The sequence below is a fragment of the Phalangium opilio genome, unplaced genomic scaffold (assembly GCF_054372755.1).
Source record: "Phalangium opilio isolate 3A_F unplaced genomic scaffold, DU_Popi_V2 ptg000046l_1, whole genome shotgun sequence".
NCBI lineage: Eukaryota > Metazoa > Arthropoda > Arachnida > Opiliones > Phalangiidae > Phalangium > Phalangium opilio.
The window spans coordinates 4,124,851-4,196,939 of NW_028324169.1; the positions used below are offsets into that span (position 1 = coordinate 4,124,851).

Sequence of the window (72,089 nt, forward strand, 5' to 3'; positions counted from 1 at the left end):
ATAGGTCATACAGACGCGATTGACGTATTCCGAATAGAGAAAAAAAACCTCGAGCAAAGTAAACAGAAAATGGAGGATGCCAGCGGTGCTGAAACGGTACGCGAATGGTTTTTAATTGCCATTAACAAGTTAGTTAAAGGTTTTGAACCTTACTTAATAGATTTTGAATACGTGTCTCTACGTGAAAATCGTTCGTTCTATAATTGTTTCTAAATCGAATCAAGTGTACTGTACTTATAATTTCGTCAGTTCCAAAAACCAAACCAAGGCTTAACGAAAAGGTAAAAGAGATAGCTGGTGGAAAATATAGAGTAAGATAAAATATTAAGTCCCGCCTTGGTTTCCAGCCTCCCCCACCTATGAGGGGGATTGTCGACTATCACGCGCACACCGGACGCCTTTTTAGGCCTTCTTATAGTAAATTCCTTCTTGATTTTAATATTTAAGATAATCTTGTTTCTCAACTCAAAATTATTACGGAAAGAGTTAAAAAGCAGGCTATGTTTTTGTCTGTGTGTGTCCGTCCATTGTTACACTAGTGCGTCGCGTTAGCAGTTAGCATTGTTTTGATGTGTTAAGAAATCATACAGAACCTTAATATTCCCTTTTTCCATAATATAAAGTGAATATGTGGAAGTATTTTTCGTAATTACGATGCCTTTAGTAGTTTTGTAACTTGAAAGCTCTGTTTCATTTTGATATTCCAAGGATATTTTTTAATATTATTATTTGAAATAATCCTTGCTTTAGTTATATGAAGAAGAACGCTAAGGCTTACACTCTGCCGGTTAAATCAAGTATTATCCGTAATACGCCTAGTGAACTAAAGAGTAAATAATTGAGTCCCAAGCTGTAGTAAACTATGGGTGTTGATTTTCGTGTCTGTATTGAAGAGACATTAACGGTTCAGAGTGAGCCGAAAGTTAAATACACGTTTAAATAATCAGGTGCAGATATTATAATAGAAGAAAAGATCATGGTGGCAATTAGACCAGTGAAAGGGCTAATGGTAAACGGGTATTAGCTACGGAGTTTTCATTCTTTTTATGGTGCGCAAGACTTTCAGTGCGTCTAGCCACAAATAAGCTTTGGTGTTATTTAACCTTAACACGCATGTTGGCAAACTAAGAACCTTGTTGAGGTGAGACAAGACGATAGTGTTTACACTGCAAACCAGTTGTGAATGTAGCTATGAGTATATCGGGTAAACAGCTGAAGCGTAGACAATTGGGCCTTAACAAACACATAAGGGTTATATCTCTCCTAAATTTATACACTTCATTTCCTGTTCTTTTCCCCATTGACTGATTTCCATGTGTCCAAGATTTACCCTTATTTTATGTAAAATGTCGTCTGCTTTACTGTATATTCGCAAGGCTTATATCTAGGTAAATATGTTTGTAGTAGTAGACCTCTTTATTCGGAGAGGTAATATTTTGGTTTTTCCATCTTGTTTTTATTGATTTATTTTATTTTTTTGATTTTTATTGAACTACTAGTTAGTAAATCACCAACATGAAAACTTTTGAGTCAAAATTAACAAAAAGAAAAAATAATCATGACATTTACGCAGCTATTAGATATTTTCTAAAGAGTTATTGTTATTGATACTATTCAAATGCGTGTAAAAAAAGACTAGCTTGATCTATATTTCATTTCCCAGCCTATTTCGAATCTTACTCTAGTTAAAATTGACCACGAGTGGCGAGACAAACTGGAGTTCTGAGAAAAACTTGAACTGAAATGTGCCAAAACCATGATTGTTTTTAATTATAGGTCTTTTCTAGTTAAGTTTCTTAAAATATTTCTTGGAATCTTAGAAAACATCTTCTTTAAAAATAAGAAATACTTGATTTTAATCAAATCATTTTTTTAAAAAAATCGCTTGATTTAAATCATGATTTAAAGCAGTGATTTAAATCCAACTGATTTAAATCAAACAACCCTGTTTACGCCATAGTTAGAAATGAAATAAATTATTTAATCAAATGTTAATGTCGAAGAACTTGTGGGTCAGGCACAATATATGCTCGTACGGGACTATCAAACAATGGAAAATTCTTCATTTCCAGTATGAGCTTAACAATGATTATTCACTTCTATAAATCCTATAAGTTACGTTTCACCACTCCATTTAGAACGGTAGCTTTATACTGATGTTGAAAACCGTCCTAGTGCCATGGTTTTTGAACTATCAAAGCTGTCACTTTTACCCGTCCCCTTTACGATTACAATATCCATGAAATCGCGTGAATCGCACTAAATATCTGGGTACCAGCGCGTTACTCCGTTAGTTATTACATAACCAAACGGAGTAAAAATGGTTTTAAACGAGTCTTTTTTTTTTTTTGCTCCGTGTGGGATGACGAGCTAGGGTTTACAATAAACCTTACAGCTCCGGGTAATAGTAGTTGGACATGAAGGGAGGAGGGTTCGGGACTAAGTATTTAATATTAAATTTTGAGGAATTTTCTTAGTCCTAGTTTAAAAGCAGGTAATGAGGGGGCCAGAACCAGATCAGAGGGGAGAGAGTTCCAGATGGGAATAACCCGCCGAAAAAAGGAGTACTTCATGGGGTCTTATCATACGTCTCAAATATCTGATCTGAATCAATACTAAAACAAATCCCTTTATAAAGCTTATTAATTTATGACTCGAAGGAGTCTAATATAAATCCTTGTCGTGTTGTAACACGTTTTGAGAAAAATTGCCACTATTGTGACGACAAAAGAAGCGACATCACGAATTTTGGTTTGTTATCAAAATAATTTAACGATGGCCTCTGCGTAAAAGAGAAGACCAATAGGTAAATATATAAAGTAGGAGGAGCTAACTGAAAAATATAACAAATCTTCACGAGTGACGTTTTAAGTCTTGAGAAATGAGGCTCGCGATCAGAATCGTAAGAGCATGGCTAAAGAATGCGCCTGAGGAAATTTGTTTTCATGCTATATAGGATAGCTTGAAAAACGTGTTGAGGATTTGTTATTTTTGAAGAAGTTCAGCAAGACCAAATACTTTATATCCACCTTTTATCTCCAACCCAAACTGCAGTTTCAGTTGCGGTTTTGCAGAAACGTTTTACAGCGTAAGTACTTAGTGTTTCCAAGAAGTGATATCTAGTTTATTAGGGAGAAAGTATAAATTCGCCGCATTTCCAGCTTTATCTTAAGTCCAAACGTAGGTCGGGAGTTAGTCGCAGCTTCTAAATTACAACCAGCATCTCATTGGTTCTTGAAAACACACGTCGGCGCGACGCGAATGACGAAAATTACGTATTTTCCGACTCAGAAGAGGCGAATTAGCCCGGCCTGCTTTTACGTCCCCCCTTGTATTTTAAAAGAGGGACTGGGACTATGGCGCGCGAATACTTAGGCAAGTTAAACTTTCTCCCTAATAAACTTGATATCATTTCTTGGTGTTTCGGTGAAGTTCAAACCAATTAGAGCTCTAAAGGGTTAAATTAGTGATCCTTGCAGTAATATTGGGCGTTCCCGGCAGTGTGTCACTAATAATTGAGGATCGCCCGTAGGTCGGCAATTCAGATAGTACTTTCCAAATTTGTTAGTTCTTGGCAACACTTCATGGCTTTATTTTAAAACTTTGGCATTGCAATAAACGTTACAGATTGAACTTTATTAAACCTCGAGAGGTTACTTCTCTATTTGGAACGAAAGATGTCAGTGGCTTACGAGAATTAATCTATTTATACCGCGGTCTTCGCTATAAAGTAAGACAGTTGTACCAAGTTTTAGATTCCTCCTGGATCACTGGTTAAATCACAAAACATATTATATGTGAACATATTTTTTTTTTGAATTGGTCATTTTTGGTGACTTTGGATTCAGCACATGATGTGAATCATCACAATAAAGAAAAGGGCGGCTCCGTTGGTGCCCCTTAAAGATGACTTTTGCCTTAGCTTGATAAGGCTAGTGCATTAGGTCTGATTTATTCCTGCTTTTGGCAAGGTAAAATTCGTGTCCAGAAGATTAGCCAGAATTCTTGGGGTGATAAAGGAGCCGCCTGTTGCTTTAAGTTGAATATTTCGTACAACGTTTTCTGATTTAACCCCGGGGTAAAAAGAAAACATCTAAGAAACTGTATATAAAAACAGTACCCACTAACCTTGAATATTTATTTAATTTTTAGGTACTGGACGTTAATTTGTTCCTTTTTACTCCAGTAGTGAATTCATTTACTAACCATCTTACTAGCAGCATTATATTGGACAGATACTTTATTTATACCTGTGTTGAAAAGGAAAAAGCTAAAACCAGTTCTTACTCAATAAATGGATTTTCAAATGAGATTTGGGAAGTTTTCATAACTTTCATCATATTTCTATCACTACTTTCGAAGCTTTCGCAAATTGTCGTACCGAAAGACTGCAATGGCCGATTTCGTTCTTTGCCCAATTCTCTGTGGTTCTATTTGGCAGGAATTCTTAATAACTGTTACGTATATGCTCATCACATAGAACCAGGGATAGATGTAATTTTAGAAGCAGGAATGGAGAACAGGGTAATTTGGGCGCGCGTCAAAGTCCCAGATCCCCTTCCACGGGACGTAGGGGTATGAAAGAAGAGGCAGGTCATAGTGACAGATGTAAAAATGAATTACGTATTTTTCGCCCCCACCGTCAGAAACGTCATCAAAACGTAGTTAAAGTGGGTCAATAAGATAATATAAAATTTTTTTACATGTTGAAGGGAGGGCTAGGAGTCGGATTGAAATGAATACTATCCGTTCTCTATTCCTGATTCTAAATTTTTTTCCGATTTCGTTGTATTAGCATAAGTTTATAAGATATGTTTCATAACTATTACACTTCATGTACTTCGAAATGCTAGAGACTTATAGCTCGAGTAAGTTCGAGAACGACAAGCGAGAATTGACTACAATCGGTTAGTTTTGCATGACGTTCATCTTCCTATTTAGTCTGTACCATAAGGACATTATCTCTCTCTAAGGGCCCAAGATTCTATGTTACGGTTGAAATGTATGTATGTCCGATTTGGTCAGCCATCCGTCTCATCTCAAGTGGTATAATAATTGTATAGCCTAAACGGAGGCCGAGCGCATTCGCTGCAGAGTAACCCGGCATTGAACATTTTTCCCTCCCTCAAAGATTTCTCACGACAACTCTTCGTGATTTTTACTAAGCGCGAATTTACCTCTTGTGTCTGAGAGAGCTGGGGGGTCCTGGAAATTCTCTTACTTATTTTTTCCCCTCAGTCCTTCCTCTCTCGCCTCCCCGCCTGTTTTAGTTTGATTCCCAACCGCTTGGGAGCGTTATCTCAGAGCTCGCGGCTAGACCACGACCGGCTTAGGATATCGGTCGTGGCTGATTTTGAAAATTATTTTTCTCTCCCGTGAATAGCTCTTTCAATAAATTTCTCTCTTCGTGGTTTCCCCCCCCCCGACACGAGAGAAGAGGGGAAACTTTGATAGAAAATTTCTGGCATAGCGCACCCGACCACGCGCTTCACGAGGCAAGCTGCTCGCGCCACCGTCGGTTAAAAAAATCTGTCGCGCCATGCCAAAAATCCAGTTTTTAACGGGTTCTTCTTTGGGAAACCGATGAAAACTTATATTTTTATTTGAAAATGTGTAGCTATTGCATTCGGGAATGCGACAGGTATTTCCCCTAACACGGTTGCACTGCTTGAGTCTGTGCTTGAAGTTTACATATTTCAAGTTTTTCTTCAATATCTCACTCCAGAATGAGTAGCAGACCACGCGTTCTTCAAAAGCAGAAAGATAAATATGTTGTCTATTCTGCCGCGAAGCTGCATCTCCTGTCCTCGCGTTAGATTATTACTCCTACTTGAAACTTTGATAGAAAATTTATTGAAGCAGCTATTTCACGAAAAATTCGGAAGAAGCCCCTATACAAAATCTACGTAACATCTAGCAGAACTAGATGTTTTTGCTAATAGATGCGCTTGGGCCCTTAGAGAGATAATGTCCTTATGTCTGTACTAAGCCTTTGACAACGCCTCACCAAACGTCGCTTTACGAGAATCTATGTCCTACGTCGCTTCACGACAAGCTCCAGTTTGTAACCAGTGACAAATTTATGGAACATATCTTATGAATTAATGCTATTAGCAAAAGCAAATTTTTAACAAAATGACATGAAATGCCATCGGATATTTACTAACGCACTACCAACGAGATAAACAAGGCAAATGCGGGCGCCAAATTTTTTATTTTTTTTCCGGACCTTTTAAATCGCCACGATTCTCCGCTAGAGGCGCGTTTAAGTCTAAAATAATTCTGTAAATCTCACGTGGATATAAGTTTCGAACCTCGAGCGAGGGAGCGCGCGGCGGGATTTTATGTGCATTAAGCCTAATCAGCAAGTGCATTAAGAGACTAAGAAGCGCCATCTATCAACCACACAAGTCAAATATATATGGGTGAGGGTCCCTTCGAAGTGAGCGAGCCTTGTACATCTCGTTGGTAGTGACTAGCGACCCGATTTGTGAACATTCGTGACTTTTTGGTCTTTTTCGGTTGTGTTATTTTAACGATGGTGCTGAATATCAAGCTCGTGGGAGGAGAAAAATCTCGACAATTTAATTTAAAAACTCCTGTAACATTTAAATCTAAATAACACCGGTTCGTTTGTTAACTTAACCATAATTATTTCGGTCTAATGACTTTTTGAACGACTAAAGCAAGTAGCCCACTAAGACTTGCGAAACCATATCGTTAACGTAACGTCACGTATCCAAATACGAACAGAACGCCATCTGATAACGTTTCTTAAACAATGCTTTCGGACTTAAGCAAGTAGTCCACTAAGCCTTGTGAAACCGTATCGTTGACGTAACGTCACGTACCCAACTACGAACAGAACGCCATCTGATAACGTTTCTTTAACGATTCTTTCGGACTTGGGTAATGGGCGCCCTCTTTCGGATGATTTACGAACTTAAAACGGTAACGATACGGTTTCTCAAGGCTAAGTGGACTACTTGCTTTAATGAACCCAGGTAGCAAATAAACGTTGATTTAAAGTAGATTTTCGGTGTCAATGTTTTGAAAACGTTTCACGTGTACTTCACACGTAAGAAAAACGTTTATTTTTGGTACATAAGTTACCTCAAGATGTTTAGGATTTTCTTAACGTCAATAACACGTTTTTACAAAGTGATAATTAAAGCGTTTACTTCAGGTCTACATGTTACGTTTGCAACACGTTTGGGAATGGTGTTCAATTGGCCGTTAGTTTAGCGTTATTACTGTATGTTTCGGCAACGTTGTTATCACGTTTATAGAAAGTGATAACTAAAGCGTTTATTTCAAGTCTACATGTTTCGTTTGCAACACGTTTGGGAATGGTTTTCAATTGGCCGTTAGTTTAGAGTTATTACTGTATGTTTTGGGCAACGGTGTTAAAACGTTTATACAAGAGCGTTTATTTCAGGACTATATGTTACGTTTGCAACACGTTTGGGAATGGTGTTCAATTGGCCGTTAGTTTAGCGTTATTACTGTATGTTTCGGCAACGTTGTTATCACGTTTATAGAAAGTGATAACTAAAGCGTTTATTTCAAGTCTACATGTTTCGTTTGCAACACGTTTGGGAATGGTTTTCAATTGGCCGTTAGTTTAGCGTTATTACTGTATGTTTCGGTAACGCTGTTATCACGTTTATAGAAAGTGATAACTAAAGCGTTTATTTCAAGTCTACATGTATCGTTTGCAACACGTTTGGGAATGGTGTTCAATTGACCGTTAGTTTAGCGTTATTACTGTATGTTTCGGTAACGTTGTTATCACGTTTATAGAAAGTGATAACTAAAGCGTTTATTTCAAGTCTACATGTATCGTTTGCAACACGTTTGGGAATGGTGTTCAATTGACCGTTAGTTTAGCGTTATTACTGTATGTTTCGGCAACGTTGTTATCACGTTTATAGAAAGTGATAACTAAAGCGTTTATTTCAAGTCTACATGTTTCGTTTGCAACACGTTTGGGAATGGTTTTCAATTGGCCGTTAGTTTAGCGTTATTACTGTATGTTTCGGTAACGCTGTTATCACGTTTATAGAAAGTGATAACTAAAGCGTTTATTTCAAGTCTACATGTATCGTTTGCAACACGTTTGGGAATGGTGTTCAATTGACCGTTAGTTTAGCGTTATTACTGTATGTTTCGGTAACGTTGTTATCACGTTTATAGAAAGTGATAACTAAAGCGTTTATTTCAAGTCTACATGTATCGTCAAAAATAAATAGGAGAAAGTGTTGGACTCTCTCCTTCGTCTGTGACATGCATTTGGAGGGGTGAATGCATACTTGCGAAATCTGTTTCATCCCCCTCGCCTATTCACCACGTACCTAAGATGATTTGTGATATTGCGCGTTAAGAAATAGTGCGATTTTATTTTACATTAGCTGCTTTTCACTGAGGCTAACTGTGGCCACTGCAGTTTATCGCCACATTTTAATTATGATGTACGTGATTGTATTAATTTATTTTGCTAATATTGATATTATTTACTAATTTTAAAACGTTTTAGCTTATAATGACAACCCAGGGCCTAAGTGTAAACAAAATTCTAAAGGATTTTAACGATGAGTTTTTTGAATTGAATGATGATTTCATGAACATCCGCAGCATTTTTACTTTAATTTCGACGCGCTAACTTTTTAAACAAACTTTAACCTGGTTCAAACCCGAAAATAACACTAAAGAGAATAGAACAGAGCGCGGAGGTCCGAGGTTGTGATTCTTCCTTGAGATACGCCTATGCCAAACTCTCCCGTTTGGTGGCGTACGAGCGTTAAATTCGGGAAGAATGACATCATCAACTACAAATCTGACTGGCTGATACCCTTTTAAACACCTCTCTCGCGCTTGAGCGTCTCGAAATGCATGTCAAGCTAAGGCAAAGGCAGGAAAATATGGCAGTCCGACACTTTCCCCTATTTATTTTTGGTATCGTTTGCAACACGTTTGGGAATGGTGTTCAATTGACCGTTAGTTTAGCGTTATTACTGTATGTTTCGGCAACGTTGTTATCACGTTTATAGAAAGTGATAACTAAAGCGTTTATTTCAAGTCTACATGTTACGTTTGCAACACGTTTGGGAATGGTGTTCAATTGGCCGTTAGTTTAGAGTTATTACTGTATGTTTTGGGCAACGGTGTTAAAACGTTTATACAAGAGCGTTTATTTCAGGACTATATGTTACGTTCGTAACACGTTTGAGAATAGTGTTCAATTGACCGTTAGTTTAGCGTTATTACTGTATATTTGGGCAACGTTGTTAAAACGATTATACAAAGTGATAACTAATACGTTTATTTTAGGTTAAAATCACGTTTCGAAATGGTGTTAAGTGGACTGTTAGTTTTGCGTTTTTGATTTAAGTTTCGAGAAAGTTGTGTAAACACATTTATACAAAAGCTTTATTTTCAAGTCTTTATAAGAAATTCGTTCACAACACGTGTGAAAATGGTTTTAAATTACCCTTAATTTTGCATTATAACTGTAGGTTTCGGAAACGTTAATATTTCGTACATGTCTTGCGTCATAAAAAGCTATAATCAATCGTTATCACCTCTCCGAGTTTCGATGACGTCACGGAGGTATTTTACTGGACGTGTCTCTGTCCTCGCGTTCGCAGGTTAAAAATACCACATACAGTTCTTATTGGCTTCAAACACCACCGTGAGCTGGTCTTTCGTCTATACCGCATAGACACCAATCTGCAACATTAGCTTGTCGTTAGGGTTCAAATGTACGAGGCGAGCGTCTATGGTTATGAGAAACGTATAGCCCCCGATGGCAGGGCTTTCACCAAAGGTTCACGCAATTGCATTTTTTCTTATCCGCCTATCTAGAAATCAATCTCCTTATAAACCCTAAATTTACAAAAATTCTTAAAACGGTGTTCACTAGAAGTCAAACATTAAAAATAGCTATGTTTAAAATTATTTTAGGAATAAAGTTTCTTAAATTATCTTAACTATAATTAAGGTAAAATAGTGACGATTAAAATAATTTATATCATTCATATAACCCTAATTATTTACCAAAAACCTCTTTCATCGGAAATACATCCGTCAAATATATATAGAACGAGTAATGAAGTTGGAACTCTACGCATTTCATAGTTAATATGAAGCGAGTAATTAAGACGTTTTCCCATTGAAATACTAATCATGGGAACTCTATTCAAAGTTAGTAAGGGACTTATGACATTGTTGAGAAGTCGATTTAGGATAGAGACGGTTGGTTTTTTTTTAATCAACAACGAAAGCCCTAGTAGGAATTAGAGCTTATTTAAAAAACTGTTGACATGTAATGCATAGGCCTGAGCTATAAATTTTTATAATTATAAGAAGTTTTCAGTTTCTACTCCTCGGTTAATACTCCCTTATTGCTTTTTTCCCTTGTATTGGCGTGAATAGAACTCTTACAAAACTGTAATTTTTTCGTTTTTGCTAAATATAAAATGAAAATATGGTAAATATGTTTCGGCATTACGATTCTTTTAGTAGTAGTATAGCTATAAAGCTATGTTTCGTTTCAAAAATCCAAGAAAATCGTTTAATTTTAATATTTCAAAAGCCTTGTTATCTTTTGATTTAGCTATACTACATTTATACATAACAACGGAAAATTAGGCTTTGTATTAGTCCTGTCATTGCTGTGATATTGGTTCGGATTGCATCTATAAATGAAAATGCCGAAGCTACTACTGATAATGTTTCGGTTCCACTTTGAGAACACGAGTTAAATAATTACACACGTGCTTTTAACTAGTTACCCACGTTCAACTAACTTATTACACACGTTCAACTAACTTATTGCACACGTTCAATTAACTTATTATAAACGTTTAATTAAACCAATTTACACGTTCAATTAACTTATTTCACACGTTCAATTATTGTCTTGAACATTTTTAATTAACGTGTTTATCACACGTAAAATTAAACTATTTCGCACGCTCAAATATCTGATTAGACGCCTCAGTTAACGAGTTTGACACTTGAAATGGCTTATTAAACGCGTTCAATTAATTTAAAACACAGGTTCAATTAACTTATTAAACTTGTGTAATTTTCTTATTAAACACGTGTAAGTTACTTATTAAACACGTGTAATTTTCTTATTAAACACGTGTAATTTTCTTATTAAACACGTGTAATTTACTTATTAAACACGTGTAATTTACTTAATGAACACGTTAAACCAACGTTATACACAGGTTCAACTAACTTATAAAACACATTAAACAAATTTTTGTGGACGATCGATTAAGTTGTTACACTCGTTCAATTAACTTTTGAGACACGTTACATTAACTTATTACACACGTTCAAATAACCCGAAAAATAAACCTAATTGGAACCGTTTAACGCACGATTTATCCACGTTAACCTACTTTAAAATATACGTTTTTGAAACGAGAAATAGACGAGATTTCTCATGTATTTGCGACAAAATAAACACGTGTGTAAACACCGTGTTTCAAGGTTACATGATCACCGTTTTAAAAACGTTAATACACACGTTTATTCAATGCTACGTTTAAACGTTGTGTCAACGTGAATTAGCTACCTGGGAACCAATGATCCTTAAAAAACTGACGATTGACTATTAACCGATAAAGCCAAAGGACACGTAAAAAAATGTCTATTTTAATTAGGCCTGTGCGAGTACTCGATAGGACTCGAAAGCTCAATAAGCAACTTTTGAAAGGCTCGACAAGTTTTCGAGCCTCGGAAAAAAGCTCGATAAAAGCTCGAGACCAAGGCTTAAGGTTATCCAGGTTCAGTCAGAGATCTGTGAGATTCTAGATTAGGTTAAAGGTCAAGATTTACAATCTAACACAATCTACTGAATGTTGAGACGCTGCAGTGACGCGCGAAATAGGAAATTATTCTGGTTGGTGCCTTGTTTGTAAGACCATATTTTATTGGCGTAAGTTTTAAAAATTAAAAATCATTCTTGAAGTTCTAGTTTTGCTTTTATGTATAGAAAAAAACGCTTGGTTTGTATTATCAATGCGATTGTCAGTGCACGTAAGTAATTTCGATTAGTGATAAAATAGGATTCAAGTTTAATAATAGTCAAATAAAATTTTATCTGTTAAATTTACGAATTAATAGGGTTTTTTCTTTACAAAGGCCAGTAATTGAAAGTGTAAAGGAATATCATTACAAATTAAAAGCTAAAATTGAAAGGCTCGCCATTGAAATTTTAGGCTCGATCAAAGCTCGAAACCAGATTTTGAACATGCAGCTTAAGGATCAAAGCTCGATAAGAAACTCGAGGCTCGGCTCGAAGCTCGATAACCGAAAAAGCAAGGCTCGAGGCTCGGCTCGAACCCAAAAAATCAAGGCTCGCACAGCCCTAATTTTAATCTTATACGTCTTAGCTAGGACTTTTATGCGCATGCCTCTATGTATTTCAAGCTAGGAGGATATAGGGGTGAGAGATTCTGCCTATTCTTAGAGCTCAGGCAGTGAGCACAAAAATAGACTTGTGCTCCCTGGCTCAGGTTTCGGTCTCTCCGATGGGAGATTCATGTACGCGCACCTAGTTACCTTGGTTACGCGCATCGCGTGACCACGCAAATCCCAATTCAAAAAATAGCGGGTTTTTCATGCTATTTTAGGCCTTTGAAGCAACGCTGCGTATATTACGTGTTCACTGCACATGCAGTGATATTTTTTTAATTTCATCGGGCGTTAACTCGACCCTCCCACAATATTTAATCCATCTTAAACACTTACCTAGTAGAGGTTTAGGCGAGGGGTCGGTCATTCATGAAATCCCGTACGCTACCCGCGAAATCCAACTTAAGAAATCCGAAATCAACGCTGATTTCGAAATCCCATAAAAAATCACAAAATCAGTAACGAAATCACAAAATAAGTAAAGAAATCATAAAATCAGTAAAAAATCATAAAATCAGTAAAAAATCACGAAATGAACAAAGAAATCGCGAAATCAACAAAAAATCACGAAATAAGTAAAGAAATCGTGAAATCCATTACAAAATTCACAAAATCCAAAATCAAAAGAAATCACAATATCCGACCGAGTCACGGGGAAAATCTCAAAATCCGAGGAAATCACGCGAAAAACTTCAAAATCCAACGTAATCAAGGGAATTCGCAAAATCCATCGAAATAACGGAAAAAATCTCAAAATTCGATGAAATGCATTGGATTTAATCAAATCTAAAATCAAGCAAAATCCGACGAAATAAAACAAAATCCGACGAAATCAAATAAAATCCGACGAAATAAAACGAAATCCGACGAAATCAAATGAAAATCGACGAAATCAAATGAAATCCGACGAAATAAAACGATATCCTTTGAAATCAAATCGGTTTTCCAAAAAGTCCGACCCCTCGGGTTTAGGTGTACGGAAAGAGTAAAAAACCATTTCCTTTCAGTTTTATCTAAGGACCATAATTTACTTATAATAAAAAATGAAATAATGATAAATGTTCCGTTAAAGCACTAAAAAATTTCAGCGCGACGCATTAAGTCTTTACCAAAAATTAAAACAACTAGTGGGCGAGGCTAAGAATCTCCCAGAACGAATGAAAACGCGGGAAACCACGGACGATAATCTGTAAGCGCGTTTCAATGGGAAAACGGGAAGTTGGAGACTCCTTCACCCCCTATATCCTCCTAGTTACACGTTTATAATGTTGTATTTGCAAATAATTAACAAAAAATTTAACATTTGGCAGCGCCTCCAGTCGAGATTAAAACCATAACGTTTCGAATTCTTCTTGGAACCTGGTTCTTGACATCGTCTATTCTCGTGGCGGCTTACTCTGGAAACCTGAAATCCGAGTATCTGTTGGGGAATGAGAAACGCATTGATAACATTCAAGATTTGCTTAACAGTAACATCACACCAACAGCTAGATCGTATTCACCGATAATGCAGGAAATAATGGTAAGAACTACTACCAGGTGTTAAGTTCAAACTCCTAGGATGATTCGCGAATACTTTATTTGAAACTATTTGGATAACTTCTTTGGAATATTTCAAACTATTTGGATAACTTCTTTGGAATATTTCAAACTATTTGGATAACTTCTTTGGAATATTTCAAACTATTTGGATAACTTCTTTGGAATATTTCAAACTATTATGGATAACTTCTTTGGAATATTTCAAACTATTATGGATAACTTCTTTGGAATATTTCAAACTATTATGGATAACTTCTTTGGAATATTTCAAACTAGTATGGATAACTTCTTTGGAATATTTCAAACTAGTATGGATAACTTCTTTGGAATATTTCAAACTATTATGGATAACTTCTTTGGAATATTTCAAACTATTATGGATAACTTCTTTGGAATATTTCAAACTATTATGGATAACTTCTTTGGAATATTTCAAACTATTATGGATAACTTCTTTGGAATATTTCAAACTATTATGGATAACTTCTTTGGAATATTTCAAACTATTATGGATAACTTCTTTGGAATATTTCAAACTATTTGGATAACTTCTTTGGAATATTTCAAACTATTATGGATAACTTCTTTGGAATATTTCAAACTATTTGGATAACTTCTTTGGAATATTTCAAACTATTTCTAAAATTTTTTCTACTCAACAGATGTCCATTATTATCATTTTACCCGATAAGAATACGTTGTAATTTAATTCCCGACAGCCATTTTTCCGCTAAGCCTAATTAACCAACAAGGAAAATTTTTTATTACCCGAGCCAATACGATATCAAAAAATCACTAACCCCTACACCGATAGTGAGAATTAACAATCTGGGATGAAATGCCGCATGCATTTGTGCATAATTTAGAAAACCAAAATTAGATGTTTAAAAGCACTTTGATAGCCCGTGTCACATTGTGGTGTCATATTGGAAATTAAATTTTTAGAAAGTCAAGGATAATGACGATACGGAAATTCTACGTCTAAATAATCGAATGACTGGCGGATCGAGGCATACTCCAATCCACGACTTCAATGAATACAATGACAATTTGGTTACTCTGTTACTACACGGCAAAGCCGCTGCAATGGAAACTCCAAGGCTCTTTATGACAGCGCTAGATCTAATTAAACCTCGACTCTCGGAAAATGGAAAAAAATTGTACCAAGGAAAAGAGTCTATATCGTGGAGCTCAACTGCTTTATTTTTCAACAAGAACTTGTCTTTTGATGTACTTCAAAATGCCGATATGTTGTAAGTAATAAAACATTAAGTGTTATAATATAATATAAAGTGTTGGCAAAAATCTTTCACCGTGGAAGCGGATAATTAATACTAATTAGTAATAGCATGAATTTATTCATTTAACATGAATATATATCTGCATTGACTAGTTAAACTACATATTCAGGGAAGAGAGGGGCTTAGTTTGAGTGACGTCAGAGAATTTCCGGCGGTTTGTTTTTAAAGCTAAAGCTCTTGTCATGCGAAAGGCTAATTATGCTTGTAAATTTATCAACTAACGCATTAACTTTATTTCCAACAGCAGGGAAAAAACCAGCAAGATCAATTCTCACCATTTCAGATGTTGGTAGTTAATTTTCAACCGTTTCATTTCCTTTATGGCCTTCGGACATACTCAGTTGACGCAAAAATATAAGCAGACGAAGTCTCTAAATAAAGTATGTGACAATGGTACCAGAGGCTAAAGCTAGGATCCAACGTTCTTATTACATTAATCCCTTTTTGCTAGAATATAAACATTAATGTACAGTATAACAATCCGCTACGTTGTTTACTGCTTTATCTGATGGACGTGTACCCCCAGAATTTCCCTGTGGGGTGGCGTAGCGGTTAGCGCTTTCGTCTCGCAGCAAGAGGATCCCGGGTTCGATCCCGGACTGTGGCACCGGGTGAAAACCTGGGAACAAATCCTTCTGCGTAGTGTTTGCAAGTTCTCTCCCCGCTTGTTAAAAGGAGTTTTCCTCCGCGGTCTAACCCGGTTTCTCCTTTCCATAAAAACTTGCAGAGGTTAACGGTAATAGTTATTATAGGGCGCTGTAAGTTAGCTGTGGCATAGGGGCTACCCACCACCCCTCTTTGCATTGTAAAGGGACCCACCTGTAAACAAGCCACAGGCTTAGAGTGGAAATCCCTTCTTAGACAAAGCTTAGATTATTATTATTATTATTAAAAGCTAATTTAAAATCCCTAATCTTTCATGGGAAACTCAAGTTATCAAATATTGATAGCACAAATGCAAATTCAAAACATCCATGCTCGTTTGTCTTTGGACATTATACATCTTCTATTGCTGTATCATATTTTAGATTCATTTGAGATTATGTTGTACGAGATTTACTAGGCTAGGCGAAGTTCTTTGGACATGAGAACCTGCAGTTCCCATCCCTCATGGTATCATTCGACAGAGTATTCATTGCCTGATATCTGCACTTCAACAGCAGCACTGGCTTGACGTAGATGGGCAAACCATTGAGTTTTGCCAAGGTCCCTCCATGACTAGGGTAAAAAAAACTGCTTACCCTCACACTAAATCGCATTTTCAGACTCTCGCGATAGTTTGTTGGAAAAAATATTGTGTGTTTCTTATTACCAAGTTATCTTAATATTTAAAGTAGCACTTAAATAGTTAGAAAATAATAAGTGGAATTCTTTTGCTTTAGAAATTTAAAGCGAAGTGTTTACCATAGCTATTAGTCCTTACATTATTGGTGCGTGAAAAAATCCCTCATTGGAAATGAAAATAAGACTAAATATTTAAAAACATTGGAAAATTTTTAAAAAATATATCAGCATTTTCACGAAACTTTTCTTCTATGAAAAATTAAGTATAATCGAGAGATGTGATCCACAAGTTTGTCACCAGTTACTGAGAGCTTGTCGCGAAGTGACTTAGGCGAAACGTCATAGATTTTCGTAAAGCGACGCCTGGTGAGGCACTGTCAAAGGATAAGATGGACTGCAAAACCGAGTGTCGAATAAAGTCAATACTCGCGTGTCGTTCTTGAACTAGCTCGAGCTGCAAGTCTCTAGCATTACAAAGTATTGGAAGTGTCATACTTATGGAACATATCTTATAAACATATGGTATAATGCATTTACGAGGCTGATTGTCATTGCGAATCGCATGTCGGTTGCACTATCCCAACTGACTTTCTGTAAAATCTGTTTGAATTTACTATTAATGTGGCTAATGATATTATAATAGGTAAAAAGATTTAAAATAACTGAAATTATGTTCATCAACCATCAACAGAGTAAGAAATAGTTCCAATGCTTATTTTTATTCAAAATTACTTGAAAGTATGGCTTATTGGAATTTTGGATAAACAAGGAAATCTCTCTAGAAATGACTTTGCTATTGGTACATCGTAAACCCGGTCTGTGCACTTTTTAAATTCATTGAAATCGTTTAAATCTTCTCGTGGTATTTCGCGCATCGTCTCGTTCCATTGCAAAATTCCTCCTTCAGCATTAGTCCCTAAAATTGGTTAATTTTAGGTATTTAATGAAACATTTGAAATCGCAACTTGAAATATTTCAGATATTAATGTACATTTGAATTTTCATTTTATTAAATTGGAAAACATTTAAAAAATAAATGATCTATTATTACAAAGTAATTTGGCATTAAATTAGTCTTAAAATTTAGGATTACTGCGCCATCCGCCATTGTTTCAGTGCCATCTGCTTAATCGAGCCTCTTACATGTGTGATCGAGTGGCCTATGCCCAACATTACCTTTACCTCTCTCAGCCTGTGAGAATTCAACCAATCCCTTAAGGGGTAAGTAGTTCGATTTACCCGGCATCACTAAACCAATGGCGGATGGCGCGGTAGTCCTCATTTTTAAGACTATTTAAATGCTAATTATTTAGTAATAATAAATCATTTATGTTTTTTTCTTAATATTTTGCCTTTATATTTAGAAAAAGGTCGTTATTTTAAGATATGTTATATTATCTGAACTTTCAATTCAAATAACAATTTTATTATTTTAAAGCCCAAATCAGAAAAGTAATAATCACTACCTTTTATGGTGTTGTCGAGAAATATTCCAATTCCTCCTCCAACAAAAATTCCAGTACTAAGAAGTACAGTGAAAAGTTGATCAATGAAAAGACTACCTAAAAATGTCGGTAAGGACATGAGTGAAAATCAATCATTGATCAATCTTTCATACGCGACTCTACCTGTATTTATCGAGTCAGGATGTCTACTGAACCAATCGGGGATCATCAGGCCCATAAAGACACTGATGCCGATGATGAAGATGTTTCGGGACGAGTTTAAATCGACATATTGTAGAGTACAAAGACCGACTCCTGATACCATTGAGAACATAAAGGGAAATAAGCCTCCCATAATAGGGCCAGGAATGATAATGAAAAATGATCCAAATTTAGAGAAAACGCTTAATGTTATCATGATAACTGCTGCCCACTGAATCACCCTTCTACTTCCAACCTGTATGTATGGAATAACTGATGAGTTTTTGAAACAAATGTCTTGTAAACCAAGACCATTAAATACACGTGGACAAGAATGGAGATAGGACGCGTTGTTCTTTTAAGGCAGCGCCTCACAGCGACCAACTTAATAAGCCATAATATAAGGCTTATTAAGTTTCGGGACTCTCCCGCTAGGGGCGACGACAGGCGATGCCATTAAAAGAACGGGGGTTTTACCGTTTTAGCCTATCTTTCCAGTCCATCTGTCTTTTAATGGTCTTGGTTGTAAAAGCTTTTACGACTCGCCTTTGTAATACCAATCGCAGCGACATTTTGGCTAAATGACGTCAGAGCGTTTCCAGACCCAAAAATCCCAGCCAATAAGCATCCTAATCCTTCAGTAGCGATGCCTCTATTAACAGCGTGAGTAGGCGGTGGTGGAGCTCCGGACAATTTAGCGCATGCGTAATAATCTCCAATGGACTCAACAATTGAGCACACTAGTCCGCATAACATCCCGCAAATTGCTCCAACACTAAAGGTGGGCCATCGCCATTGTCCTAGAATAATCATAGCCACGTTCAAAGGAAGTCAATATTGATGGGTTCCGGTTGTAGAGCAAAGACTTTGCGAAAAGATTTCTTTGCTAACGGCAAATTATTCTAAAGGCCCTACTCATGGCAAATTGTTCTATAGGTTCTGCTCATTGCAAATTATTCTAAAGGCCCTGCTCATGGTAAATTACTCTAAAGGCCCTGCTCATGGCAAATTACTCTAAAGGCCCTGCTCATGGCAAATTACTCTAAAGGCCCTGCTCATGGCAAATTAATCTAAAGGTTCTGATCATGGCAAATTATTCTGAGGGCCCTGCTCATGGCAAATTACTCTGAGGGCCCTGCTCATGGCAAATTACTCTGAAGACCCTGCTCATGGCAAATTACTCTGAAGGTCCTGCTCATGGAAAATTATTATAAATACCCTGCTCATGGCAAATTACTGTAAAGGTCCTGCTCATGGCAAATTACTCTAAATGTCCTGCTCATGGCAAATTTCTCTAAATGTCCTGCTCATGGCAATTTACTCTAAATGTCCTGCTCATGGCAAATTACTCTAAAGGTCCTGCTCATGGCAAATTACTCTAAATGTCCTGCTCCTGGCAAATTACTCTAAAGGTCCTGCTCCTGGCAAATTACTCTAAAGGTCTTGCTCCTGGCAAATTACTCTAAAGGCCCTGCTCCTGGCAAATTACTCTGAAGGTTCTGCTCATGGAAAATTACTCTGAAGGTCCTGCTCATGGAAAATTACTCTGAAGGTCCTGCTCATGGAAAATTACTCTGAAGGTCCTGCTCATGGAAAATTACTCTGAAGGTCCTGCTCATGGAAAATTACTCTGAAGGTCCTGCTCATGGAAAATTATTCTGAAGGTCCTGATCAAGGCAAATTATTCTAAAGGTCCTGATCAAGGCAAATTATTCTAAAGGTCCTGATCAAGGCAAATTATTCTAAAGGTCCTGATCAATTCAAATTATTCTAAAGGTCCTGATCAAGGCAAATTATTCTAAAGGTCCTGATCAAGGCAAATTATTCTAAAGGTCCTGCTCATGGAAAATTATTCTAAAGGTCCTGATCAAGGCAAATTCCTGCTCATGGCAATTGAACTGCCTCGAGATAAACTGCCATGAGATAAACTGCCATTGGACCTTTACCCAGAATTCGTTCTGCTTTTTGTTTTGGAAACGCCGGTTATCCTAACCTATTCATGCTTACCAGGGTAAGGTATTCTCAACCAAGGACTTTTTCGCAAAACATTATATCTTATATCTGTCCGGGCTTTATTGTCGGTGGAAATAATGTTGAATTTAGTCATTCCTAAACAAATTAACCAGGAAATCATAATGGCCAGAAATACCTGGAAGAAAGGTTTGACTAAATTATTGGTTGACTTTTTTTTTAAATAACATCCTCTACCGGAAATAATTTGAAAATTTGAAAACGTTTTGTTGTCCACATCGATGTCCTAGAATAGGTCAATAATGGCATTTTCAACTTGTCTAAATATTGAGAGAAGATAACCAAGAGAGCCATCGTTCTAAAGGTGTTAAATTTGGTCAGTAATTGGCAAGCAGGACTAAATACGACCGCAATTTGATTTGCTTAATGATAGTTTGTAGCAGAGCGTTAAGGGTTAACCTCTAAATATCTGTCCCCCTTCGTAAATCTACTGGTAAGGTCCAATGGAGGACAATGGTTTCATTGCAGCTCTGCTGCAGAGAGTTGCACTCATGAGGCCCGATAAAGCCTTTTTCAAATTGATCACTTGCATCATGGTAGACAGAAGTCTGTCCACGTGGCATTCTTTTCCAGCTCTGCTTGTGTTGTGTCTTCCGCTAAGGTTTTAATTTGCTTGAATAACATGGGGACAACGCTGCAGTGCCATGACGTACATCGCACTTAGATTGACAGCTCATTGTAAATCAAACTATCATTAAGATACAAATGGCGCATTTCAAGGTTTTTTCATATTACCCAATAGCGACCGGCCAATTTGAACTGGCCATTTCGCCTGCTTGTCTGAACAAGCTAAGACCAATCAAACAAATTAGTGGTGAAATGGCTACCGGTGACACGTATTTGATGAAGAAACCCACTAATCCAGTTAATCCCAATAGGAATTCGACAATAGAGGCGGTAATAATTGCGCCTTGTATCTGTATAAAAATGAGAAAAGCCAAAAAATTCCATTATTTAAAACCTTGCATTGAAACCAACACAAAGGCGGAAGTCCACACTCTTACGTTATTTCCCTCGCGTCAAGAAGTAACACCAGATGGAGCGCAAGTTCACTGCACGCAGGAGGCTAGCCAACTCGCACTGCCTCTAGCGGTACTTCTTGGCGAGAGAGAAATGACCCAAGAAGACGACCCTGCACCTATGGTCTTTCCTTGTCTTAAGAAATTAATGGAATGGTGTAATGGAGATTATGAATAATTATGTAACAATAGGTTCATAACATATGTTTCATAAGTTTGTCACTGGTTACTGAGAGCTTGCCATGAAGTGAAACGTCATGGATTATCGTGAGGTGAGGCTTTGTACAGGCTTAATGGGAAGATGGACTGCAAAACTCGGTGTAGTCAATTTTCGCTTGTCGTTCTCGAACTAGCTCGAGCTGTGAGTCTCTAGCATTACGAAGTATGGATAGTATCATGCTTATGGAACATATCTGATAAACTTATGATGTAACTTATGTTGAAAATGTACAGACTGTTTTGATGGCTTACCTCTCGTATTCTAAGTTTCCAAGCACTATTTTCGTCATCATCTGAAATATTTGAACATAACAGTCTGGTTTCGTTAAAATTGGAACTGTCAGTTTCATTCATTGTATTATTTGCTAAACAAGACCAGTCACATTTCCACTGTGGTAGGCTCAATATTGCCAAAGATGGTAGCAGAAATGAGAACGAATTGCCTTGGATTATCGGCAATCTGAAAATAAACGTTTTAACTCGTAACTAACTGCCTATATGACTTCAGCTTCGTTCGTGTTAGACCAAAGAAAATGGTATTAGCAACTACGATCAGCTGACATTAGGTTTGATATTAAATAATCTCTGTTTCTACTCATTAAAGCAAATGATGCGACGATTTTATCTCATCAGTGTTGCTGTAAGTTTCATTAAATAAGTTTGAGCCGCAATTATTGCCGAATAAAATACAATAAGAAACGTTCGGGTTCAAAGGAAATAATCAGAACCAAGGGTCTTTGAATTAATAAGGTCATATGTCTCAATTTCATTTGCGGATAATTTTTACATTATAAATGTTAATATTCTAACATTTTTCTTTGATAAGCTTAAGGAGAAAGTTCAAACATAACACTATACTTTAAAAGAACGGCCTTTTTCTTAATATAAAGGTAAAATATTAAAAAATAAATTATCTCTTATTACCATATAATTAACCTCTAATTAGTCTTAAAAGCGAGGACTACTGCCCCGCCATTGGTTAAGTGGTGTCTGCTAAATCGAACCACTTACCCTTACTGGATTGGTTGAATTCTCACAAGTTGAGAGAGGTAAGGGGTAAAAAGGTTTGATTTAGCAGACGCCATTAAGAAGTCCGTTCTTATAACGTATAATGTTATGTTTCCTGAACGTTTCCTTTAAGAATTATAGAATACAGAAGAAAAGAATGCTGCTTTAGTATAATCAGAAGTGAGATGAGACCAGAAGTACTGAGCTAACCAAATTCGTCACTAAAGTGAATATTCTTGACAACACACCAACGGTTGGCCCTCTGGTGGCGGTTTCAGAAATTCCCCTCCAAAACTTGAGACGCTCGCGGTGGTAGACGGCCGAACTAGATTCAAGGAGCCGGGTCCGTGTTCCGCCGCTTTAGGTTGAGGGGAAGGGGTAGGAAATGTTTTTGGAACTCGACCAATTATTTTCTCTGTAGTGTAGGCGCGATGGAAGCGGCATAAAATCCTCAAATTTGTTCACTAGTGCCAGGATCTACTATCAATGCTAGAGCCCTTCACTTCTAGTCTCATCTCACTCTGATATAATTAACCGTGGCAAGCGTGATGATGGACGTTATACCTTGATCCAAAGGTGCTTTGTAATAGAGTCGCTAAACCAGAAACTAGAAACGTCGTAGAAATAAGATGGCCTCTGTATGGACTGTCATCCGCCAGGCATAACTTCGGTGCCAACATATGCGGATAAGCAATAGTTCCACTTAACATTGCGAGATAATGCTGCGAATTTAGTGTAAAAATTTATTTTTAATACAAGTCTTGCTGATGTGTATTAATTTTAGCATCCATTTAGCTTTTTTGACTCTCCGAGTGACTATGAGGTCACGGAGAGGTATTACACTGGACGTGTCTGTGTATCTGTCTTCTGTGTGTGTCACCGCTTTCGCAATCTCTCTTAAGCGCCCCACTTTAACTAGCCATTATACCTTCATCTTCTGGCTAACCCCCAATTCTTTCACCCAATATTATAACAGAGAGATTTTATAATAAGGAGTAGAAACTGAGGAATATTATGTAGCTCAAAAATCACGTGATCAACAAAACGGGCCAGGTCTATTTCCGGTATAATGTTTTGAGGCCCCTCCCTCTAGGGTGGGTCTAGAATGATGTGGGAGGGTCTCTAGGGGAGATAGACACTAGCTTTTTTAGGAAAAGGGAACGGTCTGACTTAAAATAACTCCAAATGGCGCCAGTCGCACTCGAAATCACGAACCCTTATTGGGTAATTGTATAACCAACAGTGAGTGAGGGCAAACTATAAAATTAAAGGAGTGTCATGTGACCGGAAATTTTCCTGGCCAGTTTTAGCGTCGCAGACTACTTGTTTGAGCTACATTGTATTTAGCACTGTCAAGGGCAAGAGCTTCCACTCCCTATTATAAATTCTCTCTGATTATAATCTACCGCACATATCACAAATCTATACTTATTGGCTTCTAACAACACCGCCATCTATTGGTTTTCCGTCTATATCACATAGTAATCTGATAATCTTGGTTTCTACTCCATCATAACCGTTGATATTGCAATAGTTGCATGGGTAGATATCTCTTGTCTCGACTAGGAGAGGTTTATTTTGGTTTACCAACTTGTTTTGTTTGCATTTGAAATATTATTGGGTTCGCGGTTTAAAATCAAAACTATGTATTTGCAAAAGACAAATAGGAATATGTGATAGTTTTGAAAACTAAAAACGGAAATAATTTAAAGCCGTAATTATAAATTGTGATTATTCCTTGTTGTGGAAAGTAGGCGAAAACGTTATTTGGAAAAAGCATTAGCATTAAGAAAATCGTACCTGAAAGCCAAACAGTATACATATATACCATTTGGGAACATCTTCGATATTGTATATCAAACCCTTCATCGTCAAGGCGGAATTATTCTGTTCAAAAATAGGCAATCGAAATGGTAGATAATTAGCATTTTGTTGAAAACATTGACGACGTTCTTAATTCAAATTGATAACAGTATTTTCAATTTATGTAATTAATTTTTAACATTAGGTTTCTATGGAAAAAATTAGTGAATCGAAATTACTTTACTAAATTCTATAATATAAATCATAGCTCAGCTCATTGGACCCAAAGAACACACTGTTATTAAATTTATCATTATCACCCTGTAAAAAATATACTTAACTCCTTGTTAAATTTATCATTAACACCATGTTAAAAATATACTTAACTCCCTGTTAAATTTATCATTAACGCCCTGTTAAAAATATACTTAACTCCCTGTTAAATTTATCATTAACACCCTGTTAAAAATATGCTTAACTCCCTGTTAAATTTATAATTAACACCCTTAAACTTATCATTAACAACCTTAAACTTATCATTAACACACTGTTTTTATCATCAATACCATGTTAAATGTATCATTAAAACCCCGTTAAATCTGTCATTAATACCTTGTTAAATATATCATTAACACCCTGTTAAATCTATCATTAATACCCTGTTAAATTTCGAACCCTAGTTAATTATGCAAAAAACCAATCTATATTAATATACGCCAATAATTAAATTGTATTAAAATTTTTATCATTATTAAGTTAAAGAGCAGCTTACGATTTATACTATCTCCCTACGGTGAAATGTTCGTGAAATGTTCGTGAAATGTTTTTGCCTGTACAGCCAAACAGGAACAAATCAGTTAATAAACAACTGTACGGCTTCAAAACACGTGTACTGGATGAAATCTCAGTAAAGCAATAAATTACTAAAATGCCGCTTCTACCTCAACTTCTACGTAACTTGAAATGAAAAATACGCTAAACTAAACAGTGTTTTCATTTTCAAACTTATTGAAATCTCAAATATCGTTTTTGTTGTGCTGAAAATTTAACCAATCTAAATACTCGAAAAATATCTCAACTTTAAATATATTAGATAAAAGTATCGCTTTCTGACTCGAAAAAGACAACAAAATAGAAGATAACATATGTGGTCAGATTAAATTCACTATCTGGGTGGTAAGAATTTTAAAATTTTGATAAGCAATTTGATCTTTTGCGAAATGTCAGGAATTGTTATCAGCTTTATTACATTGCATTAAACCCCATATTAAATTTAGAACAGCAATGGGTTGTTACTAAAATTATGTACTTGACTATGTTGGGAGTTGGGCGCACTCCTGTAAGCCAAGCTTCTGGGCAACAAAGTTTTGAGGGAATAAGGGACTTGTCAGCATGCCTACCCTACAGGAACTGACTACCCCGCGTCCGCGGGTGGTGAAATACCCCAAATACCCCCTCCTTCACCACTCGATTAAACCTCAAGGACTTCACTCGTTACTCTAAAATACCAACTGATTAACCTTGGACTTCAATTTTCATCAAAACGCCTTAAAGGTAATATACCATGATGGTATATTACATTGTTTAACGGACGTTTGCCAAACAAAACAAGGTCGAGGGAACCAGTACAAAAATGCTGCCGATTAATGACGTTAAGCAGTATTGCCATCTGAGTTCAATAGTAATAAATATAGAAAAAAAAACTAAAATCAACTGGATTGGAGATGTCGCTACCAAACACAAGGCACCTCATTAACTCTCTGAACTGAACTGCAGATTCTACATCAACAAAACAAAATCAAGCGCGATGGAACCAGTAAAAAAACTACAATTAATGGCATGAACTACCAACGCCATCTGAGTTCAATAGTAATAAATATAGAAAAAAACCTAAAATCAACTGGATTGGAGATGTCACTAACGAAATAAAAGGCACCTCATTAACTCTCTGAACTAAACTGCAGATTCTACAATAGCAAATCACTTCCCTTTTAAAAAGCATCTTTAAGTATATTAGAAGTAATTTAACAAACTCCCCTTCACTTTTTTTATACCTTAAAAAATATAATATTAAAACACATGCTTACTATTTTTCTGGCAATTATATAGTCTCAATTTGACAATCCTAGGATTAAATGTGTGTAAATATTTTTTCGTCATTGAATTGTTCACTTCCAAATCTTGCGTGTTTCTTTCCGGTTCGGCTGTTTTCTTCTTAGCGAAATTTTAGAGGACCAAAAAATGGCGGGATTCTACAATGCAGTACCACATGTTGGAGAAAAAAATTAATATTAGTCCCATAATTTACTATTTATTGTCATATTTGTTTAACTGGAAGATTAGTTACCTTCAAATGTCCATTTATCCAAATCTTGGGTATTTATTTCCAATTGCGCTTTTCTATTTTGTATCAAATCAATTGGACCAAAATGGCGGACTCCTACTATGCACGACCGCGCGTTGCTTGCAATCGAAAACTCGAGAATCCGCGAAAAAAGTAGGGGAAAACCAGTACGGTACGAAAACTACACAAAGGGATGATGGGACACGAGAGTGACGAGAAGAAACTGTTTTTTGAAAATTGTCAGGGCGTTGGCGAGGGTGCAGTTAGCCTTATTCCTGATCAGCGCCACCTCCATAGCGGCGACTTAGAGAACTACTGTAATCGGTGAGCCAACCAAATGTCGCTAAAATCTGGTGACGTCTATCCGTCATTGACTCTCGGGAATCTGACCAAAAATAAGCCCGGTTTGAAGCTCGTTGAAGTTAATTTCAGCATTATTATTAGAATTAAATAATAAAATAGGACTAAATCGGGCTCCAAACTTCTTTATCGACGATATTCAACACTTACCTAAAGGTAAGAACTTATTTTATAACGTTTTTGATGCTTTTAAAGTAGTGCAACTCGCTAAGCCTTGGCGTGCTGCTTTGGTTAAAATTGAAAATAATCTTTCATTAAATGATTTTAATTATTAATTAAAGTATATAAGTATTCTGATTACGAAAATTTTACAACAACGTATTTGTTTACATTTTTAGACATGGGAAAAGGATCTTGCATTATAGAAAATTGTCGAAACAACAATCCGTCGCTTACTTATCATACTTTGCCGAAAGATAAGGAGCTGAAACGAAAATGGTTTCATGTCATAATAACGGCATTAGGAAATAAGCCACCCGATCTCAAAATCTCACTTATATGCTCCAAACACTTTTTAAAAAGCGACTATTTACCCACTGGAGCATTACACCGCAAGCACCTTAAACCATTTGCAATACCTTCCATATTTCAAAACACGAAAGTGACTGATGAAATGATTGATGAAATAATTGAATCTAACACCAGCCAAACGCTTCCGAAAGGTGCTTTTTCTCAAATGAGCCCGAAAGAGCGAATCGAACAAATGGAAGAAATGGGAGCATTGCATGTTAATCCAGAGGAGCTTAACGTACTGCCTATTCATCCAGCAGACCTGAATCCCGAAGATCCATTACCAGATTTTGTAGAGGAACAGAGCCAATCTGATTTACCCTCGTCATCATCGTCTCACTCTCAAGCAAGCAGTGGGATATCATTGAAATCCCCAAATACTCAAAATAGACCACGTAAAGTTGAACTTATAAGAAAAGAAATTGAACTACTTACACTTCGGAGTAAAGAAAATTTTACATTAACAAAGTTCGTAAATGACGATAAAGCTATCAAATATTTCACTGGCTTTCCTTCGTACGAAGTATTTTGGGCATTCTATCAACTCTTGCTACCCGAAGGTACTAAACTTAATTATGTGACTGAAACTTCAGATAAAGAGTTAATTCAAGTTGTGAAACCGGGACCACCAAGGAAACTAAATCCAATGGAGGAATTTTTCATGACACTTATACGCCTGAGACAAGGAACCCCAGAGAAATATTTAGCCTATTTGTACAATCTATCACAAGGTTATGTTTCTAAAATCGTAAATTCGTGGATTTTGTTCCTTTTCGAGTGTGCTCCTCATTTACCCGTATGGCCATCGCTGGAAAGAACAAATGAGCTGGCAACTAAGAAAATGAAAGAAAAATAACCTGGATTGAGACTTATCGTCGATTGTACAGAATTCGAACTAGAAAAGCCTTCAGCATCTGAAGCACAAAGAGAATCGTTTAGCGCTTATAAACATGTTAATACAGCGAAGGCGCTCATTGAAATGGCAACCTCGGGCCACATAACTTTCTGTTCCAATCTCTACGCAGGAAGAATTTCTGACAAGAAGCTATTTATGCATTGTGGTCTTTTAGACATGCTGGATGAAGGCGACGCTGTAATGGTAGACCGCGGTTTTGATGTGGAATGTTACACTCATCATTCCCGAGTTTCTGAAACAACAGGATCAGTATACTTCATCTCAACTTTCTGAGAACCGTAGTGTTGCCATGGCACGAATTCACGTTGAAAGGGCTATTGGGAGAGTCAAGGAATTCAAGATTTTGAATGGGCGTATTCCCTTGACCTTGTCACCAATGCTGGAAAAAATCTATATAGTTTGTTGTTATTTATCAAACTTTACCGGAACTTTAGTAGCGAAGCTAGACTGATGAGTCTACTTATGAAAAATAAATGGCTTTTTAATTGATATCTTTTTTATTTGAAATAGAACCATCATTGAAGGTTCTCTGAAAAATGGACCACCGATGGTTCATTCTTGAAACATCATTGAACCTTCTTAAAAAAATGAACCACCGATGGTTTATTATAGAACCATCATTGAACCTTCTTAAAGAAATGAACCACCGATGGTTTATTATAGAACCATCATTGAACCTTCTTAAGGAAATGAACCTCCGATGGTTTATTTTAGAACCATCATTGAACCTTCTTAAGGAAATGAACCACCGATGGTTTATTATAAAACCATCATTGAACCTTCTTAAAGAAATGAACCACCGATGGTTTATTATAGAACCATCATTGAACCTTCTTAAAAAAATGAACCACCGATGGTTTATTATAGAACCATCATTGAACCTTCTTAAAGAAATGAACCACCGATGGTTTATTATAGAACCATCATTGAACCTTCTTAAAAAAATGAACCACCGATGGTTTATTATAGAACCATCATTGAACCTTCTTAAAGAAATGAAACACCGATGGTTTATTTTAGAACCATCATTGAACCTTCTTAAAAAAATAAACCACCGATGGTTTATTTTAGAACCATCATTGAACCTTCTTAAAAAAATGAACCACCGATGGTTTATTATAGAACCATCATTGAACCTTCTTAAAAAAATGAACCACCGATGGTTTATTATAGAACCATCATTGAAGCTTCTTAAAGAAATGAAACACCGATGGTTTATTTTAGAACCATCATTGAACCTTCTTAAAAAAATGAACCACCGATGGTTTATTATAGAACCATCATTGAACCATCTTAAGGAAATGAACCTCCGATGGTTTATTTTAGAACCATTATTGAACCTTCTTAAAAAAATGAACCACCGATGGTTTATTTTAGAACCATCATTGAACCTTCTTAAAAAAATGAACCACCGATGGTTTATTATAGAACCATCATTGAACCTTCTTAAAGAAATGAACCACCGATGGTTTATTATAGAACCATCATTGAACCTTCTTAAAAAAATGAACCTCCGATGGTTCATTATTGAAGCATCATTGAACCTTCTTTAAAAAATGAACCTTTATGGGTTAATTTTTAAACCTTTTTGAACATTGAACCTCTTCTGGTACGTATTTGAACCTCAATTGAACCTTTTTCAATAACAGTGTAATGAAGTTTACTAACTGGTAGCAATCTGGTAGCGTTGAAAACGACAGGAGACCTACGTGCAATGCGAGATGCAGAGTAATGTACCCTTAAGGAAATGTACATACTTACTCCTTAGAATTATTCTATGAAAATTGCCAATAAAAACGGTAAAAAAGGTTCTTCTTTTGAAGGTTCAAAGTGTTTTCAATCATGTAAAAAATAAATTTGCTAATTTAATGGAAACAAGACGTCGCCGGATATTTAGCCTTGTACACAAACCAAAATGAACGCTTTTGCAACCTTTCGATTGATTGATGAATGAAGCAAAATGTCGGTGTTTCTTATAAGTTTGCGCTACTTATCGCTGTCAGTTTCCCGTTAGTATCGGTCAGTTGTTTCAACAAACTAATCGTAACATGGTGTTTTTCAATGATTTTCGTTATGAGTCACCAACTGTACAACTTTTACTCCTTAAAAATTGACTCTATGGCTATGATGCTTTTTTGTTTTAGCTGGCAACCACTAACTTGCAATCCTATCTTGAACTTAATTCCTACTGTTTTAGACGAAGTCAACATGCTGTGATTTATGCAAACTAGCAAGTGTTAGGTTCAAGTAACTTCCAAATGGGTTGGCGTACGACAAAATGTCATACCACAGTTTCGCCTTATATTGTCCCCAGGAATCCAAATACTTTCTACGTCCATTTCAGATACACCCTTTATATATTCGAGTCAATATTTTTACCCAAATTGTTAGACACTTCATTGTCATGTTCAGTAAGCGTTAAGTCAAGGTCCCTGTTAAAAATACAAAAGAACTTTTTAATCGAATAGCACGTTTTTATCCAAAATCAATTGGGCCATTGGGAAAAAGCATCAGTAGCTTCTCCTTTCATTTTGAGATTGAAAAACATAGGAATACTTACTCGACTGTTTCACCATTCGCCATATGGTTAAATATCACACGTGCTTCGTTATCATCTCGCTGGCTCAGCTCAGCAGAAATATCACTATCATTTTTTTGATTCACTTAAAGCGGATGCGCTACTGAGCGGTTACGCACTTGCTTTATTATAATATTGCTAGAGGTTCTAATGAATTTATATGGAATACTCTATTAATTTTCAGAACTGGACAACGAATATAGCACAATTTACCTCCTCGGTTCTACTGTTGCACCCAGAAACCCACCCAAGATTGTGTACAATTTCCACTTTGGCATCGATACATCATCGCTACCCGCTCCACTGGATTGTTTTTGAATATATTCCCTTCGTAGTTTCAGATATCTATCACGCAGCCCTTTCCATTTAGTAGCCACTTCATTTTCTAATTACATTTGTAAATATGAAATATTATATCTACGCACATTATATGAAATAACTACTTACTTGAACAATTTTACATTGTTGCAATTGAACTCATTCTATTGTCTTTCATATTTATATCTTTATAACTACCATTTCTTTTATTCCAAAGGTAGGGATATTTTCTTATTTCTTCCACCAACATTTCCGAATCGAGTTTAGTCATTATCAGTTATCACAGTATTATCACAGCACTCTAATGATCTAATCAATCAATTTGAATCAAATGATTGTTAAACCTCGAGTTGAACACTGAAAATTTCAAAATGGCGCTCAGCGTTAACCACGTGACTAGCATACCCTCAATGATTGGTTTGTGCCATTGGAAAAAAACGCGGATTGGGAAAATTCGCAAAAATAGAAATAGGACCCGCAAAGCAAAATTGCGAAATTCGCCAAAAAAAAGAGAAAACGTTTTTCCTTTTCCGCAAAATAATGCTAAAAACGCAGAAAATTCGCTCAGTGAAAACCGGGTATTAAGCGTAAAAAAACAATATATTTATTGAATGGAATAAATTTATAATCAATACCATAATTAAATTACAACTAGGGAAATTAAGCCCAAATTACGTGCTGTAAATAAACGTAGCAAGTTTCAAACCAAATGTTTATTTAAATAAATCTTTTGCGCCTTCCAATATCATAATCATGCGTGTTTAAAAACTTGAAAATAGTCAAATAAAAACATTCTTAATGCAATTTAGTACTTTAATGATTTGAAAGTAATATTTAAACAGCCATTACTTAAAAACATGCCTATTTGTATTTTAACTATTATATGAAATAATATTATTAACCCTAACTTTTGTCATCAATAAATTACCGTAACTGTCATTTTACTTTATTTATTAAAGGTAAAATAGTTTACAGCGAATAAAATTACCATTAATTTCATGATTACAAGTAAATTATAATTAAATCCTGTTATTTCCTATATTTATTGATAAATCAAAGCATACTTCCATTGCCTGACCTCCTAGCATTCTCACAAATCATTTAAACACCAACTTCAATTTCCCAAAGGCTGTATCCAATTAGAATTGTACTTAAGGGCGAAGCTAATAACATTAAAACTGAATCACTGAATGTGTGCCTGTTATTGTATTTCTTATTATAATTATCGAATTGAATCTTTCCCAAAATATTAAAAAATTGGATTTTTTTCACCCCGAAATATTGCTAAAGTATTGCTAGTTTACTAATTTAATGCCATTTTCGACAAAAAATACGATCTTAGTTCTTTAAACTATGTTAAAGTTAGATGGGATATTCTATGTTTCATTTCCTGACAAGGTTAACAGAAATTATCCATTTTGAAAAAGATCTTGTTAAAACAATGACATTGGAAATGGGGCTCAAAAGTTTGTTTATAGAGCATCTGGTCTTGGTCCACCTGAAATAGAGAGCTTTCAGTTGGAGGAGGAGCCGAGTCTCGTGACGTAATTTACGCTGCCATATTGGTGGGTTTAAAGCAGGGATGAAGCTGAGACCACCCAATATGACTACCAGAACCGCGGTAAGACTTGGGAGGGTGTGACGTACTACTAGTTATCTGAAAGCTCTCTCTATAGTGTGATACTACAATCTTTGCCAGCTCAGGTCATACAATTTAGACTAAAAATATTGATGAGACGTTCCCATAGCTCTGATCTCTCAACAATTTTCTATTGAATGATGAACTACTTCCTATAGGGAGCTAAAAACTGGCTAGGGGGAAGAGATAGTCTGATGTCACGCAGCCCCTATCTGGTTGTCATTTTTGCGCGTTTCCAACCGTTAGGGGGATGAAACTTTAGTAAGTGATAGAAGGGTGTGACGTTTCAGGGTCAGAACTGTTAGCTCCCTTTTCTACGGCATGCAGAAATAAGCGTTGAAATAATCAATATAAAATCACCAACATGTCTACACAAAATTAATAAAAATTAAGACCGAAGTCGCAGATATTAATCAAAACGTCTTGGATTTAACCAAGACCTAAGAAGTATCGATAAGAAGAGAGTTAAGCAAGTGACTGAAGGCTCAGATATTAAAAGTTTTTTTAAATTAAGACTTACATACTTTAGATGCTGTTCGGACAGTGGGACAAAGGACGATCTTCCTCGTAGAGCTTAACATGGCGGGTGGGTAAAAAAGGAGAGGGCGTCGGCCGTCGGACAGCCCCTTTATGAAACTAATGTTCCATCACCCTATTCCATTGAATAAACTTAATTTACTGGTAGTCAATTTATTCCCTCTAAATAATTTGATAATTTTACTTATCTCAGGTTTTCGAGCACAATTCCATTCCCCGTTTACATTTTATAACTACATTTATCATTTTTAGGGGATTTCTTGATGAAAAATACCATAAAACCTCAATGACAAAACGATTTAGTCGTAGTCTGCTTTAGCCTCTGCTATGCCCAATACAAGCAAGGAGGATGCATAGTTGTATACATCGTCCTGGCTAGAAGTATGCCTTGTGCCTCATGCCTTCTTTCGCTGGCCACGTCACCACGGCAATAGCCCACTCAATTACTCGTTAAGCTGCTCCAAAATTCCGTGTGAATAGTATTTTTTAAGGTATTCGTCACCAAATAGTAATTGTTTTTGAGAACATTCCTCGGCTTGAAATAGGACAACTAAGAAATAATTGGACCAAATTTTATTTTGTAAATAATAATAATTTCAATTTCTATAAAAGTATTCTACCTATAGAGTTATATTTGCTGAGGAGGGTGAGACGTCATGGGTTTTTCAGCCAATGAAATTAGCAAGCCAACAGATGGACCAACCTTCTGGTGGCTGTAGAGCTCATGTTAAATTCTGCCTCTAAAAAGGCGAATGGGCGGAGTTTAATGTCACCCTCCCCGTAACCGATATTTCTCTATTGCGTACAGAGTGCTACCAGAAGTCTCTGCGGCTACTAGAAATACTACATTTATATAGGAAGATTCGCAGTGACAAGTATATAAATCCAAGGCTATCCCTGATAAATCCCATATTCCTTTAAAAACCGTTAATACAATTATTAACCTTGTTCCTGAAGATATACAGACTAAGTAGCAGAGTCTAGTCACAGCCTCCTAGATCACGCGATTCGGTGAACGCAGGCTATATTGCAAAATTGCCAAGTCAGAATTTTCAGGCTACGACCGCGCTGAGTGAGTCCAGCTGACACTCTCACACCCTTAGCGCCCTTAAGTTGACAATTACAAGTTTACCACAAAGAAAATAAAAAAAATTTCGAATAGTATGCACCCCCCTACTGCTTGCGAAGCATAGAAACGAAAGAGACGCCATGGGCCTGGCATAGAACCGTGTGACCGTTGTCTGTCGTACCGCTGCTATAGACCCTTTCTACTTAAAAAAGAGAGATGTCAATCCTCAGTATCGGGATATACAGGGGGTTGACCCCTCGACGTCTCTACTCTTTTTATGATCTTTTCATCGAGCGAGATGGAAGGCAAAGTATTTTCCCCGTGCTTTTCCCTCTTACATATATTCAGTTTAACCAAGACTAAGAATCATAACGTCCCTAATGAATTTGCTGCCATTGTTGAAATTTGCACAAAAACAAAAGGTTTCACTATAAATCGTTCAGGCCATGAACGGGGATATGTGAGAAACCTATTAACGACACAATGCCATACACGTACTCTCCTAAAAAAGATAAATGTAGTTATAAAATGTAAACGGGGAATGGAATTGTGCTCGAAAACCCGAGATAAGTAAAATTTTCAAATTATTGAGAGGGTATAAATTGACTACCAGTAAATTAAGTTTATTCAATGGAATAGGGTGATGGAACATTAGTTTCTTAAAGGGGCTGGCCGACGCCCTCTCCTTTTTTACCCACCCGCCATGTTAAGCTCTAAGAGGAAGATCGTCCTTTGTCCCACTGTCCGAACAGCATCTTAAGTATGTAGGTCTTAATTTAAAAAAAAACTTTTAATATCTGGGCCTTCAGTCACTTGCTTAACTCTCTTCTTATCGATACTTTTTAGGTATTGGTTAAATCCAAGACGTTTTGACTAATCTAGTCTAGTGTCGTTGTTAATGAATGCGTTTTATTTCAATCCAAGTTAATTTATAATATCAAAGTATAACATTAGTACAAAATAAATTACAAACTAGCTAAGCCTAACCATAGCCTCACCGGCAAACACCAGAACTCAGGAGCAACAGACTTTACACCCCAAATGGGAAACGTCAAGTAAGCAAAGGGGGCGTGGCGTACCGGGGTCAAGGTTCGATTTTCGTATCTTATCTCTAGTCCACAAAAAGCGTTATGTCTAATAAAAACAACGTCGGCCTCAGTCGTAGGAACCCATTTGACTAGCAGCGTTTCTTGATTTATGGTTAAAACGCTTTTTACTTCAACTTCTGGGTTACTTAAGAGTTCGTAAAGTCTACGGGGTTCTTTGATAACTTCCGTTTTGGTTGATTTGACTCTTTCCCCGAATTTACCCCAAAGACTATTCAAGGCGAGTTTTGCTACGAAACACAACCCTTCGTTTCTTTTAATCTTGGCAGGGTTTAAAAGTACACCTTCTCTAATTTTAAAATTTTTAATATAATTGTCACGTTCCTCGGGGTTAACGCAATCGGAGGGGTAACCACTAGCCGTCTGTTTATGGAGAAGGAACGAGTCATCGTAATTTTAAAACAAGCCGGGCTCGCCAGTTTCGGGGTTATATTGTCTCACCTTGTATTTCCAGGCCTCTATCTTTTTTAAGACAACATAACCCCGACTTACAGCGGCACGAAGTTCCTCAATCACCCAAGTGCCGACTAGTTTTCGCTCTTCGTCGGAATGATGGCATTCTCCTTGGAAACGTTTCAAAGCGCACTCCCGACAAAGAGTGAAAACTAGTTTATTGTTTAACCTTGTTGGTAATACAGGATGATATAGCGTTTTTGGTGGAAGGACTTCGCATTTGAGGAAACCGTCGAATGCGAATACGTCAGGTATATTATCCAGTAAAATTTCTGGGTGCCCGACTGGCAGCTTCTTTCTCTTGTTGACGAAAGGATAGAGACTAGTTACGTCAACGTAATGCATTTTTTGCCGGAAACTTTATGGTAAAGTTTAAGTACCGACTTCCTACCACCAAATAAGGTTTCGCGAGGATTTAAAGGCTCGCGTACTTTTTCTTTAATTTTTTCTGCTTCCAGAAAAACACCAATAGCCGGATTATCGGTTTTATCTATAGCCCAGTCGCATTCCCACTTCGTTATATCTTTAAAGCCCGCTTTCTCGATTCGTTCCTTCTTTTTTAAAGTCCTGACGTGCAAGGTGTTCAAGGTTTGACCAGGATCACTTTGTAAAGATTGGCTGCGGTTGAGTTTGTAGCATTTGGGACAACCATGGAAAAAACACCCGTTAAACTCTAGAACATCTTTTTCACAGGCCGTCCACTTTCATTTTCAAAACTTTGGCTTCCGCGCCGTTAAAAGCAGACTGTATGTATACGCCGTTCTCGTGAGCATACCAGGATAACCATACTATAGCCACTAGTGACTGATTATCAATAATTCTATAGAGGTTATGCGGAATGCCTATGGAATCTTCATCCATAAAGTGTCTCCTGTATACCCAGCTACACAAACCGGATATAGTACACGCGACCTGGAAAGGTTCCACCTGGGAAATACCCGAGAAAACTTTTTTAAAAGCTAGACAACCTAACTTTAATATCACAACATCCTTGACGCAATAAAACTTTAAAGGCCTGTCCAGACTGACACATTTTGCGCGTTCGCATCTTCGCTGCGCTTGTTTGCAATATCGCTCTGCTGTCCAAATTGGGTTTTCGTTACTTTGCGTCCTCATATCGCGAAGATGCAAATTTCTTGCGACTAGGCCAAGAATTTCGCGCCTTCGCGAGATAAGCACCAATCACAGACGAGAGTACGGGTGGGGTGTGGAGGGTGGCGATTAGTTTTGTTTTTATCACTTTTTCACAATGGCGGAAGCAGCGTGCAGCTCAGTCGAGTCACTATTAATAAATATGGTGAACGTAGATGGCGCAATGATTTCTCAAATTTCATTGGCTCTCAGAATAGGAAAAGCAAAATATTTGCGTGTATCTGAACAGTAAGGCAAATATTTTTCATGTACTGTTACGAAGATGCTAATAAACGAAGGCGCGAACACGCGAGCGCGAGGTCAATGTGGACAAAGCTTAATTCCTCCAGAAAATTAAAGCCTTTTTTCTCCTAAATTTGCTTATCGTACCACGCCATAAACTCTTTGAGATTTTTGGAGGTTAAATTTTCCGACCCGTAAGCCTTGGGTGGAGGCATTTGGTCTTTTAAGACATAATGTGTTGCTAATTGATTATTTAGGTCGAAGACGTGATCCTTAACAACGTTAAACAAAAAATGAGGGAAATACCCCTTTGTAGCATCTTGTAATTCAATAGTGTCGGCGAATTTAGAGAGTGGCACGGAGATAAAATTGAAAGAGTCAAGGGAATTTAAATTAAAGACAGTTAAATTTATAATTTTAGTGCCGTTAATTATGCAGTTAGGTTTAAATTCTTCGCCCAGAGCCATAATCTTTCGTAATAGAAACTGATTATCATGGCCCGCAGCGTTATGTACCAATAAAGTTACCTTCTTAATGGCGGCTAGCGTTCTTAGAAAAGCCAAAAAATTCGAGACAGGCTTTGCCCCTTCAAAAACTCTCTGCCTTGGTCCGAATGACCCGCATTTCCCGCAGACGTAAGCCGCCTCAGGCACATCAATGCAATCTTCACAAACCATCTCTGATACGCAGAGAATAGCCTGGTGAACTAAAGCCCCCTTTTTTCCTCGAATTCTAATATCTGAATAGCTTCGAAATCATAAAAAATATAAAGTATATCCGGGGCAACTTTCTGTTTCTTCGCTTGGCGAACTTTAGGAGGTTCTTCTTTAATTACCTGAAGGTAACAATAGTGTGGACTGGGCGTGTATCTACTACAGACTGATCAATACGTTTCGACACACATATGTGGTTGATTTTTGCGCTTAAATTAAATTTATTTGCGTGAAACATTGCTTGCAGTGAATTAGTTGTTCGCAAATACTTTTCCCGTCTACGCCATTTTGTTTATGGTAATTAAAGCATTTATCTCTTTGAAAACCTGGATACATTTATCACACGCTCGGTCAGGGCCCGTACAAGTTTGATCTCGTAAACAATTGTAACAATAAAGATTGCAACTATGAACTCTCCTACCAGACAATTCTCACAGTAATGGTCCATCCCGAACAAAGGTCTTAAGGACGTGACAACGTTGTAATGTCTGTTTTGGTTAATTAATATCAAACGAGGTCTATTGTCATCAATGTCGATCTCCCCCAAAATCAACTCGGGCAAATTATTTTTAAAAATATATATTAATATACTATATTGCGCTAATTCGGCTTTAAATTTTTGTATAGATTCTACTTTGCCGCAATCCTTACGATTCACTTTAGCTTTACGGCAAAGGTCTATAGCGGCATCTCGTTGAGAAATCGACTTAAATTTGTTTTTAAGCGCGATATTAGTCGGATTTTTCTTAAATTGTTTGTGAGCTATAGATACGGCTAGGGCGCGACCGAGCGAAACATAAATTATCATTGATCACGATCCTGATAATTCCTCGGGAGTCGCGAGAAAAGATATCAAAGGACCGCACTCCTTTGGGAGCAGCTCGACCAAATCCTGCAACAGGGATTCTTACCACATGAAATTTTAAGACGATTGGTCCCAAAAAGAATCTTTCAAACTCATCGTCGTATAAAACTTTCTCTATCTCATCTAAAACAGATTTAGGGTCCAATTGATCAGCTCTACGAAATGAGAGTGATATCTCGCCCCGGTTTGGCAAGCTTAAACTTTCGGCCGTTATCTGTATCATATCAGATGTAGCTAGCCTATTAAGAACGGCTTGGACCATATTGGCTAAGCCCTCAACCAAGTAATTGGTTATTCTTACAGTGATTTCGAGACCAGATAGGTTAAACCTAGGGTACATTTGTATCCTTTGACCCGTAATTTTGCAGTGATGTTCAAAATAATCAACAACCAGCAAGGATAAACAAACATGTTTTAAAGAGTTCACTTTTCACGTTGACCCCGTATCGTTATTTGACTCGGAAGGGTGATTAGTGGAGGGACGTCGAGCTTTATTTTCCAATTGTTTCCTGCTTCGCCGCTCGATTTCGTAAAGAGTTAACAAAACGTTGACTATTAACCCGTAAACAAAAAAGAAAATGAGGCACAGCATATTGGGTCTGTTACGATAGTAAATGATATTTAAATAGCTAGTACGTGCTATATGTAACATACTAGCGAGTTAAGCGGCAGTTCTAATTGGTTCCTACTTGTCTTATTAGGCAGCGAGTAAGTAAAGAGATAATTTCATTGGATAGGTTAATTAAGGCGGAGTTAGAAAATAAGCCTATAATTATAAGTCTGAAAAGAATAACAAATATACGAATAAAATTTTTAATAACATACAATATATACAATAAAATATAAAATAACAAATATTTATATAAAAAAAACCCACCACCATTTAAAAAAATAAAGACTAAACACCGGTCGAGCCGAACCCCCCAATGCCGCGTGACCTAGGGGTCAGAGTCTAGAAACAACATAAAAAATGTGTTACATGTTGAACCCTAAATTAAAAAACTTAAAAAATATTTACCGCCGTTTCCACTGGTCTTAACAATAGCACCGACGTAACAATCAATTGGGCGACTCTATCGCCCCGCCGAACAGAGTAGGGAGTCCCCCCGACATTGGCAATCACCACTTTTAGGGGTCCCCGATAGTCGGCGTCTGTTATTGTTAAGAAATATTATACTTTTGGCATCATAAAATAACTAATAAACATACCTATCGTCCCCTCGGCAACAAACAGCCCTTGGGCCGTCAAGCTGCTACGGCCAACAATGCGGCCGTAGCTGTCCGCCGGCAGCATAACGCCTAACCCAGTCGACACAATTTTGATACCGTGAGGGTCAATTACGGTATCGACTGGACAATATAAGTCCAGTCCGGCCGACTGGGGAGTGGCACGACGGGGAGTTAGCGCTGCCGGATGGATTTTGATGACAGGCAGGCAGGGCAAACGAGGAGCGGTGGTGAAAGACATTTTAAAGAGGTACTGTTTAAGTCTTTAGAAAAATAACGTTGTTAAACAACGGATAACTTTCATTTTGAAATGTTGAGTTTATACACTAAATTATCGAGGTCAAATCTTATAGTGTCTAGCCAATACTTTCAAGATTCTTAAAATTCTATAAATAGCAAAAAGTTAATTAGATATATAGGCATAAAATTAGAAATTTCTCCGAGGTATAAGTTTTTTTTTCGTATGCAAAAAAGTTGTCTAGGCATGTTTTAAATAATTCAAACAAGATCGTTTTATATAAAAAACCCTTTAGCGAATGTTAAAAAGGAGTTACTTTGATAGAAGCCCGAGGGGACAAATATTATTCGTATGCAAAAGCTTGTTTGGGTGTGTTTCGAATAATTAAATTTGAATAATTCTCATGAGATCGCTTTATATAAGAAAAAAACAATTTATTAGTGAAGGTTAAAAGTAATGACTTTGGGAGGGACGGAAATTGTTTTTTAACATGATTTAAATCTAAACAAATGTATATTAATATTAAACTATAGAGGTTATTTTTTTATATAGATAGGTATACTAATGTCCTCTTTAATCTTTAGTATCAACTCCACAATAAACAAGTTGGGAAAACCAAAATATTACCTCTCCATGTCGAGAAGATTATATAAACAAAATTATCCAATGAAAACACTTTTGCCCTCATCCTTTATATATATATAGGAGGCAATGAATGAAATATATCACAATTCACGGGCCTTGATAGATCTGGAGGCAATGAAGGAAATATATCGCATGCACTGGCCTCGGTAGATATAGGAGGCAATGAAGGAAATATATCGCATGCACGGGCCTTGGTTGATACAGGAGGCAGTGACAATATCTCTTTGTACGAGAGGTTTATCTTTAATATTTAAATAAATATAATTATTTTTAATTATTTTAATCTTCAATAATTAACATTAATAATAGTTAAATCGTTTAAAATAAAGTTATGCCTATTATCATCTCAAACTTTGCTAATATTGTCGTTTAAAGTGAAGGGTACCCCTCTTGCCCGCTTTCTTCAAATTTTGGGGTAGATATACGATTCGATTCCAGTATAATAGTAAGGAAAAAGCGCAATTGCGAAAACCTTTGGTGGCCGATCCCACCTTAGGGAGGCTAGACGTTTCTCGTAACCCTAGCTGATCGCCGCGTATATCCTAAAACCAAACGATGATAATGGAGTAGAAGCCAATGATAAAGATTGGTGTCTATGTGGAATAGACGGCAGACCAGTGGATGGTGGTGTTAGAAGCCAGTGTAAGTGCAAGACTGGTGTCAATGTGGGATTGACAAAGAACAGAAGATGATGGTGTTGGAAGCCAGAAAAGTACCAGACTGGTGTTCATGTGGGATGGACAAAGATCAGAAGATGGTGGTGTGAGAATTCAAGTAGAGGAGCCATTTCCGTGACTGTGAAAGCAGTTCGGAAATGGCGAACACGTTTGCTCCGATACGCAAACTGCGAACGCGGTCACGTGGGTGTAACAACGGACAGACAGATACACACACACACATACAGACAGACAGACAGACACGGCCGTTACTGAACCTCTCCTGGACTACGTAACACGGAGAGGTAAAAATGTATTTCAGGTTAAATTAAAAAATAGCGTATCAGACATAATTATATTTTTTTAAACTCTTAATAAGAGTAGAATAAGGTTGTGTTATAAAAAAAACCATGTCTGGGCCTGTATTCTAAAAAAAATGGCCCTGAGATTTTGGTATAAAAGCTCGAGCATTAGCATTGGACTATCACAATCTAACTTGCAACCATGAGTAAATATCTTCAAGAATCTCAAAGTCTTCTTAATTCACCGCCGTCGTCGCAAGAAGATTTTGCAGCCCCTACTACCAGTAAGGGAAAAAAACCATCACCCCTTTCCTTAAGCCCGAACCCGTTGAAATATTGCTACACTGTTAGAAAAATGAGTCCAATGACTGTCCAAATTTGCACAAAGTAATCCAAATTTGGATGGCAAGCGAGTAAGGGTCCAAAAATGGTAGCTTTAATCCAAAAATGGATGCTTTCGATTCTAGGTGCTAAAACTATCCAAATTTGCACAAATAGTCCAAAATTTGGGTGGGAAGTGATGTAAGGGTCCAAAAATGGTAGCTTTAATCCAAAAATGCATGCCTTCGATTCTTGGTGCGAAACCCATCCATATCTGAACATAAACACCCTAGACTCGAACAAAGAGGGGTTAAGGTATATAAATGGGTTAAGGTAAAAAGGGGGGAGCGAAATGATACTTGAGGATCACCTACATAAATATTTACCTATTTCTCATCAATCATTTCTCTTTATTGATAAGCAATTGCAGAAGTTAACGTAAAACACTGACACGTTAGATACAAAGCCTCTCCCCAGAAAGGTAAAAATCCACTCCCCCTACAATACTTCAGAAAGTCACGCTTAAAACATCTTTTGGTCATTTACCTCAAAACGACTTCTTTGTTCCGTTTTTATTTACTAACGATATCAATACTCGTCACACATTAACTTTGGAAAGAGCTTCATGGTACTGTACAGTCTTTATTACTCGCTTTAAATAAACTGTGAAATATATCCAGTGTATTGACTTCACACCCAATCTTCCTTACTCGTCCTATATAAACTTTGACTACGGATTTTTTGGTTAAGATAGGTTTTTCTCAAATATTTTATTAAAATTATTTGATATTATTTATTTTTATCGAGAGTTACTTATCATACTTTTAGTTGTATCGTTTTAAGAGAGGTTTTCCCTATTATCATTTGAACCTAGCTAATATTGACGTTTGACTCCTAGAATATACCTCTTTCACGAGTGTCTAAAAGACCTCAAAATGGTGTAGTTAGATTGGGGATGACTGAAAAGAGAATAGTGGTCAGTGTACTTGCGATTGTACAGTTTTCCAATATTCCATAATTCCGTTAACTGTGAATTTTGAATACTTAAACTGTGAAATTGAGAACACTTTTGTTCAGATTAGGAATCTGCGAAAGCAATATCTTGGGGTGTAACAACAGACAGACAGGCACACACGAAGACAGATGGATGCGTCGAGAACAGAACATCTCCATAGCATACATCACCTGGTGAAGTAAAGAATCTAGCATCCATATTGGCTTCATATGAGCCCAATATCTTTCGACATTTGTTCAGTGTTATTTAGGTATTACACCAATATGGGCTAGGTATTACACCAATATGGGCTCGATATTAGTTGAATATGGGTTCAATATTAGTCCAATATGGGCTCGATATTAGTCCAATATGGGCTCGATATTAGCCCAATATAAGCTCGATATTAGTCCAATATGAGCTCGATATTAGCCCAATATGAGCTCTATATTAGTCCAATATGAGCTTGATATCGTTTAGAAATTTGTCCAATCTTGTCTTGAATTTAGTCCAATATTGGCTTGATATTAGTCCAATATTGGCTTGATATTAGTCCAATATTGGCTTGATATTAGTCCAATATTGGCTTGATATTAGTCCAATATTGGCTTGATATTAGTCCAATATTGGCTTGATATTAGTCCAATATTGGCTTGATATTAGTCCAATATTGGCTTGATATTAGTCCAATATTGGGAGGATACTAGTACATTTTTGCCCACTTGCGTAAAAATTGGATAACATCCTGTCCATTTCTGGGTAATTGTTGATCCCTTAATAGATGATTCTGGATCCAATTTTGGATGAGACTCCAAATCTGGCTTATCATTTGACCGTCCCTTTTTGGACACAAATTACGTTATCCAAAAATAGACGAAAAACTGTGCTGTCTCAGAGTCAGCCGTTTGGATCCATTTACATCCAATTTTGGACAACATTTTTAACAGTGTAGACTCGGACGACGATACTTTCGTCCAGGAAGTGCTGCAAAAGCACGTCGTCGGCGTTAACGGGATAGAGGGCTCGTATCGCTTGCGCAGCGACGGCCAGTACTTTGAAACAAAAGTACCGGCGCGTAAGGGTGACTTCTACGTAGACATTAGTGTCTACAAATTCAAAGATATCAAAGACTCCCAGGCTGACAAGCTCTGGGAGTGCAGCCACAAGCGGCTGAAGAGAGTTCTTGACGCCAAGAGCAGGGACGGTGTCAAGCTCTTGAACGCATTCCACCGGTTGGTGGAGGACGTAAAAAACGACGCAGACGCCACATAGAAGCCGCCCAGCAAAGTAAGTATCTTATTAACAATAAATTTACAAACCAAACTTTTTTTCTAATTTTTTTTATTTATGGTAGAAATTCAAAAAATGAGTTCGAGCAGCAGCAGCAGTGGCAGCGACTCGGAGAGTAGTGAGAGGGAGGAACACGCGCGGGTAAACCGTTTCTACACAATTGAGCGGCAGATTGACAAAACGAGTCGCAAGTGGCATTGTAAACAAATCGATTTGCGTATAGCTTTCAAAAATCTGGAAGGCATTCCAACAAGAGATTTTTTTAGAATTTTTTGAAAAATTCTTGACGAAGTTATAAGCAAATTAGTAACCGAGAACCCGGATTATAATCGAGTTCGATTTGTTGTAAGCTCTCCCGGATTGACGACCCCCGTAAATATTAAATTTATAAAAATTGACAAATTCACCAGTAAGCGAATTATGCGCACAATCTATAGAGTGACGCAATCTAGTCGGGACTTTGTCTTTAATGGCGAAGATTTTCAGTTTGACATTATTTTTCTAAACCTTGACGCAAATATAGGAGTTTAATATAAGTCCATAAAAAATAGAACTTTGGTTAATTTGGATTATTTCGTAAAACAAAATAACCAATTTATTTTTATGGAAAACAATGATAACCTTTGTTTTGCTCGGAGTATAGTTCTGGGTAAAGAGTTGGCCGATCGCAATTTTTATCGACCAAAAAAGCAAGGTCCGCCCTTTAACCGGAACAATTTAGACAAACTGAGACGCAATAGCGACCTTCAAGGTAATATTTAGAAAATCTTGCACAGAAAAGCCGGAGTTAGGTTTCGTTACTCTAGAAGATATTCAAAAATTTCAAAGTTATTTAGCTCCCCATTATAGGATCGTGATAGTTGATGCTGCGAATAATTTTACCATATTTTTCAAAGGACCACAAGCTCCTAAATTTATCTATCTATTAAAAATTGGCGACCATTTCCACCCCGCGAAAACTTGGCATGGCATGATGGGGGGTGTTACCTCTTGCGATTTATGCTTGAAATCGTTTTACAAACGTGAATTGTTAAAAGAGCATAAATGCCCCGAGGATACAAAACCCTATATATGTTTTCGATGCCAAGGAGAAGCTTTTCATTCGACCAGCGAGGACGTTTTAAAACGTTGCGACGAATGCCACCGCTATTTCTTCCCCGGCCCCTGCTTCGACACTCATGTTCTTAATGGCACCTGCGCGAGTCAAAAACGATGTTTAGAATGTGGGCGGCTTATGGGCGAGGACCACGACTGCAATCCCGAATGCTCTCAATGTAAAATAGTTCATCCGCCAGGTGAGCATTTTGTTATGCCTTTGGAAACAAAAATTAAAGCCTCGCGGTTTATTTATTACGACATTGAGACTATTCTGAGAAATAATATCCACGTCCCTATTTTACTAGTTTGCGACGTGCAGACTGAAGCTGGCTTTGAAACTAAAATTTTTTACGGCGCCAATTGCGTCGAGCAATTTTTAAATTATTTATTTAGCGTAGAGCAGGTAGTTTTGACTGGACAGAAGCGTAAAACGTACCAACCGCGCTTTACTAACACCCAAGTCGTAGCTCATTACGCGAAAGCTTTCGATAACTTTTTAATTCTCAACGCTTTAGTCCATAGACACGTCACCCCTGCCGTTATCTTTGACGGCAGTAAAATTTTAATGATTCATCTCGAGGGACCTCAAATTAGATTCCTCGATAGCTTTAATTACATTAGTCAACCTCTGCGTAATTTCACCAGCATGTTTAGCCTCGGCGATGTGGCGAAAGGATTCTTTCCATTTGATTTTCATACCGAAGAAAATCTTAATTACATTGGCGTCATCCCTGAAGCTTCGTACTTTAACGTGGCTCAAATGAAAGCCAATGATTATCGGGATTTTCAAACTTGGTACGCGTCAATGGAAGGATCTATTTACAACATCAAAGAGGGGCTTATTAAATATTGCATTCAAGACGTCAAAGTCCTAAGACAAGGCGTCGAAGCTTTTAGAAAAATTTACGTAGATCTAACAAAATTAGACCCTTTTTGCTTAAAAAATATTACTTTGGCGGGTGCTTTAACCACTATTTATCTTAACAATTACTATAAACCTTACAGCATGGCTATTGTTACTTCTAACGGCTATAACGCAAAATTTAATCACAGTCAGATTAGCTTAAAATATCTCGCTTGGGTGGAGAAAACGGAAAATATAAAATTGCGAACGGCTTTAAGCTATGGCGGTGAATATCGGGTGGGTCGCTATTTAGTCGACGGCTATAGCGAAACTCCGCCCAAAATCTACGATTTCCACGGTTGTTACTTTCACGGTTGTCCATGTCAAAAACTTAATGCCTACAATACCCAACTCAAAGCCAGCAACAGATTTCTGTACGAGCGGACTCTAGATAGAGAGCTGTTTATTAAAGAGAAGATGGTCGGGTATGAATACACCTCCATCTTTGAGTGTCAATTTGCAAAGCTTTTAAAAGAAAACGCCGAAGCAAAGGCTTTCTGCAAAAGTTTAACTTTTCGACCTCAAATATCAGCCCGTAGCGCTCTTTATGGGGGACGAACGGAAAATTTTGTTCTTAACTGCCACGTGCAAGGTGAGGAGAAAATTTTCTACAAGGATATTATTTCTTTGTATCCGAAAGTTTGTCGCGATTGTCCGTACCCTAGCGGCCACCCCATAATCTATAACAGAGATTTTGACAAATCACCAGGGTGGTATTTTGGCGTTATGAGTTGTCGTCTGCTGGCCCCTCAAGATCTCCACATCCCCTTAATTCCCTTTCGCAGCGGTGGTAAATTAACCTACGCCCTCTGTCGCACGTGTCTAGAATTGCGAGCGGAAATCTGCGATCACACTGTCAACGAACGGGCTTTCGAATCAGTCTGGCCAACGGTAGAAGTCTATGCCGCTATGGAACATGGTTATAAACTCCTCGATATATTCGAAGTTTACCATTATCCAAAAACGGAATATTTCTTCGCCCAGTACATGACTGATTTTATCGCTTTGAAAGTGAAGAATTCCGGATTTCCCGCTCACGCGCAAACGCCTCTGCAAAAAGAGGCGTATATTGCTGATATAAACAAGAATGAAAAGCTTTCTCTAACCATGGCGGATATTCAATCAAATCCTTCCCTGCGTAATATCGCAAAAATTAATTTAAATTCTCTTTGGGGTCGCATGGCGTTAAATACGGGAAAGATTCGCAGCATCTTTATCAACAATTATTACGAATTGATACGATACGCGAGCGATTACACTCTGGAATTAGTCGACTTACGGCCAGTTACGGAGTCGATCGCTCTCTTATCGTACAAAGCCAAAAGCGATTACATTCTAGACTACAAACTGGGGTCTGCCATCGTGGGGAGCTTCGTTTCTTGCTACGGGCGACTCGAATTGAACAAGATGCTGCTTCAATTGGACCGCGCAGCTTTGTATTGTGACACTGACTCCATAATCTACCGCCATCTACCGGGAGAGTTTGACATTCCAACTGGCAATCATATTGGTTGCTGGGCGGACGAACTCGGCGGTGATTATATAACTTCCTTTTGTAGTACCGGTGCCAAAAGTTACTCGTTTCGCACTAGCAAAGGAAAAGAAGTCAAGAAAATTAAAGGGTTGACGTTAAATCGAGAAAATCTGGAAAAACTTGACTTTGAAACCTTTGAAAGTGTAGCGATGAATCCGAAAAAAGGAAGTTACAGTCCCTTTTAATTATAAACGGGATAAATACAAGCTGCAGCTAGAGGCCGTTAAAATCACCAAAAGATTTCGCCAAACCTCGAATAAGAGATTGTTGAACGCCGATTTGACAACCAGTCGACCCTACGGTTTTAAAGAGGCAACACCCGCTTCAACATCTCTTTTGCATGAATTACGAGGCTAGGCGAAGACATACTTTCGAGGGCTTGTGGGAATCTTGCGTTCCCATCGAAGCCCTGGCCAAAGACGGTTTCTATCTTGCAGATGTAGAAACACAGACGACGCGCTGCGCCTTTTGCGGCATCACCTTGTATCAGTGGCGTTGAACGGACAGTCCATCGAGGGAGCATCGCAAGCACAGTCCATCGTGCGCGATGGTTTCCAAAAAGCCGTGCAACAACAAACCACTGCGGCAAGGGTTTCCCGACTTCCCGACCAGCGAGGGCGCGGATGTTTGCGACCATCTGGTCCAGGCACGCCCAACCACCAACGAAGAGCGGTCGGGAACCGAAAAAGTGCGCGTGCGCATCCATCCGTCGTGTTCGCTACTGTAGTGCGTGTTTACATCCTACCACCCTCCGAGTCGCGCATCAACTTTAACCTCCTCAACGCCCAACGCTTCCGCCAGCGTTGTCTGGAATTAGAAGAGAAACTTTTTTAAAAAAAAAACCATTACTTCATAGGGGAATTTTTTTTTGGGTAAAAGGGTTTCGTTTATATTGTTTAAATATTTTCTAATTTGTGTTTATTAAGGGTCTTTGGGTTTTGGGCTAATTGTATTTTTGATTATATATATATTATTAGGGTTGTAAGTCGGAAAATTTTCCGGAAAATGACCGAGCTATATTTTTCCGGAAAATTTTCCGTATTTTTCCGCTACCGGTTTTTCAATTAAAAAGTTAAAACTTTAAAATTTTTCAATTGCCTTTCTTTTCAAAACATTCATTATTTTGTTTTAGGTGAATTCGGAGGGGTAAAAAATTGTCCAAGGGCACAGAGTCTAGTGACCCCTATTCTCTATAGGAAAAGCTCACTCATTTGCTATCGCTTGCATGCATAGGGTTACTGTTTGCTCTTATGACGGTATAAGGCGTTAGAGAGTCGAGACCTAACCGTTAAGAGACCCAAGTGAAACTAAAATTATCAGGCATAAAGGATAGTGATCGTCTGCGTCATTGTAAGGGAAACGAGGTGTTATGTTGTTAATGTTATTAAGCTTGTTAACCCTGTTTAAAATCACAAATTATGGGAAAATCAACCAGTAATATTTGGCGGTACTTTAATAAATCTACAAAAGATGGCAAAATAACTGGGGAATGTTTTAAATCTTTAAAAGTTGGATAAATTGACTCAAAGCTCACATAATTGCTAGTTTTATATTTTTCCGATTAGCGGAAAATTTTCCGCGAAGAGGAAAATTTTCCGGAAAAGTTTCCGGAAAATTTTCCGCGTTTTATTTTTCCGGAAAATTTACAACCCTATATATTATATATATATATATAAACTGTTAATTAAAATAAAAATGTTTATTAATCAAGATGAATCCAGCCGAGTCAGTCTCGCATTCTTTAAAGTTCCAAACACCCGCCCAGTTTCTAATCGTGGGGCCAACGCAAGCGGGGAAGAGTTTTCTTTTAAGTAACTTATTGCAAAATCATCAACTTATGTTCGACCCGCCGCATAAACAGGTTATTTATTGCTACGCGGCCTGGCAACCAAACTACGAAAAATTGAAACAATTGATTCCGGGAATTCAATTTATTCAAGGCTTGCCAACGGCCGATCCGGATTTTTGGGAAACTCATCGCGACTCCTACTTGGTACTGGACGATTTAGCTAGTCAATTATTTAAGCAAACTCATATTGCCGATTTAGTGTGCGTGACGTCGCATCATTTAGGGTATACGGTCATTATTATTACGCAACAACTGTTTCCTAAAGGTAGCCAGTCGCGAATAATTTCCCAAAACTCTTCGTATTTTATAATAATGAAAAATCCTCGCGACGTCGCCTCTATTCGTTATCTAGCCCAACAGATTAGTCCCGATAATCCGAAACGTATTACGGATGCGTACAGGCTAGCCACTAAAGAACCCTATAGTTATTTGTTAATTGATTTAAAACAAGAAACTCCGGACAACTTACGGCTCAGATCTCGAGTTCTACCTCACGAGGCGCCTATGTATGTGTATGTCGATAAAATTTAATTGTCATTTGAATAATGGCGCCGCGCGTTAAACGTCGATCAGGAAAACGTTCTCACCTCGTAGTAGCGCGTCCCTCATCAAAATTTGCCAAATTTGTCCCTTATTTACAAAGTTTGCGACAAACTAGCTGTAAACAACGGCGAGCCCTCTTAAACAATAGTAGCGCGCCTCAATTAAAGAGCATTCAGACAATTTGTAAGAATTTAAAGGGCGGGGGCATTTATTTGAGTAAAGACCGTAAGAAAAGGCTAGCAAAGTACAAGAAAATTATTAGACAATTAGGATCGAGTACCTTGTCGCAGAAAAGCAAAAAAAAGCTGTTGTTGCAGCAATCAGGTGGCTTTCTTACGACGTTGCTTGCAGCAATTTTGCCTTCAATTGTCCAAGCCATAGCTGCTAAACTATGAAACAAATGGTGCTAGTGCCGGCTAGCGCCGTTACTTCAACGGCGGCCCAAGAACATTCAAACTTGGACCGAGAGATTGATGAAATTTTAAAATCGCCATTAAGCGCCCGTGATAAATTATATAAATATTTAGACGCCTTTAATAAATATTTAAGTATCGAGAAAAAAATTCCCTTACCTAAATTCGAAGTCACGATGCCCTCAATGGCGACTGCCACCGCGTCTACACAGCCATTATTGCCCACCTCTAAAACGCCGCCTCGAAAAAAACAATCTTTATGGCTAAGTTCTGCCACGTCATCTCCCTCCTTAAGCTCCTCAGGTAGCGCTTTTACCACGCCACCACGCTATAAAATTAAGCCTCGGGAGAGAGTTTAAAAAGCGAAACCGGAACCCCTACACCTGATGAACTTTACCAGCAATTTGGGCCAACCTATGTTGGCGATATGGTGAAGCGTCAAGCTGAAATTTTGGCAAAAAGTTTGCAAAAAACATTTTTCACGCCAAAAAGAGAGGTAGAAGAAGAAGAAGAAGGCGCTGTTGGATATGCAAATCGCAATGACGACGGCAATTTTCAAGAAGAAGTCCTCGATGAACAGGAAAATCTACCAGAAGACAACGCGGAAAGTTTAACGGACCTGGAAAACCTGTTTGAAAGCGCCTCTGCCAAGCAGAAGAAAAAAAAACAAAAAAAGCCTCGGAAGAAAAAAGATGAACTTCAAAACTTAGGACCGCTGGTTCCATCTAACGAGAGGAGAAAGAGGCACAATAAATGGCGCGATATTAATTAAATGTAATATTTAGACAAAATAAAAATTGTTTTATTGCGAACAATATCTGTGTACATGTTTTTTTAAATGTAAAGATAAATATAATAAAGCGACATAATCGTTAAGTTTAAGATTCTGATCATAGATGGCGTCTAATATCGTCTTCCTTGAGATTCCATCGGCCCTTAGTGTTAGGTACAGACAACAGTGGATGCCGCACAGTTGAAAAAAAGGGTGTTGAATTTGATGATTGTTGTAAACAACTCTTTTCCCGTATCGTTTTAAATTAACCCTATAGAATCGTGGCGAATTTCCGTATGTGCAGAACATTTCCACCGTGTCATTGCTGCAATAACACGCTATCCAATGCTGTCCAGCCTGGTCAGATGGTTCATTGTTAAATATGAAGCAAAATTTAGATTGTTTCGGTCGGTCTGGTAGCCTATCTACCGGGAAGCAACCCAGGTAATAGGGTCGCGTCCTTTTGTCGCAAGTTAAAAGAGCGTTTATTTGCGAAGTGTTCATAATTTAGTCTTGACGAGGCCCGTCTCAGGTAACGAGACTTTTTGCAATTCGGCGGCGTAGAAGACGCCCAGAATTTCTTCTCCCTTCAAATCTGCTACTCGATACACGGGTGGATGCCTTGGTATGACGTCAACAACGCGAAATATTTCGTCAGTAAAAGTCCCACCAGAGCTAATTTTTCTAAAAACCCGACTGGCTATGGACAAACGCACGTGGTCGCCAATTTTAAATCTTGGTGCGTATCGATTAATTCCGTTAGATTTACCGTACAATTTATTCCAAATAATTGATTCGTTATCTATATTAACATTAGCCGGCGCTATGCCGGTAGTTGAATGAACCCGTTCATTATAAGCTCGAGTTATTAAAGGTAAATATTTAACGTAATTTTTATTTCCCGTGGCCGTTATAACCCGGGCAATCTGCTCCTTAATTGTTCTTATAAAACGCACGGCTAAACTGGCTTTATGCTGACTCCGGGCAAAATGTATTTGCACATTGTTGCGCTTCAAAAAAGAGTCAAAGTTGCGCGAACTAAATTCCCCACCAAAGTCAGCGTATATTTTCAACGGAATCCTCTCTCGAAATATGGTTTTGAAAGCTTCGATAACCTCGCCAGATGTTTTGTTTTTAAGAGGTATTGTCCATCCGTACCGGCTTAGGACATCAATGACGCACAGGACGTATCGAACATTTTTATTAAAACGTTTTAATTTTGGTAGATCCATCAGATCAGCTTGAAAAACGTCGTCCATGCTCGAGGCGTACACTTGATTGGTTTTGAAGCGGAAGCGTCTAAAACGATGTTTCGTGTAGGCTGGTTGTTTCTCGAGAAAGGCGGTTAATTTTGCTTTGGACACGCCCGGTAAAGCTTTTTGTAGCCTGGCTAGCGACCCATAAGCGGCCGGATTAGCCACGTCGTAATAAATTTTTTTAATTTTAGCATCCATATCTTAACGAGTGTAAATAACGACTAAAATGTTTTCCCAATAAACAACTTTATTTATTATCCACAAAGGTATTTTAAAATAACAATATCAGCTAAGCAATTACTATATATCAATACATTTTTTTTAAACATCCGTCAATAGCCGTAAATCAGGGCGTTCTTTAAATCGGTAAAATTGTTGGCAAAATAAGCGTAAATATCGTCTTGATCATCTAGCCATCCATTTTCATCCTCAAACTCCCTTAAAATTTTGTTCCGGTCCAGCTGAGGGAGCGCTTCGTGCAAATTTCGCTCGACTCGATCACCGAAATTCGTGTCAAATTCCGAGCAGCTTTGAGAGTGGCAGATTTGTTTTCGACACTCGATGTTGGTGCAGGTGGAAGTGACGTCAAACAAAGTGGTGGTGAGCTCGTTTAAAATTAATTCACGCATGCGACAGACAGCTATTCCTTTAGCCTTGAGAGTCTCGTCAATGAGAGGCTTGAAATTGAGCAACGTCTGCCAGCCTGCTTTGTCCAGGCTGAATCCTTCGCTGGTGCTAAAGTTGAGGAAATAACGACTGCCGCTGCCTCGTTCATAGTATCGAAGATCAATTAGACGTTCCTCTTTCGAATTGACGAAGCATTCCAGCTTGAGGCGTTCTTTGACGGGCAACCAAATATGATAGCGGGGAATTTTTCCCTCGAGAAAAGAGGTGATTTCATTTTGAAACCGAAACAAAGCGTACCAAGCGTTGGGTTTTAATATAGTTTTTGTACGCGTATCCGATCTTTGAACTAAGATTTTAGGTTCGATTGATTCAATGACGCAAATGTCGAGCTTCGGCGTGACGGTGTGGATTTGGTGCATGTTGACTCGCGACTGATATTGTATTGTTAATGCTTTAGTCTTTTATACGTTGGGGTGATTATAAATAATTTCTCTGTTTTTAGATATAATTAATTGATTGTTTGGAAATTCGGCCATAACAATGCACGTGACGTTCTCGGCTAGCGCGGCGCTGAATCTTAACGATAATCGCAAGTTACCAGTTTGGGGCATGGAATTTAAACCTAAAGACGCGAGATGTTCTCTACTCAAATCAAAAACAACGATAAAGAAGCCTTTTTTATATAAATCGTAAGATATAATATTCCCTCGGTCAAGACCTAATGTGTCGAGCCCCTCGAATAAGGAATTGTAACATCTAACGTATTGATCATCGGCAAAATTAGGCGTGAAAGGTATATCGGGATAATTTTGAGAGTTTAACGAAAATTGCATGAAATCGAGATTGAAATGCTGGAAGTCTAGGGGGTTGGAAGTGGCGTCCCCCACAAATTTACTATTAGCAACGAAAGCGACGACAGTTCGCGATGGTAATGGCCCTGAAAACAAGCTGTCCCTAATATAATCTTGCGTTCCAGCGGTTATTAAGAAATTTTTCATAACGACAGAGTTTACTTCGTAGCGAGCGTTTATTCCGGAATTTAACATTTGGGCGTGCGCTATTTGCAGTTCGGGATTAACCTCAATCTCGCGCGTAATCAAGGTACATTCCGTTAAGTCAATTTTATAATTTTTGTTCTGCTCATTGTGGATAATGGCGAAATCCGAGGAGCTGCGATGCAATCTAATCCGAACCTCAATATTATCTAGTAAGAATTTGGGCGTTTTAAACATATCCAGAAATAACTCGCCAATTACGTCGCACGTCTTTGATTTGGCGACGCGTTTACTGCGCCGCCCGATGCCATTATCTTCTTTTTCGATATGGGCGTCTTCTAAAGCCGTGGCCGGCTCAATAATAGTATTCAAATAGTATAGCATAGAAGTTAACCATGAGTTGGCCGCCGTTTGCCCATAATTTAAAAGTACTTTCAAATAGGCCATGTATGGAAACATATTATTAGGTTGCTGGACGGCGACGCCATTAAGAAATAATTCTACTTGACAAAAGGGCGCGGCAATTATTAAATTTGTCACCGAAACTTGCTTCTCAGCCGCGGGAACGACAGTCCCATCACTATGTAAGACGCGAAATTTTAATCTCAAAAGAGTTTTAGTCAAATCCAAGTAATTGTTAGAGGGGGGAATAATAAATTCTACATATTTAGCATTAGTTAGCGGGGCAATTGGATAATGAGCTGTTGTTTTAGTCCCGACAATATTATTGTTCACTACCGGCTTTTCAAAGACTTCAAAATCGGAGAGAACGCTTTCGTAGGTCGACATGTTTAGTCTAGAAAATCGCGTTTAGTGCGACGCTTAAGACGTTTGCTCCGGCTTGTTTTGGCAGTCCTCTTTCTTTTTCGGCCCGTTCCACTCTGAGTATTTACAAAGCGGTCCACGCCTTTATGTAGTAGGGAATTAATAGATTGTTTGACATTTCTTTTAATAGATTCACGTGGTGATATGGTGGGGTTTTGAGCATCGCTAATAACTCTGCCTGTCAAACCAACAGCTTCGGACGCTAGCGTACTAAGGGCCGGCCTAATAAAGGGTGTAATTTTGCGCAATAAAGAATTAAAGATACCGCCCACACTGAAGCGACCTCCGGATTGGAAAACGTTCGCGTGTAAAGATGGCAGAGACGATCCTCTTTGGAAATACAGAGTATATCTATTAGGCACCATTGCTAAAGGTCTATTGACGCCTACGCCTAAAAAACAGTTTAATATATACCTTGCCTATATTGAACGGGATATTTTCCCCGTAATCGGATTTTAGTTCAATTTCAATTTCTTGTATATTGCTAATCGAAATTGGATAAAAATCGATATTGTTAAATATTTCTTGATTCTCCTCGTCGAGCAGCGAAAAAGCCGGCATTTTTATGAAGCGTAAAAGAGGGGCTTGACCACCACCCACTACCTGTTGACGAATAATATTGGTATAGACAAACATGGCGTCTACGCCTCTCATGATGTCCGCGGGGTAATCCGACGTCTCGTTATTAAGATACCGATCTAATTGATTGGCACTAAAGCCTAACAGCCTCCCGAGCCCTCTTCCGGGTGTTGTTTTGGGAAACAAAATTGAAACCATATCGGTCAGTGTTGAAACCGTGACGCTTCCGTCTACATTTTGCGTAAAATTAAAACTTTTCCTATGCGCCGGGGACATGGCTTCGCCCATGGCACTTAAAACATCGCTAATATGATAATAAACCCCAGGAGGAATTTCACATGCAAAATTGTCAACTCGTTTGCCTTGAGGGTTATCCTTTTGATATCCGGGTAGGGACGGCTGGTCAGCCATATTTGGATCTTCTGGAAATCTATCAACATCGTATTCGCTAGTCCAAAAATTATTAGCCTCTGTCAGTGTCATTGATCTCAATCGGGGGTTCACCAACGCTACACCCGTGTGGCTATGTTGCAAAACTTCTCCCTCTTCGGGAATGTTAAATAACTTGGCCATCGGTCCAGCTACCGATACGCGAACACCTCGCTCTATTTCGAGACGCGTGTAGTATCTATTTTCCGGCGCCGTTTTGAGAATAAAGATTTTAAAATGACGGCGAGTCATAAATTGCTGAACTACCAATAATTCGTTAATCACTTTCAAATGTAGCGAAAAGGGGATTACCGCCCCGGTCGGGGTAAGATCACAGGTATATTCACGCGCTGGTATTTTGATTTTCGTTGTCTCCGTCTTTGTAAAAAGATACATTAATGAAAACTGGACGCGATATGATACGCATGTACTGTTAGTAGTTTTAAAATGCGTAAAATTACGCTCTAGAGGTCTATTGGATAAAAACGTCCCCCCAACGTATTCATTTTCTAAATTTAATATATCCTGCAAATCCGGCGAAAAAATCATTTCAATTTTTGTCGGACAATGGACTCTAAAATAACGCTCCGATCCTTGTTTAATAACGCTAAATTCAGCATTGTGCAATCTTAAAGGATCGTGGTTGTTCGAGCTTATTTTGAGCTCTTCGGCGATTTCATAATATATTTTAAAATCATCCTCCAAAGATTGTTTCGCTTTAAACTCGCCTGACACCGAGAACAATAAATAAATCCATGGCTCCTCCCAGGCGGTATAATGCTTAATGGTTCAATTGACTCGATATTCTAGATAGGCATTGTTTTCATTTATGGTATATTCTTGTATCGTGAGGCTTAAGGGACCGCATTGCTGCTTTCCGGTATAATATTTATCGGGGTCGAGGTTGAGAAATTTAGCTAATTGGGGAGAAAATTTAATTTCCGCCCATGCTGGTGTGCTAAAATTATACACAATAGCATAGCCCCAATTATCTACTACGTGATATGTGAATTGAATTTTATTTATTACTAATTTTTCTAAAGTCCGCGCTACCGCCCGATAAAGCCCTTCGGCGTTTTTCTCAGGCGTGTCACGGGCTCTAAAAGTTTGCGGTAGAAACAATATTCTGTAGTTATCATAATCTTCCGGGTTAATGGGCGGCTCGGGCTTTTTTGCTGGCGGATCGACTGGTTCAGGCTTTTTGGCGGGCGGATCGATTGGCTCTGGAAACACAACTACTTCCTCAACAGCCGGTGGTGAGGGAGTAGGTAAAACGGGTAGCTCTGGAGATGAGGGGGGTGTGGGCGAAGGCGTGGGTGTTAATGGTTCAAAGGGGGCGAGGGGTCTTGAGCGTGGGGGTGATGGTGGTGGAGGAGAAGGGAGTTTCGGGGGTGGTGGAGGAGAAGGGGGTTTCGGGGGCGGTGGAGGAGAAGGGGGTTTCGGGGATGGTGGAGGAGAGGGGAGTTTCGGGGGTGGTGGAGGAGAAGGGGGTTTCGGGGGTGGGGGTGGTGGAGGAGAGGGGGGTTTTGGGGGTGGGGACGGTGTAGGAGAAGGGGGTTTCGGGGATGGTGGAGGAGAGGGGAGTTTCGGGGATGGTGGAGGAGAGGGGAGTTTCGGGGGTGGTGGAGGAGAAGGGGGTTTCGGGGGTGGGGGTGGTGGAGGAGAGGAGCGTCTCGGGGGTGGTGGAGGAGAGGAGCGTCTCAGGGGTGGTGGAGGAGAGGAGCGTCTCAGGGGTGGTGGAGGAGAGGAGCGTCTCAGGGGTGGTGGAGGAGAGGAGCGTCTCAGGGGTGGTGGAGGAGGGGTTATTTTGGCTGGTGGTGAAGGTTTTCGTTTTGGAGGAGGGGTTATTTTGGGTGCCGGTGAAGGTTTTCGTTTTGGAGGAGGGGTTATTTTGGGTGGTGGTGAAGGTTTTCGTTTTGGAGGAGGGGTTATTTTGGTTGGCTGTGGTTGTACAGGTACTACGGGCTTAGCTGCAGTAATAGGAATTGGAAGAAAGGGAGTAGTTCGCGGTAAAATAGGTATAGATGGGGCTACAGGCTTATATTCCGGTTGAGGTTTTTTTCTTATCGACGGAACTTCGTGGCTAGTTTTGCGCTTCAGAGCTGTCTTAGGAATATACTTGTAATCAAATTTTTTTTTGAAACTATTTCCAACATTTTCAATTTCGATTTCAACGTAATTGTTAGTGTAATTTAAAGATATTTTTCGCGCATGCTTTGATACAGGAAATTTGGATATAAAAGGAACGTCTTCGAAATTATTCCCCTTAAACTCAAATAATGTGGATAGGGGAGAGCCATCTGGTATTTTGACCCGTATGTTTTCATCGCCTAAAACTTGCAAATAAACGGGAAAGTTTAAATCTAGCTGATTATTTGCACGAGCTCCGTCTTTATATTTATTAACTAATTTAAAAAGTAATTTATTTTTTAAATACGGATGAGTTCTAACATCGTCATTTAAAAGCTCTACAATATTTTTAGGAAGTTCGTACTCCTTGGTCTTGGAATAAAGGTTGGCTGGTAACTCTAATTTATAACATTCAACAGGCTCACGAACAGCCGTATAATTGCCACGGTTTGGATCTTCTATGACTTGAATTTCGAATTTGTTAAAATCTTCGCTTATATTCACCCAATGATTTGGGAATATGATTTCTGCCAACCCAACTTCATAATCACTACTCAAATTTAAGGGCTGATGCAAATAATTTTTAAAACTTGACTGGGTATTGTTTGGATATATATCTAGACACGTATTAGACGCTAGAGTTAAAAAGAAGTCGTCATTCATGACTGACGCTTGTTTACCAACTAACACTGATCTCTTAGGTTAACGTTATTTTATACATAAAAAAGATTGGCCATGGCTCGATGGCTGGGCCAGGATTTGAACCTGTCACCTTTTAGGTATCATCATAGTAAACCCTGCCTTTACGCATTGAGCCATGGACAATCTTGAAAAACACTCAGTTTATTTTCATCAAAACAACAAAATTGTTAAGCCTTTAAAGTCGCTATCCTTGAAACATCTACGTGAATAGTTAATTAAACCGCATCCAATAAAATATTTTCCTCAAAACAAGGAAGGTTTTAAGTCGTCATCCTTGGAGCATCTACGTGAAAGTCGTGAATAGTTAATTAAACCGCATCCAATAAAATATTTTCCTCAAAACAAGGAAGGTTTTAAGTCGTCATCCTTGAAGCATCTACGTGAAAGTCGTGAATAGTTAATTAAACCGCATCCAATAAAATATTTTCCTCAAAACAAGGAAAGTTTTAAGTCGTCATCCTTGAAACATCTACGTGATATTCTAGTATATAAGAGTTGTATTTTAAAGAGAGAGTTACCAGTTACCTGGCTACGCTCTCCTGTTTAACCGTGTTCAGTACCATCTCTACTAAGATGACTTTGCCCGCCGATCGTGGACTCACACAGCTTTTGCTCTGTGAAAAGAGACCAAATTCGATTTTTCCCTCCGTCTCTTTTCAGGAATAGCCTGAAAAGAGACCAAATTTGATTCATGTGCCTCGATTTCCGCAACTTGTTTTGTAATCTTTACTGGCTACATTTGGCTGCGCAAAAAGTTGCGGAAATTTGTGTGAAGTCGCATTTTTGCGGCCCACCACTAAACATTGATCATGGTTCCATTGTCTTCAGGAGGTTCATGAATCGACCTTCATTGCAGTAGTCAGTTGTGTGCACGCAAATGACACTGCAATGAGGGGAGAAGTTCCGGCGTCAACAACCAGGCCAGGACGAGAAGACCAGGCCCCACAGTGGCTCGAATGCAACTTCCTTCGGGAGATAAAGGGTCAACGAAGAATTTTATGGGACATGGCCCATACAACCCAACAAGCCCTGCTACCGCATAAGGTTTTGCGTACCCTGCACCAGTTGGAGCACGTTCTCTTCAGTGAGGCCTTGACTTCGATGTCCTTCTCAAACTTAACAGCTGTTCGCTTGATCAACATGGATTTAAAGAGCGGCTTTCAGTTAAGATTTCGACTAAAATATCAAGTTTTGAAAATCAAAATGTCACTTTGAACAAGATGCTTTTTACACTAGAGATAAGAACAATTACCTTCAAAATTACGATTTAAAGAGTGGTTTTCATTAGCGGTAAAAGTGGCGGTAAATATTTTTGGTTTTTTTAATTTAGAATTCAGTATGTAACACGGTTTTTTTATGTGGGAACAAGCCACAACTCAAAGAAAAGAAGTATTGACCTTCTTAATGACAAACAATGGCAATATCTTTGTTTCTATTTATATTCTTGTTATTCTCTATTTTATTGTATATATTATTTGGTATTTGTTATTAAAAAATCTTTATTTGTATATTTGTCTTTGTTTCTCAGACATGGGCTTATGGCGGGAAATTCAAACAGAAATCTGGCAAAATGACACAAGTCTGGGTTGATCCATTAAAAGGATCATAAAGGGGGGCATAGCATGGTGGAAGACAGGGTGTATCAGGTAGCATAATCTTTGCAAGTTTGGTTCGAGTTGGTTGGATGGCGGCCTTCTTGGGGTGGCGGCCATCTTGGATCTCTGCGAATCTAGGTAGCTATCACTACTTATATACCCTGCCAGATCCATGGATTTGAAACTCCAAAGAATCTGGCACCCACGTTACATCCCCCCTCTTAAGAAACTATGTTTATCACAACAAAAAAGGAAAAGGGTTACCCCGAGGAACCCAGAATTTTTGGCAGGGGTTAATATTGAATTTTCATAAAGATTTATTTTTGTTCAATGCGTGGTGTTTTTCTCCTTGCGTTCTTCCTCCCTGTGTTTTTGTTGTAATCGGGATAGCCTACGGGCTTCCCTTCTTTTTAAAGAGGCTTTGCTCCGATTTTTCAGCATTGCCAACAAATTGAAGTGTTTCAGATCAAAGGATGCTTAGCGTCCGGGATTAGAGAGGGAACTAGTATTTTAGGGAGATTTTGTTTAGGGGTCCATCCCATAGACCCAAAACGCTCTCAATTTTGTTCGTCGTCGTCGTCGTTAAAATCCAGGGGGCTCCACTGGCGCGTAGATTTTTCTAGTTCTAGCGAGGACTTTCGCCTTAAATTTGTGGAACACCGTAACAGGGGCGTTAACGTCCGTTTGACGGTGAGGTTGGGGAAGATAGCGGGTTAAAAACCACGGGTCAGATTCGACCTGAATTGATGTAGGATATTCCAACGGGTGTAACCCTTAAGAATGGTCCGGAACGGACCGAGGGGAGGCAAACTCCTCCATTTCGTCTTTTGAATCTTCTAATAGAAGTATATCTTCCTCAAAGGGGCAAGAGCTAGCTGCATGTCCTTGCGAGTAGCACGATGAACAGGAATTATTTGAATTAAGATACCGATTAGGCATGTAGCAATCTTTGGCCTCATGGCCAAGAGCCTTTTCCGGCTCATTTGGACAATAGTCGTCTAATACCATTAGGGATTGCTCCATTTTGCTAATTGTTCTCAACTGATTCTTTGCTCTCTTTGTCATTCCTTTAGGGAGGTCGAATTCCCAAGGTGAGGAAGGGTTAATGGAAGCCATCTGAAAGTATACAGTATTAGCATTGTCTCTTATTAGCTTGGGAGATAAACTCCCATGGAAAAATAGAGATTGGCTCTCGGGCAAAAGAGAAATGCTCCCTGGTTAGGTTTTTTATGTTATTATTCTGGAGGTAAACTTGGACCTCATAAGGTGACCTTAATCTTTTATTGTCTGGAGGGCGATAATAAATATTGACTTCATTGCCTCCTGGCCTAACCGTTGCCCTTTTGCACACCTCTCTTCGCCATCCCAATCGAAAAGGCTCTAAATAAGCATCGGGTAAGGTAGCCCTATTTAATCGAGGAGTTCTCATTGACTCCGATAACGTGGTCGATGAACTTTCAGACGCACTCAGCGATTGGGATTGCGATTGAGATAGCTGTTCAGATGGTAATATCTCTTCCGTAAGAGTAGAATTCTGCTCAGGTGTCAATATTTCTTCCGAAAAACTAGAAGTTGATTTGTGTAGCTCATGTTCCGCGACTGATTTTGCATGATCAGACGGGGAAGCCTCCCCTGCCGCTGAAGGCGGACTGTCATTAGATGGATGAGTGAGCTGGAAAGCTCGCATATCGTGAAGGTATGGAGTAGGAGAGGAGGGTCTTCAAAAAGGTCCATGCGCGGTTCACTATCAGAGTCAGTTGGTTGACGAGGTGTTTTTGGAACAGCAGGAATGATCTGTTGATATTCAGCGCGTTCGTCCAGAGTAGTAGATCTGGAGGAATCAGATGAAGTTGTTGAGGAAGTCGCTGTAGGAGAGTAGTCCGTGGTACCACTGGTCGTCGAGGGACTTGGATCAGGATCATCTTCAACTTCGGACTGAGAAGTGGGGGCATTTCCGGCATTGTCGAAGACAGCTACATTTGTCCAGTCGAGTTTAAGATGCTCTAAGTTAACTTCTTCTACATTATGCACTGAGTTAGCATCTTCTAACTCATAAACAACGGGAGAATGTTTAGCAACTATTTTAAAGGGACCTGCCCATTTAGGACTGAGTTTTCTCATAATTAGACCTGTTGTACTTGACAAAGGATGTGTTTTCATCCATACTAATGTTCCTACCTCAAATTCTAAAGGGTCATGGCGGAGGTCATGGTATTTTTTGATGAGTCTTAGCTAATTTAGATAATTCATTGCTGAATTCTAATTGTTCCTTAAGAACTCTTCAAGCTTTAGTACGACCAGGGTCCTGAATTCGTTCTCCAATTTCTAAATCCCAAGGGAGACGTGGCTCCCGCCCTAAATTCAAAAAGAAAGGGGATCTGCCCGTGGTTTCATGGGGTGCAGAACTTTTAGCAAATTGAAGGTCTAGGGATTCTTCCCATCTATCATGGTGATTCCCTACATAGAATGATATAAGTTCGCCTATTACTCTATTTACTCGTTCGGTGGGATATCCCTTAGTCGTGTAGGGGATGGTAAACTTTGGGTTAATTCTAAAAGCTCTGCACGTTTAGAGCCAAAGTTTCGAAGTAAATTGTACACCGCTATCATTAAGAATAGCTTTTGGAGCTCCCCACCTAGTAATAATAGACTTAAAAGCCTGGACACACGTCTTAGCAGTGATAGTTTTAAGTGGTATCATTTCCACGAATTTTGTCATATAATCGACAAAGACTATAAGGTATTCTACAGGTCCGGTGGGCTCTTGTAGATATGACTTGATACCCTTCCGTATTGTTAAAGAATAGGTCACACCTTTTAGGGTTAGCGTCCCATAGAAAAAGCATTAAAAAGTTTGTTTTTTAAGGAAATTGTGACAACCCACACTGAAAAACTACAGCGAAGTTAGTTTTCGGAATACTTCTAAATTAACAAGCATTTATTAAATGGGAAACTTACCTGTTTCGATTTTTAATTAATGAAGTCTAAGTATTGTACTTTAATTAATTAACAAAGTACATCAAAAATTACTTTTCGGCAGTAGCGTCGCTAGGGTTTGAAATTTGGGGGGGCTAAATCTGGGCAAACTATTTTAAAGTTATTATAAGAACTTAATATAAACAAGATGGCCCAAGGGTTGGGACTTAATAATAGCCACATCGTTATCTATTTAATTAGCACATGAATAAAAAGAAAAAATTCAAAGCATCTAAACAAAAAATTAAAAGTGTCCGACCCCACAGTGGTAGCGTGTCTTACTGCTGCGCCAGCCAGCCGGGTTCAATTGCCGGGTGCGGTGTGAAAGTTTTTTAATTAAAATAAAATCTCTAACTGAGCTCAGCTACCACTATTGGTTCCATTTAAGCTAAAATCTGACGATAACGAAAGCGAAAACCCCGGCCAGTACTACTACGGGTTCTTTGGAAAATGTGTAGACCTTTAAAACTATCCGTAAATTTGTGTCAACGTGAATTTATTCGTATTTTATAGATGTACAACCTTTTATTGATAAAGACTACGGAACCGATTTTTAGTTTTGGTAAGCTTTTAGTCCACACTATTGGGACTCCCTTCGAAAAAACATGAAACCTTTTACTTGTTTCCATCTGTTTTTTTCTTCAAAATTTTACTGTTTTTTTATATAAATTTTTTTATATGTTGCTACAGAATTTTAGGTTGCTAACAGCAATTTTTTGGTAGGGTTTACGGATTATTTTGGGGGCGCTAAGTTTGGAATTTGGGGGGGCTATAGCCCCCCCAATAAAGGCCTAGCGACGCCACTGCTTTTCGGTCAGAAGTCAGACTAACCTTATAGCGCGCTTAAACCTATTTCTTCATTTCGTTCTCTTTGACAACTAGAAGGGCCTAGGTTTGCGGGTGCTAACAAGTTACGTTGAAAAATTGCAAATGTTGGCTTTCTTGCTGATTATTTTAATTTCTTAGCAGTAGACGGTAACAAAATACTTTGGTATTTCATCCGAGCTTGAGCACCTTTATATGTATTTTCTAATTAACTGCAGCACCCTTAATAAGAAATACGTCGTTATCATGTCGAATTTTCGTCTAGAAAAGTAATTCAGGTAAATAATTACAGTTAATAGAGGTTTTTATATCATTTAAAGTAAGCTTTTCGACGTTCTTTACGGCCAAGGCTTAAGTTGTATTTTAGTTTGTCTATGTAATATAATGTTTATAGTGTTTTTCCTTTTAAAGATTATAAGAAAGTTCATTTCCAGCACTGTTTTCGATTGGAATTACAAAAATACGCAGTCTGCTTTGATTCATGCTACAAATCCTAACCTTAGGGCCTAGGTTTTACGCTACTTAATACTGTATTCATCATAACTGTTTGTTGGCGCTTCTAGTTTTAAGTAAAAAATGGCATATCCAAATTATTATGGTTTAGAAATCAACGGTAGTGTTCTCACTCTGTGAAGAATTCAACTTCAAAATATTATAGGAAAGATGACAAAATGTTCAATGTGTTCTCCCTACGGCAGTTAAAAGAGTGGTGTTTACGTTAGCGCATTTAGTTCAACATTCTCATTTGAGGACAGGTATACACGGTTTCATTATTTGTCAATCTCACTGAAATGCGACTAATTGTGAAGGTGTGTGGTATAATTCCTGAAACTAAACCAATGTAGAGGACCAGATTACTCGTTAAAACAATTTTGATCCTATTGAATCAGTCATACTGTGATGTTACGTTATCATTTTATAAACTAATTGTTACCAACAGTGGATTGTTTAATGCATATGTAACAGTGGTACTGGTTAATCCAGGAGGACATTGTCGTTATATAATTTAATTAGTCAAATAATTTTCATGTTTACATCACAGATTCTCTCAACATAACCACGTTAGAAACGGAGGGTTACGTTGTTTGCTATTTCCACAGTCCACATTGCCGTTTGTTTATTGGTTTAAATTGCTATGACTTGTATAGGTATTTGATTAAATTACTGGTATTCAAGCTAAAATATAGAATAACATCATTCATTAACATATTGTATAGATAATCTTTACCTTACCACAAACCTAGCACAGGATATGATAAAAATTGAACACTATGTGTTGGAAATAATCAAAAACTCCTCTAAACATTAGAGTTAAGGTGAATTATTTATTAAAAGTCATTTTATAAGCTTAATGAGCACTGACGACAAGTTAATTTCAACGTAACTAAGTGTAATTAACGTGAAATTAAACCACAAGTATACATTTTTTTGGATTAAACATCAGATAACTCTTACATGATTTTCTTGATTAAGATTGTATCTACCCAAGCCGTTGGTTAAGCCCCATGTTTTCACTTTCACACTTAAGCTAATTTAAATTATCTCCAAAGTGCTTTAAAAGGCGCAAAATTCAAAAGTTTAGCGTAGAATTAGAATCGAAAACTCCACTAAAAATTGCAATTAAGGTGAAGTATACATTTAAATTAATTTTACAACCTCAATGCACACTGCCAAAACACATTCCTACGTTAATTTTAACTCAATTAAATATAATTGACGTGAAATTAAACCAAACTATATATTTTTGGATAAAAGCTCAAATAACTTTTAAATAAACTCTTTTATTATGATTAAAACTACCCAAGCCATTGGTAAAGCCCAATATTTTCTATTTCACACTTAAGTTAATTTAAACTATCATTAAAGTACATTAATTGCCGCGAAATTCGAAATTTTAGGGTACCATAATGATGAATATATGGCAAAAATATTAAACTGCACTAAACATTGCAATAGGGACTTGGCAATTCGGGCTTAACTCCGCCCCCAGCGCCATTATGGTATGTTTTTTAACAGAATGAAAGCTACATAAGCCCCTCCTCCTGGTATATTTTTTAGCACTAGTGGAATGTAGCCTGACGTTGCACGACGTAGTACTGCCAAGTCCCTATTAGGGTAAAAAATTCAAACACATTTTAAGCTTAATCCACTCTCACGAGACACACTCAAATTAAGATTAAAACATCACAAGTTTATCGTACAGCCACAGAAGTTTTCAATTTCACTTTCAAATTAATTGAAATGATCATTAAAGTACATCAAAAGCGCATGCATTAAAATTTTAGGGTAATTGCAATTAAAGTTAATATTTGATTGAAAATTGTACTATAAACTAAATCCACACTAGATAAACAAGATAAGCCGTTAAATTAAACTCAATCAAGTATAATTAAAGTGAAAGATTCGTGTTTTGGGTAAATTCATGGATATCTTATAATAAAACTAACACATTAAAATTAAAACTACACTTATCTTTCACCCAGCCTCCACTTTCCTGTTTAATTCTTACGATTAATTAAATTGTTTTTAAAAGCATTTTTCCCATTTTGAAAAGAGAGCCATTGAAAAGGCGCGATATTTATAAGTTTTGGGGCAAAATAGTGATTGTTCCGCAAGAGTCAAACAGTCACTCATCTAAAGTTTGCAGTTAGGGAGAATTTCTTGTTCAAACTCGTATAATAAACTGAAATAACACTAGTAAAAGAAGATAAACCGTTAATTTCAACTTAATAACCATATTTAACGTGAAATTTATCGAAAACAATAAATTTTTTGGGTAATTATAGATAACCCTTAACTGAAATAATAAAGTAAGATCAAACTACGCGAGTTATTCTTTCAGCCTAAATGTTTTCCTATTTAACACTTAAATTAATTACATTATCACTTTAATACATTAATAAGCTCCAAATACAAAATTTTAGAGTAAGGAAAGTGTCAAAATGAAACTTTTCCAATTAAATTTTAATATATCATTAACATAGTTCGCAAAATCACCAGCAACAATTTAATCTGGCAAAATTCAATGTAATAATGTTGCCAATAAAACAAGGGCGTCTAGCCCATAACTAAGCCACATCGCTAGCCATCTCTCGCTATCCCTAATTCAATAAATTTTCTTCTACTGAAATATCAACTAGCATACCAGTCAAGTGGGGGGGGGGGAGCAACAGAAAATTTTAAAGCACAGTCTTGCGATTAGTCTTGGAATTTGGGCCTCAAATTACAACCTCTAATCTGTTTGGTACACATCAACTTCAACGTAAATGTTCAATGTGATTACCATTGTGGTGCAGGCACTCTTCATCTGCCCATGTCTTGCAATAAGTTTTCAAGCAACAAACTCATGACGCAGGAAGTCCAATTAAATGCCTTCAGAGATTTTCTTATCAAGAAAAAGGGTCCGATAATTTGGTTTCCAAGAATGCCCTCCCGAAAATGAACGTTATGAAGGTTGAGTTGTTTACCAAACAGTTTAGAGGTTGCAATTTGAGACCCAGGTTCGAAGAGACTAAGACTAATCGTAGGACTGTGCTTTAATATATTTTGTTGCATTCAGGCATACAGTAAAACATGAATTCTAAACATTAATTTACCCCCTGTATAATTTAGTATGACATCTCCCGTTGGCAGTATTGGGGGTTTTACATAAAGGAAGCTGTTGGTCTGATTTCGACAACACTGTATATGTATACAGTGTACAAACAAATATTTTTCTTCCATATTTCAAATACCGTCGTTTTTAAACTTCTTTCATAAATAAAGTACAACATTATTTGCTTATCGAAATCAATGTTTTTGAATATAAGCTAAATGTAATTAACGATACTTAAATACTTCTTTAAGAAATTAGAAATAGATCAACCCCAAATGTATGACGGTAAAGCAAAAATAAAATTTTTAAAATTTTAATTAAAATAAGACTGAGGTGACAGATATTATAAAAAACGGCTTGGTTTGGACCAAGGCCGAAAAAACAAACGATATGTGTGAGGTTTATCATTTGACTGAAGTTTCAGATATTGCAATTGTTTTAGTTATTTTTAACCATTTAATCCTTAATCAATATTAAATTCAATCAAATGATTTTACTGTTAATCGATCCATTCCCTCTAAATTAATTGAAAAAATTACATATCTACGCTTTTTCAAGAACAATTATATTTTCCGAAAACATTTTATCATGAAATTAATTATTTTGAAGGGATTTCGTGTCGTTGCTCACTAACTTGTAAGCACCTTGACGGACACAGTTTTAATTGTTGCTGGCTTAACAAATTTTCAAGTTTGCACCAAAAAAGTTTAAATCTGTAGTAAGTTTCTGAGAAGACTGATGTAGAGAAAATATGATAAATAACTTTTTTTCTCAAACTAATTTATAAACTAATGTCGTCTTCTTGAGACAAAGCAACAATGTTTATCCTTTGTGGTTTCGTTTAGTAGGTGGCTCTCTGTAGCACAGGAAAAATATGATATCGGTATAAATATAACCAGCAGTAAGATAAGGGACTAGAATTAAAGTGCCCTAGCATTAGTAATAGAGCCTAGCACTAGTGAACAAATTTGACGATTTTATGCCGCTTCCATCGCCAAGTGAAGAGTTTGGTTACCTCGTTAATTCTAGTCCCTTATCTTACTTCTGATATAACCAAAGGATAAAGATTACATGAAAAGAAATACTTCTCAGTACCAATGACTTGTTATATTCATTTCATGCTGAAATAATATGGGTATACACATTATTCATTACCAGTTATGCGAAGGTCACACTTTACTCCGGCCCCCCCTTCCTCTATTTTCCCAATATAAAAAATTTTAAAAGCACCAGTGGTTCAAGTGTATGGGTCATCTGAGCCGTCGCAACACACTCAGCCAATAATATTATATAGTTCGAAACCTTTTCACATTAGTGACTCTTCGGACTTGCCCGCCAACCTTAATAACCTAAAACTATAAAACATTCGTGTACATGAATGATTATGATTATGGTTGTGGCTTGTCACTCGCTAGCGCCTGAAGGACCGATCACTCAGTGTAATTTGTGAACATTTGTAAGTGAGTAGACCATTTTAGAAATTACATACAGAGAAACTAAAACACAAGGGTGATGCCGCCATTGGGGCCTTCTCTCTCTCTCGCCTAGAAGCACCGCTATAGGCAGAGCGAGTTGACTAGCCTCCTGCCTCTTGTGAACTTTGGCACCGTCTGGCGGTGACCCTTGGTGCGAGGGAGAATACCCCAATGCCCCAGTAGCACAAGCCTTCCGCATAACAGTCGGTTAAAGGTCGAATAGGCGGTTTACGGTCCAGTCGGCTGTACCGTGCTTATTCCGACTTACAAAAAATTGCAAAGCAAGAAAACACATCTGATTTTCCAGTTTGAATTTTCCCTCCTGTAATTTCTCGGGTCAGGTGACACGCCTCTGTTCTATTGGCGTAACTAAGGTAACGCCATGCACGTCATCATCGAAGAGGGCGCTGCTAGTGCGAAAGCAATTCAGCCTTTCCAGTATCTCTGACGCTGCTGAGTCGTTAGAATGTTTAAACGAGATTTTTGTGGTCGAAAATGATTAGTTCTAGGCTTGCTAACTTTCAATTTCATCGCTAAGCTTCTTTGTCACACTATATAAACTAGAAACTAAGGGTGTGCGAATACCACTTTTTGGATATCGAACCGGTTATCGAATACCAAAAAATTTCCTTATCAAATACCGAATCGAATAGTTTATTCCAAATCGAATACCGAATAGTTGGGCCTTGGTAATTTTTTTCCTTCCCGATTAATCGCGAATAGTTAAGCCTATTAACCGCGAATATTTAACCCTAATATTCGCGAATACTACGCCAACTATTCGCGGTTAATCGGGTATTAACCCTAATATTCGCCAATAGTCAATACAAAGCAAGGAGAACATTTAGAAGCTCCTAAATTTCAAAATACCTCTCCTCATGGGTGGTCAAGTATTTCTTAAAATTTTCCTATGCACTTGCTGGTAGTTTTTGATGGGAGACAAATAAAATTGGGATGATATTTTTTTAAATAAGGTGGGTCACTCTATTGCCAAGGAACTAAATTTATGGTAGTCGAACTTTAACCGAATAGTCAGTTCGGTATTCGATATTCGAATCGAATTGTGAAAATGGGCTTATCGAATACAGAATCGAATTATTCGGTTCGGTATTCAATCGAGTTATTCGATTGAAACGGTTAACCGCACACCTCTACTAGAAACGTCTTCGTTTGTCACGTAAGGTTTGAATTTTGTTATTGAATTATCAATTTATCTACCACTTAGAGCCAGGTTTATGCATAAGCCTTTGCTTTTTACCTAGCTTCTCATCTGCTGGGAGCCACACCCTAAAGTGAAACCAAAACCTAAACGTTTATGTATACCATCAGTTTCTTTGTTTGAATATAAAAGAAGCAAGTGTTTTGGGGCGCTTGGAGTTCAAAAACCTTATATATTTAGTATTTTAGAGATTTTTGGTTGTGAAAATAATACTGAATTCCAAAATAGATCTCAATTTGTTTTAGTTATAGAATTTTTATGCGGTTTCAAACATTTTAAGAGATAAATGTGTGAAATAATACCCTTTAGAGTTGTATGTTTTTCTTTTTCCTTTAAAAAATCTGGAAGCGTATAATAATATTTTTCATTAAGATTTTTGTATTTAAGAGATAGTAACTGGCCACAACGAAGATATTAACAATGAATATTAATAAATGCTATAATTGATGTAAATATTATACTCGCCCTGAAAAATTTTACTTTTTGTTGAAACCAATTAGCTAGGCAGCTAATATTTCCATTAGACTAGTCGTGTAATATCGAATACATTGTTTAATATTTGAAATTGTTATAATTGATGCTCAACCTGCATGTTACTTGAAATATTCAAATTACAAATTCTAAAGTGATTTTCATTGAAAATGTATTAAAGAAATTTCAATACTAGGTATCAGTATCCTTTACTATAAGCGAATGAAGCCTCGAGTTAAGGCTTGATCGTGGCAAAACCGTCGGGCCTCGAGTTAAGGTTTGATCGTCGCAAAGGCGTCGGACCTCTTGCTGACAGGCGGTTAAGTCGACTCTCAAACGTGTTGGATGAGGGTCGTATTTCATTCGTGTCGTAACAGTTGGTAAACCAGTGGGCCATCGTCCCACCGGGCGGACATTTCGATTCTCAAACCCTTACTCTACCTGCCCTTTACCGACGATTTCCCGTTCCTATACTAAAAAGCCGCGAAATCGTCGGATTGAGCGCGGCTTTAGGTAGGCATAATGACGCCGACATAT

The 72,089-nt window shown here is 37.8% G+C and overlaps 1 protein-coding gene across 1 annotated transcript; it reads right to left on the reverse strand.

Moving 5' to 3' along the window:
• Nucleotides 1-17,089: 17,089 nt before the first annotated feature.
• Nucleotides 17,090-24,363, reverse strand: LOC149676391 (solute carrier family 23 member 2-like). Its single transcript, XM_089838673.1, has 10 exons — nucleotides 24,283-24,363; nucleotides 23,047-23,204; nucleotides 21,727-21,934; nucleotides 20,972-21,153; nucleotides 20,414-20,534; nucleotides 20,213-20,354; nucleotides 18,752-19,005; nucleotides 18,188-18,461; nucleotides 18,026-18,121; nucleotides 17,090-17,475 (listed from the first exon to the last, which is right to left on the reverse strand). Exons 1-10 carry the CDS (start codon nucleotides 24,349-24,351, stop codon nucleotides 17,288-17,290), a joined length of 1,692 nt encoding a protein of 563 aa, XP_089694799.1. The 5' UTR covers nucleotides 24,352-24,363; the 3' UTR covers nucleotides 17,090-17,287.
• Between the last annotated feature and the right edge of the window lie 47,726 nt (nucleotides 24,364-72,089).

What these genes read in the sequence shown, in the direction of transcription:
- LOC149676391 (XM_089838673.1), bottom strand. Translation starts at nt 24,351, where the DNA reads ATGAAGGGTTTGATATACAATATCGAAGATGTTCCCAAATGGTATATA. An exon ending in CAAAGCACCTTTGGATCAAG is followed by an intron (nt 21,935 to 23,046) that starts GTATAACGTCCA and finishes GTTTATTTTCAG; the next exon opens with ATTGCCGATAATCCAAGGCA. An exon ending in GTTGAGAATACCTTACCCTG is followed by an intron (nt 19,006 to 20,212) that starts GTAAGCATGAAT and finishes TGATTATTCTAG; the next exon opens with GACAATGGCGATGGCCCACC.